We start from the raw sequence: 65507 nt of genomic DNA on the forward strand, positions 1-65507 counted from the left end.
ATTCCTTTTTGGAATTCTTTTTACTGAAATTTTCACAATACAATTAAAATAGCAATCTAATCTACATGAAATAAAGAAAAGAAACTAAAGAAACGTAAACTGGCAAATCTGAGGTCTGCCCACACTTGGCCTAACGGACCTCAGAGTGCTGCTTTGAGGAACAAATTGGTTGAGATCTTTTTCCTGCTCTGAGCTCCTTGGATAAACCTGCATTAACACCCATTGAGTTCTTGAATTCTGACATCTAAACGTCCCATCTAGTTTTTAATATGAAACAAGGAATCTATCAATTTCCACACACATTTCTACTCCTAACTCCATGCTTAAAGGGCATGGTTAACTTCTTCCAGCTCAGCTACAGAGAACCAAGTCTCCAAATAATAATAGTAGAAGCAGGATAAAACACGATGGAACGGTCAGTTCTTCTTGGTGTTTTAATGCCAAGTAAGATCAGTGTGACATTACTGAAATCTAATTAATTCTCCCACTTTTTTAAAAAAACAAAACCAATAACAACTTCCAGTGGCACTCAGAAAGCCCTGAAAAAGATAAACCAAAATAACTCCATTTACACATAGAAAGTCAGAGCTCCTCCTGTCTCGGACAAGTGCCTCTGCTTAGGATGGAAGCAGGGAATCTGAAAGCAGATGAACATTCACATTCAGCATCCATCCAGACTCTCCCCAGCAAGGCAGAAGTGAAGGTGGAATGGTGGTCTTTTCTTCTTCTGGGTTTTGGGGTAACTTTCCTCCACACAAACACATGCATTCCATTGGGAACAACGAAAGGGAAATTTGCTATGCCAACTCCAGAGCTGGCAATGATTCGTCCCCAATTTTGGGAGGGTTGATGTTAAAGGCCAAGTGAAATGCTATTTGACATTTTCATTTTGCTATTTGCCTTCAGGGACTTTCTGCTATATTTGCCGGGGTCTGAGATATTTTCAACCCAAGCAAGACAGGTAGAAAGAACACCATGTAGTCACTGTGATTTCTTTCATACCAGTTAACCCCTGTAAGGTGGAGGGCATCCTTCCATGTGTGTGCTCCCCACCCCCATCACCATCTTATTTGAGTTCAGTTTTTTGTGAAAAGAAGCAGAAGAATTGAGGCCGCTTCATTGCCAAAGATACCCAGCACTTGCTATTTTGCTTGCCGATGTATGTATGTATGTGTGTGTTTGTTTCCTACCGCACCATAGGCTTTTCCTGCATGGAGTAAAAAGGGAGGAGCTTTAACATAACCGCCAGAGGTATCCAAGGAATAAAGGGGGGGCCAGGTAACAGTGATGGCCCACATTTTCCATGGCTAAGGAGGTAAATCTGCCCACATCATCTGGCTCTTTGGACTCATCATGAATGGCCTGCCGCTGGGAAGAGAACACAAACACACAGGCTAGGTCTGGTGGCAACAGAGGAGGTTTTCAGAGCCTCCCATTCAAATAATAATAATAATAATTTATTATTATTGCCCCACCCATCTGGCTGGGCTTCCCCAGCCCCTCTGGGCGGCTTCCAATAAAATATTAAAATAGCGTAATGCATCAAACATTAAAAGCTTCCCTAAACAGGGCTGCATGAGGGACATGGGTGGCGCTGTGGGTTAAACCACCGAGCCTTGGGCTTGCCGATCAGAAGGTTGTCACTTCAAATCTCTGTGATGGGGTGAGCGCCCATTGTTTGGTCCCAGCTCCTGCCAACCTAACAGTTTGAAAGCACGCAAAAAGTGCAAGTAGGGACTTCCGGGTTGACGCGATCTGGAAATGGCGGATTCCCTCCGAGCTGCGGAGGGAATCGGCTCTACCGAGGACGGGTCTTTGCCGCGCCGGCGACGCGGGGACCCTTAAAAACCGCAGGCGCGGATGCCTGCAGACTGAAGACTCGGCGGGTGCCTTAAGCGCCCCCCCTGATCCACGAAGAGCCTTTTTAAAGGCTGCGGAGAGGATACGGGGGTGGCGTGGCACTGAGAGTCGATCGCTACCTCGGTGGAGCGAAGCCGCGAGCCATGACCAGAGAGCGCTGACTTCCTTCCTTGAAAATTTGGACTGAAAGAATCACCCGTGAGTAAGACGGATTGGGACTTTAAAAAATTTACCCTGAATTGGAGACGACTAAAAGGAAGTCCGCACCCCCCCCCCTTGCAGACGATCTACGCAACGACATAAGAGCTAAGCTGGAGAGCCTACCCTTGGTGGGGTGAGTTAAAAAGGACATTAACTTTCAAGATTTGGCTAAAGGAAATTTTGGGCTGGAGAGTGGAGTTTTGGAAACCTTCTTTTTGTTTTGAACAACCCCCCCTCCCGGGCTCGGGAAAGTCCAGCCTTTGTGCCTGTGTAAGAGCTGCGGAGTTTGACAGCTGTCAAAGCTGTCAAACGGGCGGTTTAAAGTGGAAAAATCGCTATCTAAGATCCCTCTGGACTAAGACGAGTTATAATTGAGCCAAAATTGTTGGAAACAAAGTAATAATAATTTGTTAAAGGACTGTTGGAGAAAAGACTAATAAGTAACCAGATTCCCTCTAGGGGGAATTCTGTGTAACTACAATGGATACAATGGCTGTGGAAGGAAAGTTACTAGTGGAAATCGAAAGGATGTTTCAACTGGTGGGAACCTTACAAGAGCAGAGCTTGGCCATGAATAAACAACTTGTGACTATGACCTTGGGAACAGGCAACTCTGCTCTCTGTATTGAGGACCTGAATGAGAAAGAATCCACAGCTGAATGGGAAACAATATCTACAGAGGTGGAAGAGACTAAACAACAAGAAAAAGAAGAAGTAACCTTGGGAAGTAACAACCAAAAGCTGACATCTGTGGAACACAAGCAAGGAGATGCTGGGAACTTATCTACCACAAGTCTGCGAAAGACACAGAAGAAGAAGGAGGAGGTCCCGGGACAATATGGAATACAGGAACTTAAAATAAAGAAATATGACTGGGGCCTCAGTTTGGACTTTGATTCTGAAGATACAGGCTTTGTGGAAACTTTTCAGCAGTTACTTTCAAATCTCCTTGTGGGAAGAGAATACACTTTGATGGTGAAAGAACTCTTTCCAGACTCGACGACTGACATAAAGGACTACCAACAAGACAGGCGGAGAGGGACTGAAATAGACTTGAAAGCCTCGGACGTGAGGAACCCAGGCTGAGAATCTCGAATTTGGATTTCTATTGGGAAGGGACAAAAACCGGGGATGGGAGGGAGGGAAGAGGAGATTCTTAAAAACTCTTAAGACTTTTAGGTTTGGTTAATATGACTCTTAATTAAGACAAAATGAAAATCGATGGAAGAGAACTTAAGTCCAACTTAGGAAAATCAATTTTTATTATAAAAGAGGTAATAAGATGAATAAGATGGTTAAGAGGAGAAACACCAACTTGCTGATATAATCTTGGGAACTGGGATGCATGAGGGGGGGTGGGGGGAAGTCAGGGAACAAGGTTATGAAATGGGGATTTGCTGATTTTATACATGTTTTTGTTTTGTGTTTTTTCTTTGTGTGTGTTTTGTTTTTATAAAAGCAGAAAACCAAATAAAAATTAAAAAAACAAAACAAAAAGTGCAAGTAGATAAATAGGTACAACTCCGACAGGAAGGTAAACGCCGTTTCCATGCGCTGCTCTGGTTTCACCAGAAGCAGCTTAGTCATGCTGGCCACATGACCCAGAAAAACTGTCTGCAGACAAACGTCAGCTCCCTCGGCCAGTAAAGCGAGATGAGCGCCGCAACCCCAGAGTCATTCCCAACTGGACTTAAATGTCAGGGGTCCTTCACCTTCAAACAGGGCTGCCTTCAGATATCTTCTAAAAGTCTGGTAGTTGTTGTTCTCTTTAACATCTGATGGGAGGGCATTCCACAGGGCGGGCGCCACTACAAAGAAAGCCCTCTGCCTGGTTCTGACTTGGCTTCTCGCAGCGAGGGAACCACCAGAAGGCCCTCAGCACTGTACCTCAGTGTCCGGGTAGAACGATGGGGGTGGAGACGCTCCTTCAGATATACTGGACCGAGGCCCAAGCAGTTTTCCTCTGCTGAGGCGAAGCTTAAACAACACACACACTGCTCAGGATTGGCTCCAGGCTACTGCTAAATAATGCTCAAATGTGGGCCAGTCTTTTGTCTTGGCTCTATCTTTTATCTTGCAATGACCTCAGTGAGCTGTCTGTGGTCCTGATCACCGGCACCTGAACACCCTACAGGCTTCAGCCAGGAACAAGAGACCTCCCCGATATCAGCATCCCCTGGCAACTGACCCGTGCGGTCTAGGGCTTCTGATGTTACCTACACAGCTGCACTGCAAGACCTCCATCACCATGAATGCAACATGAAATGGGGTGCTCAGATTGGCACATGTGAAAGACACATTTAAACAATGTTCCCTACTATGAAGGGGCAACTATGGGTGTCCCCAGATCTGTGCTGGTGCTCAAGGTAGCATTTTAAGCTACAATGGGCACCATTAGAAAGCCATTAGAGTAAGCACAATACATTGTTGATTTGGTGCTTTATCACAAAGTTCAAAGACCTTCAAGCAACACTCTGAATTCCACATGAGGGTCACTTTTCTGTCTTTCATCCTTAAAATAAAATTACTGGTTTCTCCTCTCACTAGAAGCAGTGCACATTTGTTCACAATCTGTATCAATAGCTCGCAACCTTAAGTGCTTTAAAGGGTGGCATTTGCAGATTTGAAGCTGCCTGAAAGGTTATCATCAAGATTGTGGCGCTCATAGCAACTGAAGCCATTCTACCTGAATAGCTTTTTTCCCAATGAATCCCTTTAAATAGCAGGGGACTGTGTTATGAAGCCTGGGTAGCAAAAAGTTTCATATTCAATCTAGAGGCAGGCAGTAGCTCTTGACAATGAAGATGATTACTGGTAAGTGTTGGAGGGAACATGTGGAGTTATCTGACCAATGCACAGAGGAGGGCCTTGAACACAATTCTTCAATTCCAGCAATTCTCTTGCATATCCATCTGGATACTTTGTCCAGTCATTACAGGTCAAGTTTATAGATTCATAGAATAATAGCATCAGAAGGGGCATTGTAGTTAATCCTATCCAATTCTCTATTTCAGAGGTCAACAAACTTTTTCAACACAGGACCGATCCACTGTCCCTCAGACCTTTTGGGGGGGCCAGACTATATTTTGAAGAAAAAATATGAACAAATTCCTATGCCCCTCAAATCACCCAGAGATGCATTTTAAATAAAAGCACACATTCTACTCATGTAAAAACACCAGGCAGGTCCCACAAATAACCCAGAGATGCATTTTAAATAAAAGGACACATTCTACTAACGTAAAAACACGCTGATTCCCGGACCGGCCACAGACCGGATTTAGAAGGCGATTGGGCCGGATCCAGCCCCCAGGTCTTAGTTTGCCTACCCATGCTCTATTCAATGTTGTTGTTGTTGCTTAGTCGTGTCCAACTCTTCGTGACCCCATGAACCAGAGCACGCCAGGCACTCCTGTCTTCCACTGCCTCCCACAGTTTGGTCAAACTCATGCTGGTAGCTTTGAGAACACTGTCTAACCATCTCATCCTCTATCGTCCCCTTCTCCTTGTACCCTCAATCTTTCCCAAAATCAGGGTCTTTTCCAGGGAGTCTTCTCTTCTCATGAGGTGGACAAAGTATTGGAGCCTCAGCTTCAGGATCTGTCCTTCCAGTGAGCACTCAGGGCTGATTTCTTTCAGAATGGATCGGTTTGATCTTCTTGCAGTCCATGGGACTCTCAAGAGTCACCTCCAGCACCATAATTCAAAAGCATCAATTCTTTGGCGATCAGCCTTCTTTATGGTCCAGCTCTCACTTCCATACATCACTACTGGGAAAACCAGAGCTTTAACTATACGAATCTGCAATACAGGATGCATCTGCAGTCTCCCTAAGAGAAGAACATCACACCTCTATTGAAATGCCTCTTGATGCAATCTGTTCCACGGTTGAACAGCTTTTGCCTTTAGGAAGGAGCTCCAAATTTTTAGCTGAAATCTGCCTCCCTGCAACTCCTACCCATTAGTCCTAGTCCTGCCCTTCAGATATTTGAAGAGTGCTATCATGTCTCCCCCTTAATCTTCTCTTCTCCTGACTAAACGTATCCAACCTTTTCAACTTTTCTTCACAGGACTTGGTTTTCCTCACTGTCCTGGGGATTCAAATCACCCCTTACTCAGAATTTTTTTCAATTCCACAAAGCACAGTGGTTCTCAAGGTTTTTCCACCATGGACCACTTGAGAATTGCTATTGGTGCTGGTAGGCAACTTAATGATTTTTCTGCCTGTTGTAACCAATCACAATATGCCATGCTCGGTGTAATTGTATTGTTGTTCTTTTATTTCTTACCTTGCATTCCATTGCATTCCCATAGAATTCAAATTGTAATACAACAAAATGCAATGTAAGAGATAAAAGATGCAATTAAAAATACGACTGAATGAGAACATGCCATGGGTCACCTGAATGAGGCTTGCAGAACACTGGTGGCCCATGAACCACAGTTTAGGAACCCCTGTTCTAAAGCAAGGAAGTAAAATTGATCAAAAATTATCTCGCACCCCTGGTTTGGACTTGGTGTAACTGTCCTGATTTCCCACAAGTGATTCCTTTCAGACTGATATTGGAGATCTGGTACAGCACAGAAAAGGATGCCCTTCTAGTGGTACACACCCCACCCTCAGCAGAGAGGAAGAGTTGGCAGATTAATGTTCCGTTGCCATGGCAACTTGGCCCCGGAAGCCTTTTCAATGAGAAACTGATGTGACTGGCAAGGCAACTGCGGGGAAAGAAATCCATCCCTTTCCTTGTGCACATCTCTGCCCAGGTGTTTTTAGCTAGGTGTTGTGACCTGTCTGTTTCCAGATCTTCTCCCATTAATTTATGTTAATCCTAAAAAGGAAATTGCTAGGCTGTAGTGCTGCACACTTCTCAGGTGCCAGTTTGAATTCTCAAGAACTATTTATAATAATAAATAATAATAATAGTAAAAGCACCATCCAGCTTCTTTCTCCCCATCCCCTTTAAAATTGCTATGCATTACAGATGTTTGTGTCTTCTGTTTGCGGCAATACACTAAGAAAGGGTACCTGATTAGCCAGGCTATTTTGAGGTAGGGCACAAGGAAAGTATAATACTTCTTTTTGTGATGGCCCTATAGCTTTGATGGACTTAAAAGTCCCAAAATGTCCTCATGTTGTGATCCATGAACATAACTGATAAAGATGGGCCAGTAGCATAATGTATCTCCATCTCCCCAACACTTGGCGGGTGTCAATCACTTATGGGGCTGCAGAAGGAAACCCCTAGGTCTGTATAGACAGGTCTGGGGAACCCATGGCTCTCCAGATGTAATTGGACTACAACTCCCATCATCCCTGCCTAACTCTATCTGCTGGTGCTTCTTTGCCACTACACTTCCCCTGATGATGACGGCTGCTTCTTCCTTCCTGAATTAACCGGAAGGGATCTAGACTATTAGGGATCACATGGTAGATGAAATGATATCACAGTATTGCGGAGTCAGCTAGAGATGGTTTCTTGGGGGCAAGCCTGTGAGATGACAACCAAGGGCAAATTGAATGAAGAAGTAAACAATATCAGGATCCCAGTGCATAGTAACTCACAGCAGGGCTTTCAGTGGGGCTGCCACCATTTTGTAGGGAAACATCCCTGTTGAGATATTACAGTTGCCTGGTGGTTATAAAGATGTTCTTGCTATGACAAGCTTTCCGAGCTGTGAGGTGGGGCAGCAGGAATTAGATCTTGGCAGTTTATTATTATTATTATTATTACTACTACTACTATTTTATTTTTATTATTTTATTTTAAAACATAGCTGATTTATTGTATCATTGTAAATCACCTTGAAATTTATATTGAAGGTGATTAATTAATTAGTTGGTTGGTTTGTTGATGGATTATAAAGCCACTTCCGAGCTAGGGAGGAGGTGGGGTTGCGGGCTCACGCCCTCCCCACGCACGCGGGGGCTGGCTCACAGCCCCCGCGAGACAATGAGGGAATCCTTGGGTGCGTCATCGCCCCAACCAGCCAATCAGCTGGTTGGGGAGGCATGGCCTAGGACATTTAAGGCTTTCCTCTCTTTCCCGTTCCAGCTGCTAGTTGACGTACTTCAGCAGGACTCCCCCATTGGTGGTTAACCCTTACAGGTCTTCATGCAATTGAAGCCGGTTAGTCAATAGGAGCCAATGCCTAAGCCAATACCTCTCAATTCCTGTAATCAATAAAGTTGTGGCCTTTTACGCCCATTAACCTTAAATAAAGTGTCCTGTGTCTATTTCACAAGGGGGGAGGGGGACTTGCCGCGCAATAAATTTCACCATGCCCTTTTGGCTGAACAATTGCTGCAAAGGGCAGAAACCTTTCAGCATGAAAAACTGCTAAGTCATTTAAGCTCAGCTCTATTTTGTATGTATTAGATTTTGAAATAAAATTGGAAGTGAACTATGGTTGGTTTTATTTCCTACCCGTGCCCAGCTGATTTGTGCTGAGGGTTCACTTCTATACATAGTTGTAACTAAAATGCAATTAAATACAAACATTTGAAAAGGGTGCTTTCCATATGTTCAGCTTATAGAAGAGCTCTGTGTGTGTGCATTTTGCTTCCTCTCACCACGTAGCAAATATGTAGTTTTGTGGGAAACTTTTCATCAATATGTAGGAAAGCTCCCGATTTTGCACATAGGAGACTGACTCCGCTTTGGCTATGTGTAGTATAAAACCGAAAACTCTATAGAGTAAAACGCTTCCCTCTCCTCATCCACTTTTCATGCTCTACAGAGAAATGTTTTTTATGCATGGAGTATTATAGCATCAGACAGGAAACTGTAGCCTCTCCAGACAAAAGTTATATTCTATTAACCTCAAATGCACCATGCTGGCAAAGAAACAGCAGCGCAGTCCCCACAAACAGAATATTTCACTGTTATTGTCAAAGATGCACTGGTAACAAGGAATATGGAACCACCTCCAAGCAGGTGCTGCCTCGTAGCTCTGCTCCAACATGACCTCTTGAAGCACAACTGCCTCACGTACTGCCTCCCACTATGTACTGCCTCCCAGTAGGTTTCTGAGCACAATTCAAAGTATTTGTGCTGACCTTTAAAGCCCTAATCCAGGGGTTGGCAACCTGTGGCTCATGGGCCACAAGCAGCCCACAGGAGTTATTTAAATGGCCCATAAGCCACCCCCAAACCGAGCCGCCCACTAGGTGAGTCCCACAGTGTGGACTCGCTTCCGCGGTGTTGAAAATCTGGCCCACGGAGTGATATCCGTGGGAGTGAACTGGCCCAGGCGAGGTAAACCTTGCCAACCCCTGCCCTAAACGGCCTTGGCCCAGTATACCTGAAGGAGCATCTCCACACTCATCATTCAGCCTGGACACTGAGGTCCAGCTCCGAGGGCCTTCTGGCGATTCCCTCCCTGCGAGAAGTGAGGTTACAGGGAACCAGGCAGAGGGCCTTCTCGGTGGTGGCGCCCACCCTGTGGAACGTCCTCCCATCAGATGTCAAGGAAATAAACAACTACCTGACTTTTAGAAGACATCTGAAGGCAGCCCTATTTAGGGAATTTTTTAATGTTTGATGTTTTATTGTATTTTTAATACTTTGTTGGAAGCGCCCAGGGTGGCTGGGGAAACCCAGCCAGATGGGTGGGATATAATTATTGTTATTACTGCCTGTGCAAAAGAATGCACACCTAATCTGTTCCAGCCGTTTAAATGAATGAGGAAGTCCTTGCTCCCATCCCTCCAGTGGCGTAGCGTGGGGGGTGCAGGGGGGGCCGACCGCACCGGGCGCAACATCTGGGGGTTAGGGTTAGGGGGCGCAAATCCACAGGTTAGGAGGCGCAAATCCACAGATTAGGGGGCACAAATCCATGGGTTAGGGGGCGCAAATTACTTGCCTTGCCCCGGGTGCTGACAACCCACGCTACGCCACTGCATCCCTCCATCTTTTCCCACACTCATATGGGGGGAAAGTCACTGAGTTTGAGTTTTGTTTTTGAGCTGAACATCCTCTTTTGGTGGCCATGGGGAGGGTGTCCTACCTCCTCCCACAAAATGAGAAGATTTCTGTATTAACATATCGTGTAGCTATGGTGCCTCCCCATAAAAAGGGCCGTGTATATCTGTATCAGGAGTTACTGGTATCTGTGGAAAGGAATGGGGCTCAGCAACCACGGCTCACTCAGTCCAAGATGGAGGCAAGACCGGGGGGGGATCTGGGGGGGGAGGCGGGGGGTTCGGGGGGGGAGGGGGGGAGGGAGGAGGGTCTGAAGAGGAAGCCTAAAAAGAATCAATAGTCATTTCCTTTCTTCTTTTCTCTTTTCTTTCTTTTTTTTACTCTCCCTTAATTAAATCGCAATGGTGTTAAAGATATTTAGTTGGAATGTTAATGGGATGAACGATAAAGGGAAAAGGAATCGAATCGAACATATTTTGAAGAAGGAAGGATTAGATATTATATGTCTCCAAGAGACACACATAGCGAGGAAACACAAAAGAACCCTGACTAATCCAAGATTGGGGAATGAGTTCATATCCTCAGATCAGAGTAAAAAGAGAGGAATGGTTATTTATATAAAGAAACAAATCGAAGCGAAACTTCTTTTCAAAGACGAAGAAGGAAGGATATTAGCAGTACAAATAAACTGGCAGGGAGAAAAGATTATAATAGCTGGAATATATGCGCCTAATACAAATAAGTCAGAATTTTACGAAAGGTTGGAAGAAAAGCTATCTGACTACGCAGACCAAAAAATTATACTATTAGGTGATATGAATGGCGTGGTGTCGCTAGAATTGGATAGATTGAGGGATACAAAAGGAAAAGAAGGGAAGCTACCCAGAACCTTTTTCTCTTTGATCCAGAATTGTAATTTGGTTGATATTTGGAGATTTAAATATCCTCTAGAAAAGCAATACACCTTCCATTCAGAACCTAACGATTCATCATCAAGATTAGACCAGATATGGGTTTCGAAAGAGTTAGTCCCAAGATCTCTACGGGTGGAGATCCAGGTCAGAACCATTTCAGACCATAATCCAATAAAAATGGAATTGAAAGAGCAGGAAAATAGATCATTTAGATGGAAATTGAAGGACTATCTGCTAGATGACCAAGAAGTAGTAGAAAAGGCTCAAAATAGATTAAAAGAATACTTCGAAGATAATAGGGGCAATAACACAAAGCCTAAGGTGGTATGGGATGCAGGGAAGGCGGTGATGCGGGGCTTTTTTATCCAGCAGAGTGCAATTAAGAACAAAAAAAGAGAAAAAGGGAAAAAAGAAATCATACAACAACTAGCAGAGAACGAGCAAAAATTAATCAAAAATCCCAAAAATAAAAAAATAAAAGAGAATATAAAAGTCTTACAATCCCAATATACAATGCTGATAAACAGAGAGATAGAATGGAAAATTAAAAGATTGAGACAGAGGAATTTTGAACATGCCAACAAAACGGGGAAGATATTAGCTTGGCAATTGAAAAAAAGGAAGGAACAGAATACGATAAATAGGATAGTGATAGGAGGAGAAGAGATAATTAAACCTAAAGAAATAAGGAAAGCCTTTTTGGATTTCTATGGAGAACTCTTTAGAAATACAGAAAAGAATAAGACGAGAGAAATAGAGAGATACTTAATAGCCAAGAATATAAAAAAGATCCCCGCGGCAGACAAAGAGAAACTAAATGCCCCGATTGAGGTGGAGGAAATAAAAGCAATAATAACAGACTTAAAAAATGGGAAGGCCCCGGGCCCAGATGGGTTTACTAGTAGATATTACAAAGAGATGGAATCGACTTTGCTATATCCCCTACAAGAAGTAATGAATAACATTTTGAGGGAAAGAGAATTACCGGATACGTGGAAGGAGGCACTGATCACACTAATTCCAAAGCAAGATTCAGAATTAGATCAAATCAAAAACTACAGGCCGATTTCCTTACTAAATGTAGACTACAAGATTTTTGCGGGAGTCCTGGCAAGAAGATTTAAAGATATTTTGCTAAATAGCATCCATAGAGACCAAGCCGGCTTTCTGCCGGGTAGGCAAATGAAGGACAACTTAAGGAATATTATAAACATCATAGAATACTTAACAGAAAGATGCGATAAACAAGGTATACTGTTATTTGTGGACGCTGAAAAAGCGTTTGATAACGTGAATTGGGAATTCCTATTGAAACAATTGGATCACATGGAAGTGGGTACTGAATTCTCCAACGGCATAAAAGCAATATATACGGAACAAAAAGCAAGATTAATAATAAACAATGTAGAGACGGAAGAAATAACAGTAACTAAGGGAACAAGACAGGGATGCCCATTGTCCCCATTGCTATTCATAACGACTCTAGAGGTGCTACTAAAAACTATCAGGGATAATAAAGAAATTAAAGGTATTAGGGTAGGCAAGCATGAGCACAAAACTAAAGCTTTTGCAGACGACCTGGTCGTAACATTGGAAGATCCATTAGAATCAACAAAAAAGGTACTTAGAGAATTTGACCAATTCGGGGAGGTGGCAGGCTTTAAATTAAATAAAAGGAAAACAAAAATAATAGCTAAAAATATGCAGGCAGTCGAAACTGAGGAATTACAAAGAGTAACAGGAATAGAGGTAACTAAGAAGGTGAAATACCTAGGGATATGGGTAACTCCAAAAAATATAGATCTCTTTAAAAACAACTACGAAACGGTATGGAAAGGAGTCAAGAAAGACATAGAAACCTGGGGTCGGTTAAGACTGTCATTTTGGGGTAGAATAGCTACAATTAAAATGTCGGTATTCCCAAGAGTTTTATTCCTCTTCCAAAACATCCCAATTATTAAGGGTACTAAGATATTTAAAGCCTGGCACAAAGACATCTCCAGATTTATTTGGCAGGGGAAGAAGCCGAGAGTAAAGTTTAAAATCTTGACGGATACGAAAGAAAGAGGAGGCTTCGCTCTCCCTGACTTGAAGATATATTACGAGGCATCTAGCTTATGCTGGATAAAGACATGGATAAAGCTAGAAGATGGGGAAGTGTTAGACTTAGAGGGTCACGATAACCGCTATGGGTGGCATGCTTACCTGTGGCATGGGCGGAAGAAGGGCCACAAAGGATTTGGGAACCATATATTCAGGGGCCCTTTGTTGGAGGTTTGGGAGAGATATAAGGAGATGTTAGAACCCAGAACACCCCATTGGTTATCGCCATTAGAGGTAATGGCCATCAAAAAGACTAATATGGGAACTAAATGGGCAACCTACGAACAATTGCTTATGAAGGAGGAAGGAAAATGGAAAATGAGGCCATACGATCAAGTTAAATCTCAAGTATATGATTGGCTACACTACCATCAAATAAATGATATGTTTAGGAAAGATGTAAAAGATAAAGGTTATGCCGACAAAAACTCTAGATTCCAAACCGAGATCCTGGGGAGCAACATAAAAATACTATCCAAACTGTATAAATACTTACTGGACTGGAACTTAGCTGACGAAGAGGTTAAGGTGGTAATGACTCACTGGGCTAGAGATCTTGGCCGTAATATCTATTACGAAGAGTGGGAAAAACTCTGGAAACAACATTTAAAATTTACGGCCTGTGTGTCACTTAAGGAGAACCTAATGAAAATGTTTTATCGCTGGTACCTGACTCCGGTTAAGTTAGCCAAAATGTATGGATCCTGCAACAAATGCTGGAAATGTAAAGTAAGGGAAGGCACCTTCTACCATATGTGGTGGGAATGCCCAAAGGTTACAGGGTTTTGGGAGAGTATATATGATGAAATGAAAAAAATGTTAAGATACACCTTTAACAAAAGACCAGAGGCGTTCCTGCTAGGTTTGGTAGGAAAGGAAATAAAGAAGAAAGATTATAAATTGTTCCAGTACGCAACAACGGCAGCAAGGGTCCTAATAGCAAAAAACTGGAAGCAGGAGAGTATTCCAACAACGGAAGAATGGAGAAGCAAATTGTTGGAATATGTGGAGATGGATAGGATGACATGTAAAATTAGATATACAAAAGATCAGAGGTTTGTTGAAAATTGGGAAAGTCTTACGAAATATCTGGAAAGCTTAACTGATGATCAGATAACACTAGTAGGTTTCCAAGAAGCTCTGTAAGAGGTAAAGGGTAAAGCCGAAAGAAAATGGATGGATGAGAGTGACTGTGGCTTTACAAATATGGAAATGCGGACTTATTGACAATGTTACTTTGGACGATTCGTGGAATGACTGAAGGAAGTCAACTTATTTTTCTATAAGTGTACAGATATGAGTTTTGATTAAGTTTGTTATGTATTTTGACTTTTGAAAATCAATAAAAATTATGCATGAAAAAAAAAAAAAAACAAGATGGAGGCAAGACTTCCTTGACAGCCAGTTGGCAGTTGCTAGGCAACAGATGTCCCCAATGTCCTCAGAGGCAAGGCAGTGGACCCAAGCAGTTGGCTCTTGTTCAGCCCAGAACGGAAGTATTAGAAATAACCCTTTTTTAAAAATGGTGCCATTTCATTTTGAAAACTTTTAAATTGAAAAGTGGATTACATAGCATTAGAATTTGGTGGCCTCCTCCTCTCCAACAGCCACAGTGTCCAATGTTTTGCCTTCCTTCAACTGGACCTCGTAAATCTCTTTCTGCAAAACGCGCAATCTTCCTCAAAGAAAAAACTCTATTAGAGAGTAACAAAGAGCAGAGACTGTGTATAATCTTCTTCTGTATTTCATTCAGAAATTAAAGAAAAAAGTGAGACGTTTAATGGTTTGAGGCAGATTCAATTTAGATTTCCTACCATGATTGAAAAAGTAAGTTTTTAAAAAAGAAAAAAAGAATAACAGTAATAGGAGTCAAATTAATTATCTCTTGAAATGACATTTTAAAAATACACTTTTGCTATTTGTTCCTGACTACAGGAGCAGTTTATTACAGTCTATGAGGGAGCATTAGAGAGTAACAGTCTATTTGAGAGTATTTGAGAGTATTAAGGCATACAGACTCTCTATAATTTAGCTTTCTCATCCATAATTTATTTTTATATTTTAAATGAGACTTGTAAAGATTTGGGGTAGGTTCAGATTAGATTATCTACCACGATGGGGGAAGTAAGATGTTTTGATGGTGATTATGATTGTCTCTTGAAATAACATTTTAAAAATATGCTTGTGCTATTTGTCCCTGACTGAAGTAATATTGTCTCCCAGCTGACAACGAAACACCGATCACAGATGTTTTACGGGCAAAAGTGGCGAGGCGTATCCGTGCAAAAGTTCTTTCCTACAAGAACCGAGTGGAGCTGCTTTGATTTCAGCACACAATCTGATTTTCCGGGCCTGTTGTTTCCCCCCAGGAGCTGTGGCCTGGTTTTCTTTCCTTTTTACACTTCGTTTCTTGACCCACAAAGCCTCTAGTGGTCAGTAACGTCACTGAAAGCTGTTTCCCCCCTCCATTCTGCAGTCCTTCGTCAACCTCACTTTACCTCAAGTAACCAAAGTAACTGGGTCGAGAAAAACTTTCCACAGAACACTGCAGGCTGTTTTGCTGCTGGGTTTATTAACGGCTGGGCCCGATACAACATTTAGGGGTGTATTTAATTCGTTTATTTTGTAAGGTAGATGCTCAAGGGGACAAGAAGTCTTGTGGAACCAGTTCTGGCCAAGCTGTGCTGGTTACCAGTTTGTCTCCATGCCCAAACAACGTACGAAATTGCCACACATTGAGCATAGATACTAACTCCCTGGGGCACCCACAAAATTCCCCATGAAGAGGCCAGGCACCCACAAATTTCAACGGCAGGGCCATGCACTCTGCATAGCACCCACAGCCCTGGGCACCCACTGTTGGCAATCTTGACATTGAGTAAGGCCATTGGTCTATCTAGCACAGTACAGTGGTACCTTGGGCTAAGTACTTAATTCGTCCCAGAGGTCCGTACTTAACCTGAAACTGTTCTTAACCTGAAGCACCACTTTAGCTAATGGGGTCTCCTGCTGCCACTGCACCGCCGGAGCACAGTTTCTGTTCTCAACCTGAAGCAAAGTTCTTAACCTGAAGCACTATTTCTGGGTTAGCGGAGTCTGTAACCTGAAGCGTATGTAACCTGAAGCATATGTAACCAGAGGTACCACTGTATTGACTGCACCAGGCATGTCCAAAATTTGTTTCGGGGGCCTAATCCAGCCCACCGGTCAATGTGATCCAGCCCCTGTGGCTGTATATGTCCTAGGGTAAAATCCTAAAAAACGCTCAACAACTTCAATCCTAAAAAAAGCTCATGTGTGTTCACTTCATCAAATCTGGCCCTCTTTGAAAAAAGTTTGGGCGCCCCTGGTACACTGACTGGCAGCAGCTGTCCAAGGTTTCAGAAAAGGAACTTTCTCAGCCCTAACTGGAGATACCGAGAATTGAACCTGGAACTTTCCGCATGCAAGGCAGGTGCTTTTCCACTGAGCCACTTCACAGTGCTAGTTTGGAAAGTTTAAGCATTATATGGGTCGAGGCCACCTAAGGACCACTTTTCTCCATATGAACCTGCCCAGAACTGCCAGGTTTCCCAAAGACATTGTCTTCCCAGGTTTTGAAAATTCATGTCACAGATGTGTTCCATTAACCTTTTTAAAAAAATAATCTGGTGTTAATTGATTTATCCAGGTCTCTCACGGTTAGTGGCAATGAAAATAATCTGGTCAACATGGTACAAAAACCAAAAGGGAAGAAGCAAGAAGAAGCATCATCCGTTCTCCTTCATAAATGTACCCAAGACTGTTATGAAATCGGTCAAGCTTCAAAAAATACTGTTCTTAAGAAAAAAAAGTTAATATGCATAGATTAAATAAGTAAAGTAGATGTGAGAATATGAATATATGCCTAGTAAGTATAGATTAAAGGTAAAGCAAAGATGAAAATGAAATCAGGAATGGTTGTAAAAGATGGAGATTATTAGAAATGCAATTAAATAATCAAATCAAGATTTAAGGAAGTCAAGCTGTGGTAGAGGACGGAGATCACGGGGGGGGGTAAGGTGTGTTGCTTGAGTTTGTAGGGACTATATGTATTATATTTATTTTTTGTTTTGATTTGTATATGTGTTATTTGTATGTATTATTATTTTTCTCAATATAATTATAAAAAAAACCAGTAAATAGGAAATCGGTCAAGCTTCTTTGCACCCAAAACGGCTTTCGGGTGAATATTCCAGAATTTTCCAGAAGGCCACCTCCACCGCAGTTTGTGCTTTTGCATACATCCTTGGAAAGGTGTGAGATGAAGCCCTTTCCACATGTTCTGATTCTGGAAGATTGAGACATGTAGGCAAGGGAGAGAATCACTTCAGTCCTGAACCCTGATCACCCAACGATCACAATGTCTGAAAAGGTCTCGTGCGTAACTATATTGAGGGCCTTCTGGAAAATTCCGGAACATGCTCTCCAGAAACCCAAAGAAGAAATGGGCTTGGTTGCTGCGAGGCACCGCCTGGTTATATGAAACATGATTAGCGTGTGATAATTTATCATAATTAGGTGAAGGCAAACACAATCCTCACTCCCCGGGGGAAAATTATCTCTCAGATTAGATCTATCTGTTACTTTTATATAGAGCCATTACTGTATCATGGGGTGGGGGGAGCTTAACAAGCTCCAAAAACTGCAGCTCAGAATGGTAAAAGTCGGGACTGAAAGAAAAGTACTGCAGGGTTTACATAGATTAATCAAGCCCTGTGGAATATATTCATCAACCGTGCGGAAAGCTGTTCCAGCCTCATTATTTTTCAGATGTTAACAAAATAAGCTGCTTAGTCCTGTGGTGATCTGCTCATTAATATGTTCCTCTTTCCTAATGAAATTAAAATAGATTTCTTTCTCTTGGTGGAGCTCACACACACACAAAAACCACACACATCCAACGAATTAAGGAAGCATCAACTGGGACCGGAACAACCATGTTTTAATAAGAAAAAAAGTTATTTGCGGGATGAAACACTTGGGAGCATCAGGTATTGATTGTGACCACCCCACCTCTGCATTCCACAAGACAGACAGATGGTTATGTGGCTGAGTTTTAGAGTTTTTTAAGGGGAAAAAATGTATCCAAAGATTTACAGAAGTTACCAAACACAAAACAAGGGATAGTCAGGAAAGCAGTCTGTGATAAGACCTGCATCAGTAGCTGGTACTTCTGTAAGGCCAGGGAATAGACTTTCCATCATTGCCTTCCCCAACATTTGCAATGTGTGATTTTAGAGGAAAGCTTTGCTTTTTGCCATTTGTGTTCCTTATGCTAGCCTTTGGCTATACAGTGGTACCTTTGGATGTGAACAGGATCCATTCCGGAGCCCCATTCGCATCCTGAAGTGAACGCCACCCGCGTCTGCGCATGCACGGGTCGCGATTTGCCACTTCTGCGCATGAGCATGACGTCATTTTGAGCGCCTGTGCATGTGCGAGTGGTGAAACCCGGAAGTAACGCACTCCGTTACTTCTGGATCGCCACGGAGCGCAACTTGAAAATGCTCAGCCCGAAGCTGCTTCAACCCGAGGTATGACTGTATACAAAAACTGAACAACAAACACAATTATTACTGAGTGAAGTCTTAAGGTAAAGGTAAAGGGACCCCTGACTATTATGTCCAGTAGTGGCCAACTCTGGGGTTGCGGCGCTCATCTCGCTTTATTGGCCGAGGGAGCCGGCGTACAGCTTCCAGGTCATGTGGCCAGCACGACTAAGCCGGTTCTGGCAAACCAGAGCAGCGCATGGAAACACTGTTTACCTTCCCGCTGGAGTGGTACCTATTTATCTACTTGCACTTTGAGGTGCTTTCGAACTGCTAGGGAGCTCACCCCGTTGCGGGGATTTAAACCGCAGACCTTCTGATCGGCAAATCCTAGGCTCTGTGGTTTAACCCACGGCGCCACCCACGTCCCAAAGACTGAAGTCTTAAGCAAGTGCTTAACCCTCCCCTTAAAATCAACAGGATTCTGAAATGCTTAGCTTCAGCCAATTCTTCATATCCTACTACGACCACAATAATTGCAAGATCTGGGCACCATGAGCAAAACCGAAACAGTGGGAGAATAGATCTTGGGGGAGCTACAGCTGCAGAGAGAACTGAAAACAAGATTTATTTAAGTCATTGCAAAATATTTGCTGAAGATAACTGTCAGGAGAATGTTGACATGTTAGCTAAGGGGTCAATGGGTAGAGGCCACATTTAATGGATAGGGAGTTCATTGATCAGACAACGAAGCACAGTTCATGACTGGGAGGAATCTCTGCCGGAGAAGAGTGGGTGAGACCTTTAGGCTGAAGTCTGTGTTTAAAACATCTATGGCTGAGACTCGACAAACAAACCAAGGCTGCTTTCAGCTGCAGGCATATTTTAAAAGCCACAGACCCATCACTGGGAACTGACATCTATAAAAGAACTCGCTCCCCATATTCATGTAACTTGAGATGGAAGTTGAGAGTGCAAAAGTTTGCAGTAGATCTCAGCTCAGTGTTCACTGGTATCACCTGAGGTGTGCTCAGATGTAGTCAAGAAATCAAGGATGGACATAAAGCATTTCTTCACACATTGCATAATTGATTTGTCAGCTTTCACTGCCACAAAATGTGCCAATGGCCACCAGTCCAGGTGGCTTGAAAAGGGGATTCAACAAATGCGCATATATCTGATTACCAACATGTTCATTGCCACTCTTGAATAATTATTGAAACTTGATGACACAGAACTTCCTGGCTTCCTGTTTCCTATGTGCCAGGGGATGGATGCCTCTCCCACACTGTGGAAATAATCAGAAAATGATGGGAGAATTGCATTTTCTGCATTCCTCTTTGGTTGGAAGAGGGACCTTGCTCTCACCTGCAGTTTGCCTGGCGGTCTGGCACTCACTTTCCCATGGATTGGGAGGGCAGGCAACGCACTGGGTGCATGGAGCACTCCAGCTACCACGACCCCCTCCCCAGCCTGTTCCTGGAAGCACAAGTTATCCTGGTAGTCAGGTTTTTTAATTGGAGTAAACTACAGTCGTGTGCTGGAGATGATGAGATAAGAAATTGCAAAAACAACCCAACCAGACTGGTGACTGGGAGTGGCCGCCGAGACCACATAACATCAGTCTTGAAAGACCTACATTGGCTCCCAGGATGTTTCCGAGCATAATTCAAAGTGTTGGTGATGACCTTTAAAGCCCTAGACGGCCTCGGCCCAGTAGACCTGAAGGAGCGTCTCCACCCCCATTGTTCAGCCTAGACACTGAGGTCTAGCGCCGGGGGCCTTCTGGCGGTTGCCTCACTGTGAGAAGCCCAGGCAGAGGGCCTTCTCAGTAGTGGCTCCTGCCCTGTGGAACGCCCTCCCATCAGATGTCAAAGAGATAAACAACTACCTGACATTTAAACGACATCTGAAGGCAGCCCTGTTTAGGGAAGTTCTTAATGATTGATGTCTTAATGTATTTTTAATCTCTGTTGGAAGCTGCCCAGAGTGGCTGGGGAAACCCAGCCAGATGGGCGGGGTACAAATAAAAAAGTATTATTATTATTATTATTATTATTATTATTATTATTATTATTATTATTATAGCAGCAGCTACAAGGATTTAAAAGGTTCGGTTTGAGAGGGGATTTCATTTAGTGAAGGAGACAATGAGGGGAGGGGAGCTTATATCAAGTTTTTCTCTACATTTATGGTATGGCAACACTCCCTAGAATGCAAGTTTTTTTAAAAAAAACTGTACAAGGATGGAAGAAATTGGAATATAAATATGGAATTTAACAAAACTGGAGCTGTGTGTGAGAGAGAAAGGAACTGAGAGGGAGGGGGGCACTACAGTTTGAAAATATGGAGCAAAGTCCTCTCTAACCTCCATTATCCACAAATAATGTGTTTGAGATAAGGACAATTGGCTATAAATCAGCAGCAGGAAGGAAAGGAGTTTACCAGCTGCAGGAATAGAAGCTTTTGGATTAACTATTTGCAGTCTGGATTCAGACCATTCTTCCTAGGCTGGAAAAATGGTGAAGACGTCTTGTTTACTGGAAACCAAATCACAGGACGAAGTAATGCAGTGACTTTTGGAAACTGAGATAACCGCTTCTGCCGAGGTATGACGAGAACCATCAACAGTTGTAGGAATGAAGGATATAATACCAAATATGAACAGGAAAACATAAGAGGGGGAACTGTCACATGCAGGAAATAATATGGCTTACAGTTAAGAGTTCCTCACTTGAAACTTTATAAATTACCTAATATACCAACACGAATGAAATCACAAGATTGTAGCTGCTATATAAGGGATTACTGTATCTGAATGGAATGGAATGGAAATTATTAAGATTTTGGAATGCAGAAAAAAATAAAGAAGAATGAAGCCATCAAATCTAGCATGTGGGGAGGCCAGTTTGATTAAATCATAATTTGACATTGGAATAACTGGCATTAATAATTATATTAATTGGGTAAAACTGGTATTGTTACAATGAGGCTGCTATTGGAACAATATTGGAAAATCAATAAAAACATTTTTTTATTAAAGAAAAAAGACACAGGACTTCCTTTTGCAGAAGCCATGCCGATTCTTCCTCAGTCAGGTTTAATTTTTTGGTGCGCCTCAGGCCACACCTACACCTGAGGCCAGTGGCATGTACACAAGAAAACAACCTCACCACAAAACTGGTAAGAACAAGTTAAATGGGAATCTAACAGCTTAATGCTAAAGTGAAAAACTCCATATAAGTTACAAGGAGGGTTCTGGTATGTACAGTAAATATGAATTGAGTAAGTTGTATTGAATTGGCTGTGGTTGGATGAGAGATGAAGTACTGAGGTGGAAGAAGGGGGCTGGGGAGAGGATGAACAGCTATTACGTATATTTGGCTATGAAATATACTCAGAGTCGCAAAGTTCAGCTCATAGTGGTGAGGAGGAATGAATGAAAGTCCCTTCAAAGTATCTGCTTTATATACATTATTTACACAATGGGCTGCACATGATTGGCTAATTCTGGAATTCTACTGTAAGCCAATCAGGTTGTGGATTCACTTATATCTGGAGAATGATTGGGTGGTTCCTGCCAACCAATCATACTGCTGCATTGTTCTAGGACCAATCAGACTGCTGCATTCTGAATCCTATTGTTCTAGGACCAATCAGACTGCTGCAATTTGGATCCTATTGTTCTAGGACCAATCAGACTGCTGCAGTTTGGATCCTATTCAACTCAGTACATAACAGGCTATATAGCGTGTGTCCCAACAGAAATGCTCTTGCAGACTTTGGACTCTGTCCAGTAATGCATTACAGTCATACCTCGGGTTACAGACGCTTCATGTTGCGTTTTTTTGGGTTACGGACCCGTCGAAACCCGGAAGTACCGGAAAAGGTTACTTCCGGGTTTCAGGGGTCGTGCATGCGCAGAAGTGTCAAATCGCAACCCACGCATGCGCAGACACACTGCTGTGGGTTGCGAACGTGCATCCAGCATGAATCATGTTCGTAAACCGAGCATCCACTGTACTTAATAAACTCTAACCAATTGAGAATTTGGTGTGGCAATGAGGCCAAGGGTACGTTCTACATATGTGGTGGACTTGTAAAAGGGTAAAATTATTGGGAAATAATTTATAATGAATTGAAAAAATGTTTAAAAGTACTTTTAAAAAAACCCCAAAACAGAGTCCTTATTATTGGGAATAATTCAGATGGAAATTCCCAGGTGTTAAAAAAGGTTATTTATGTATGCCACTACTGTGGCCCATGTTTTGATAGCCCAAAAATGGAAAACGAGTGAGGTCCCACCTAAAGAAGAATGGCAAAATAAACTAATGGAATATACACCGCTTGTAGACTTAACTTACAGAATAAGAGAACAATAAGAATATACGTTTAAAGAAGATTGGAAAATGTTTATTGAATATATGGGTGAAAATTGTGTACATTTGAAAACGTTGGCAGCATTAAGATAAATTCAACAGTGTAAATAAGTTTTGATGGATGTAAAAACATAATACTTAATGGTTTAGTTTTTGCAAAATATACAGGGATCTATGGCATGCAAACTGAACCATGGAAAGAAGGGAAGTCATTGATATTTTAAGGTTGCTTAAATGAATATTCTAAAATGTCAAATAGAAAAACTTTAAATTATACCCCCCCAAAAAAAAAATTGGTGTGAGCCTCCATACTTGAATCCCCAAAGGAAATTTCCCAATCAATCTCTAGCCCATACCCTTCACTGACCCAGATCCCTGCCCACCTCAAGCACCTTGAATTCTGATAATACCTCTTGCTTGCTTATCTGCATGGACCTCTTGCTTTGGTTCAGAGGAATGTAGCCTACTGTGCAAATATAGGAGTCACGCCCATTGCCCTGGACACTATTTAGCCTTCAGTGCGATTGTGGTGTCAGAGCTAAAAACTGGCCACTGTTTCTTTAATGCTAAAAGAACTACTGTACGGTGAGTCAGCGGCCTACAATGACTCATGCAACCTTTCATCAAACTCTGTATATATAGAGTGGTCAATGTTAGTGTTGGGTGTGGGTTGGTTGGATGGTAGAAAGCTGGTTGCATTTGGTGTGTGTATAAAAGCTGTCGATCGTGGTTGGAGAAGACTTTTTAAGAATAAAAGCAGCAACACTCTGCAAGAATACTCTTTCTCAAAGATTCTTTTGTGCCAGCTTTTGTGCCAGCTAAGGTCTGAAGAGTAAAAAGGAGGTCAGAACCTTTTCTTTTTCAAACACTGACGCAGCCCACAGAAGCTTATCCAAAAGGGAATGCAGTCCTTAGGCTGAAATATATTCCTCATTCTGCACTATGCCATATCTCCAGAACTTGTGACTTGCTCTCCTCTTGATACTTTTGACAACTGGCTCCCATTCCAGGGGGAAAACATTGGGATGTAAAAGAGTTATTTCAGAAGGAACAACCGCGGTCTTTGAATTATTGAGGTTAATGGAGGTACAGCGACTGCTACAGTACTTGGGTCTGGTGCGCTCTTGATTTACCTGACCAAAACAAGGAAACATGAGACTCTCCGGCTTTCTCCGGCCTTCAATTATTCAAGGACTGCTCTTAAAATTTAGGTTATGGAGTTGCCAGTCTCCGTGGATCTCAGAGCCCAGGGTCCTTCTCAAGAAATCAGAACAGGGAATCACTGTGCTTTTGTTGGTGTTTTTTCATGGAGTTTATCTGGAGCTTCAAAAAGCATATTTATTAGGAATTTTGAATAAGGATATTCCCAAAGACAAAATCAACATATTTCTGTATACAACAACAGCAGCGAGAATGTTGGTAGCCAGTCATTGTAAAGGAAATTATATTCCAACAAAGGGGGAATAGTTAAGTAAACTTTGTGAGTACCTGGAGTTAGCAAAAATTGATGGATTTGACTTAATAAGGCATAAGTCAAAAAATTTAATTCAGAAACAATGGAAATGTTTAAATGATTATTTATACAAGCAGGGCTCAAATATGAAAGTTTGGTTGTGTCTAGACTAACCTTGTGAAGAATATAGAGAACATAAAGATTTGATTGATTATGAAAGAATCCGGGTTAGCGCCATCGCCGAATGGCGGACTCCCTCCGAGCTCCGGAGGGAGTCTGCTCGGCAGGGGCTGGGTCCTACCGCGCCGGCGACGCGGGGACCCTTAAAAACCACGGGCACGGAGCCCGTGGACATGGTGACTCGGCTGGCACCGATAGCGCCCTCCCGACTCGTGAAGGAGCCTTTTTAAAGGCTTCGGATCGGGTGCCGGGGAGCGGCGTGGTGCTGTGAGTCCTCCGCTTCCCCTGCCGAGCGCAGCCGCATGCCATTCGATGGAGAGCGCTGGCTTCTTCCATTGGAAATTCGGACTTTTAACAACAACCCGTGAGTAATTGGGTAACCGGGTATAAAAGGAGAAGAAAAGAAATTTTTTTCGGATTCGGCACGAGCGGGGGCGATCTAAAAAGGAAGTCAGTCCCCCCCTGATTGTAAACATGCTAAAACAAGGACTGGGCAACCAAGATCGATCCAGAAGTTTATTGCTGATAAAAATTATTAATTCCACGATGCGAAATTACAAGAATTGTGCTGGAGGAGAAAAGTGGAGGGTGAGAGGAAAAGGCAACCCCCCCTGGGAACCGGGGCGATTCGTAGAACCTGGCGAAGAGAGACGGAGAATTTGACAGCTGTCAAAGTAGCTGTCAAATCCTGAGAATATAAAGAGGACTTTGTTACAAGTGTTTTGCTGGTTAATTCTGTTACAATTTGATATAATATGGATACAAACTGTTGGGGGGAAAAAGAAACAACAATTTGACTTTTGGATTAGAGGATACAAAGTTACTGCAATCCCCCTAGAGGGGTTTCGGGACATTACAAGCGGTCGTATGTGGGAAACTACTCTGGGATGTGCACAGGTCTTATCTTCTGGGAAAGCTGCAAAACTGAAATACTATTTTGTCTACAGAGGTGTTTATATTAAAAGGAGACAATAGAATTTTCTATTGAAGAAAGGAAGGGACTGGACGTAAGTTTTTGTTCCTGAATAACAAACCTCTGTAGAGATACTAGATTTTGGAATAAGAACGTTTTAGCAGCTGAACAAGACAAGAAACCTGAGAAAGTAAGGAATAAAAAGAACAAAGGACCAACTACGACACGGAAAGAACAATGGGAGGAGCAACAAAGACCAAGGAAACTAAAGGCCTCTATTAGACTGGATTTTTGAAGTTAAACATCAATAAAACAAATAAATTTAAAGAAAACCGGCAAGGTGGAATGAGAAAAATTTGGCTGTGGACTTGAGACCTCCAGGCCGATAACACACAGACTGATGGACATGGGGAATTCAAACCGGGGAAGGGAGGGGGAATCTTGGAATCCGAAGGCTATGTAACCAACTTTTTGAATCTTCTTATATCTTTTATCTTCTATTTCTTTATATAACTTTGGTATCTTGATTTAACATGTTTTCTTTTAAAAAGGGGGGAATTCGTGGAAGGAAATTGGGGCAGATCTTGGGGGGGGGGAAATCTTTTTTCTATTTCTGTTAAAGATGAGGAGTGATGGTAAGATTGTATAAATTTAAATTGGCTAAAGGGTTAAACATATTAGGTTTTAATTGGGAATGAGAGCTTGTGGAACCAACCTAGGGAAAGGGGAATACGGTCGGGAGGGGAAGGAGGGAGTCCTGGATAGAAGGTTATGAAAGCAAGAATGTAAATTTGTCTTTCTTTTTCTTTCTTTTCTTTATCTTCTCTATTTTTCTTGTTCTGTTATTATTGGAAATGCTAATTAATATGATTATTAAAAAAAAAGATTATGAAAGAATCTAAGGAAGGGAAATGATGTACAGATGTAGATGCGAGCAAGAGAACTAAGAGCCGGGTGGTGAATGTGGTGGAAGTCTTTTATAATATTTTAACTAAGATTTATATATTGCAGTATCTGAAGCAAGAATTTGGTAATATTCCAGGTTATGAAAAGTATTTTTTCTTTTCTTTTGTCTTTTGTCTTTTTTCTTTATATCTTATTTTTCCTTCATTTTGGAAAATTTGTATGTAAGTGTGTTTACAGTGTTATGTATTCGTCTTTGTTTTTCTTTGTTTAATTTCTATTTCTTGAAAAAAATTAATAAAAATTGGGGGGGGGGAGGACAAAACAAAAGTTCCATTTAAAATTGTAATTCCAGGAAGTTGCTGCAACTTTGCCTGCCCCCAGAGGTAGCCAGGAATGCTGTACAGGCAAGTCTGCATGCTCATTCCATAAAGGGAGTCTTTTTACTTGCATGGTCATCACAGATACAAAGGGGGCTGTCTAGCCCCTCCTCCATGGCCCATATGGAAGAAGGAAGGGTTGTTGCTTTTTCCCTAGCCTTCTAAGGAAGAGGGGAAACAACCCCCAACTAAACCCAACGCCCCAAATCACAAAGGGACTTTAAAGTCATTGTCAAGCCCCTAATGCATGCAGAACATTTGGGACCTGGACTGACAAAAGGCAGCCCATTTTTTAAATGAGACCACCAGCTCTTAATGCAAATCCCATGGCAGATAAGGATGAGCATGCTTGCTGTCCTGTGACCACAGTGGCACTTCCCAAAGGTCTGAGCTCTTTCGTCAAAGCTGGATTTTCCACATCAGAAACAAAAAGCGATTTCACGGTCATAATTTCTAATTTCACAATGCACCGCTGAAGAAGTTCCAGACATTTCATCATTAAGGACAAAACATTTTTGAAAGTAGTATTTTTTATTCCCCTCTCCTTTTCTTTTAACTAAGGCTGCAGTGCTGTGCATAGTTTGGTAAATTCAACAAGGCCGGTTTGGTCTTTGCCTGACTCCCACCCAAAACCTAGTAACACAGGAAGAGCATGTTTTTACAAGCTATGTTCACAAAGGCAAACCGTGCTGCGTACTTGGGTAGCCCCAAAGAGTCAAGGGTTGCTTCTGCCTCTGTTTTCTTCCACCCTTCACTGGAGATCTAGTGTGGTGTACTGGTTAAGAGCAGTAGTCTCGTAATCTGGTGAACCGGGTTCGCTTCCCTGCTCCTCCACATGCAGCTGCTGGGTGACCTTGGGCTAGTCACACTTCTCTGAAGTCTCTCAGCCCCACTCACCTCACAGAGTGTTTGTTGTGGGGGAGGAAGGAAAAGGAGATTGTTAGCCACTTTGAGACTCCTTCGGGTAGTGATAAAGCGGGATATCAAATCCAAACTCCTCTTCTTCTTCTCTCCATTTCCCATCACCGCCAATAGGGAGGGGAAGGGATTGTTGTAATGCAGGGGTGAGGCTCAGGGGTGGAGGAAGGGGGGTGCGGTGAGTGCGGACTGCTCTGGGTGTCACTACTGGGGGGGTGACAAAATGCCAGGCGGCACTCACCACGGGGCCTGCTGCGTACCCGATCCACGCATCTCTCCTGGGAGAGACGCAGTGGCTTGGGCGCACGCAGGCTCCCCGCTGCCCAAACTGTCCGCCCGCTGCCCTCCCCCCCCCCAGCTGTAGGGTGGCTGAGTGGGAGAAGACAGGCAGACTCTGGAAGCCCTGCGATGCACCCCGCCCCTATGGGCAGATCATCCTGCCCTCACCCCGCCCCTATGGGCAGATTGTCCTGCCCCAGGCACCCGAGCGGCTTTCTCCGTCTCTGCTGAGGATCCCTGTTCAGCCCAGTGGCCACATTCCCTTCTGGGCAACTTGTGAGATGTGAGAGTCACATGTCAGTGATGGGTGGAGCCAGAGACAAACATGGGTGGAGAAAGGAATGTACATGTTGCCTTTGCGCAGTAGGATAATTTTTACACAGAGAGACCTCCTGTTTTCTATCCTCCATCTAAGGAAGCAAGCGGCATTATCATAGTTCAAGTTTACATTCATAGCCAGGCAAAAACAGTCAAGAAGGGTAAGAAGCAGGGCAGGCTATGGCTGTAGCTGGTGGGGTAACAATGGCCTGGAGATAGTCCCAAGTGCAATATAGAAAGAATTGGCGGGGAATGTGCTTCACGGAGCAGTTTGCCACCTTCCCCCACCATCCATTAAACAGCTCATCTGGGTCACCTGGCAACCTGTCTCCTATTGGGGGACACAAACTGCAGTGTGATGACAGCCTTACATTTTTATGCATATATGAAGATATAGATAGTTGCTCAAAGCAGTTTAGAAACATGAGGCAACAGAGGAAAATCCAGCCATGTGACTGATTGACAGTAGAGCCAGGACCTAGGACAGACAAAATCAAAGTCCTACAAAGAGGCAGATCCATATAACAATCATCCATAAAAGATCTAAACTGGGACTACTCCTACCCAGATATAGCACTCATCCCATTATAATGCCCCTTTTCCCCATAGCAATCTGATGAGACCTTCCTCTTAGCTAGGGTTTTTCTTTTTAATGACTTAAGGGAACAAAGGAATCATCCTTTATCGATTGGGCAAGAAGGGTCTTTTTCCCCCCAGCAAAGAGAATGGAATTTTCATCAGCCTCATGCTCAATCATACAGAATCTCATTTATGTTCTCTGCAGTGAAAAAAAATTGCTCTACATTTATAATGCCTAAGTCATTTGGCATTTTATTTCTGCTAGATTTATGTATAATTATAAAGGATTTCGAATTATGGTGCTGGAGGAGACTCTTGAGAGTCCCATGGACTGCAAGAAGATCAAACCTATCCATTCTGAAGGAAATCAGCCCTGAGTGCTCACTGGAAGGACAGATGCTGAAGCTGAGGCTCCAATACTGTGGCCACCTCGTGAGAAGAGAAGACTCCCTGGAAAAGACCCTGATGTTGGGAAAGAGGGAGGGCACAAGGAGAAAGGGACAACAGAGGACGAGATGGTTGGATAGTGTTCTCCAAGCTACCAGCATGAGTTTGACCAAACTGCGGGAGGCAGTGGAAGACAGGAGTGCCTGGTGTGCTCTGGTCCATGGGGTCACGAAGAGTCAGACACAACTAAACAACTAAACAACAACAAATAAAGGAAGGCTTTACGATCAGGGCTGACTTGCGTTCTCAATTCTCAGGCCCCTCTATACTTTTGCACAGGTTACCGTAAGAAGAGATCTGCTGCGTCCATCGAGTCCAGCAGCCAATCAGTTGCTTTTGGGGAGTTCACAAGCAGGGAGCAGCAGCCCTTTCCCACCGTTGTACCTTAGCAGCTGCTATGGGTGGCATCCCACTTCTGAATCTGTTGCAGCTTCCTTTCCTCATCGACAAAACCGATGTCGCTAAATTAAACCAGAAAGCATGTTTTTGACAAAGCTATCAGAAAAACATGCCAGGGAAGCTACAATCTGACACCCATAATCCCAGAGCATTAAGCTCCAACTAACTTGTCAGAATGACAAGATGAAGAGAAGCTGTTCTGTTTTAGAATTGGTTTCAACACTTGCTGTCTGGCAGCGGCTCAAAAAGCATATCACCCGTCAGGTTGCTTTATCTCTTTGCTCCCCACTCTCTATTTACATCGTGGAAAGCAACTGCTTGTTTCATTATAGTACGCACACACGCACACACATTTATTCAAAGCACTTCTATCCCTCTCCTTTCCATTGCATAATAATGCCCAAGGCAGCTTACAGCAAACAAAACAGCACCATGCAGGAAAAAGTAAGTTAACTAAGGGAGCAGCTTGAAAAACGTACATTTGTGTGACCGTATGTAAATTATACAATTCAGCTGAGCCCAACTTCTTGGGGAAATAAAATTGTTCTCGCACAGCAGAGAAATGCCATTGAGGAGCAATTCAAATTATTTGGCAAGGCGAGAAAATAATAGTAGTCGGGATCTACGCACCTAATGGAAACAAGACTGATTTCTTTAAGAATTTGGAAGAAAAGCTGCTGGAGTTCGCGGACCAGAAGATAATTTTGATGGGAGATATGAACGGTGTGGTGTCTTCAGAAATGGACAGACTGAGAAACAACGGATCGAAAGAAGGGAAATTACCAAAAACCTTCTTTGAAATGGTTAAAAATTGTAATTTAACAGACATCTGGAGGTTAAGGCACCCACTAGAAAAACAGTTTACCTTCTATTCGGAACCAAATCAGTCAATGTCGAGAATTGACCAAATCTTGATCTCAAACGAACTAACGCCAAGAATCCTTCAAGTGGAAATACAACCGAGAGTTATCTCAGACCATAGTCCCATTAAAGTGGAAATCAAAGGCCTCGAAGAAAGAACATTCAGATGGAGATTGAACGACTACCTTCTGGACGACCAAAGGGTCGTCCAGGAGGCACAGAAGAAATTGAAAGAATACTTTGAAGATAATTGTAACAAAGGAACGAAAGTATGCACAGTATGGGACGCAAAAAAGGCAGTAATGAGAGGCTTCTTTATTCAACAGAACTCGATCAAAAAGAAAAACAGAGAGAAAGAAAAGAAAGAAATTTTAAAACAAATTATGGTAAATGAACAAAAGCTGATTAAAAAACCAAACAATGAAAGAATTAAACAAAGTATCAAGGCTCTTCAAACTCAATTCGCAATGATGATAAACAAGGAGGTGGAATGGAATATCAAAAAATTGAAACAAAGGAACTTCGAATTTGCAAATAAATCAGGAAAATGGCTCGCGTGGCAGACTAAAAAAAGGAAAGAGCAAAATACAATAAACAAAATTGTAGTGGAAGGAGATGAGATAACTAACCCTAAAGATATTAGGAAAGGATCCTTGGATTTCTACAGACAATTGTATAAAAGAAAAGAGAAGAATAATAGGAGAAAAATAGAGAGATACTTAAAAGAGAAGGAGGTGCAAAAGATCCCGACGGAAGCACAAGAATGGCTGAACACCCCAATTGATATAATAGAATTGATGGCGGCGATTAAAAAATTGAAAAATGGAAAAGCCCCAGGACCGGATGGCTTCACAGCAAGATATTACAAAGAATTGGGTACAACCCTATCGCAACCATTGGGAGAGGTAATGAACACCATATTAAAGAAGAGGGAAATCCCAGAGACGTGGAAGGAAGCATTTATAATTCTAATTCCGAAAGAAGAAGCGGACTTAAGTAAAGAACTACCGACCAATTTCTCTACTAAACACGGACTACAAATTGTTTGCAGGAATAATGGCAGAAAGATTAAAAAAGGTTCTACAAGAAATTATACACGAAGACCAGGCGGGCTTCCTTCCAGGCAGGCAGATGCGAGATAATGTGAGAAATGTCATAAACATCTTAGAATATCTGGCCACCAGGATTGAGAAGCAAGCAATGCTGATGTTCGTGGACGCCGAAAAAGCATTCGACAACGTGTCATGGGATTTTATGCTTAAAAATATCGAACAGAGGGAAATGGGGAACGACTTTCTCAATGGGATAAAGGCAATCTACACGGAGCAAAGGGCGAAGTTAATAGTGAATAATGTGATTACGGAAGAGATAAAGATCTCCAAAGGCACTAGACAGGGATGCCCATTGTCACCACTGCTGTTCATCATGGTCCTAGAGGTGCTATTGGACTCAATTAGGAAGAAGGAAAGTATAAAGGGGGTTGCAGTAGGCCAAAATCAATATAAAGTTAAAGCCTTTGCCGACGATTTAGTTTTGTTGGCGGAGGAACCGTTGGAAACCGCAACAGAGATACTGGAAGAAATTGAAAAATTTGGAGAGGTGGCAGGCTTTATAATAAACAGGAAGAAAACCAAAATTATAGCTAAAAACATGGAAAAAACAGGGATGGAAGCATTGCAACAAAAAACGGGTATAGAAATCGCCAAAAAAGTGAAATACTTGGGAATATGGTTAACGCCAAAGAACATTGATCTGTTCCAAAATAACTATGTTTCGGTGTGGAAGGGAATTAAGAAAGATTTGGAAATATGGAATAGGCTAAAATTGTCTTTCTGGGGAAGAATTTCAATGATTAAAATGTTAGTACTACCGAAGATGCTGTTTCTTTTCCAGATGTTACCAATTTTAAAAGGAGTGGCGAATTTCAAAGAATGGCAAAAAACGATCTCTAGATATATCTGGCAGGGCAAAAAGCCGAGAATCAAGTATAAACTATTAATAGATGCAAAAGAAAGAGGAGGCTTTGCCCTGCCAGATCTGAAGATTTACTACGAGGCATCGTGTCTTTGCTGGCTGAAGGAGTGGATAAAACTAAAAAATACAAAGCTCCTAGATTTGGAAGGATTCGATGCCAGGTCTGGTTGGCACGCGCATCTTTGGAAAGAAAGGAAAAAAGGCTACGGTCCATTTGGAAATCATATCTTTCGCAGATCGCTACTGGAAGTTTGGGACAGATACAAAAATATATTGGAAACAGGGGTTCCACATTGGCTATCCCCGCTAGAGGCCATGGGAGTTAAGAAAATTAACATGAGAAGTGATTGGGCCACCTATGCAGATTTGGTGGTGAAGGAAGAGGGCAAGTGGAGGTTAAAACCATATGAACAAGTGAAAAAAATATGTCTATGATTGGTTGCACTACCGCCAAGTAAATGAAATGTTTAAAAAGGAAGAGAAAGAAAAAGGGTATAAAGAAAAAGACTCAAAGTTTCAAACAGAAATTGTGAATAAGGACTGCAAAATAATCTCTAAAATGTACAAAATTCTGTTGGAATGGCACACAATGGATGAGGAGGTGAAAGTAGTTATGATTCAGTGGGCCAAAGATCTAGGTTACAACATAGATTTGGATGATTGGCAAAAAATATGGAATGAGAACTTGAAGTTTACCGCATGTGTAACACTAAAAGAAAACACAATGAAGATGGTTTACAGGTGGTATATGACACCAGTAAAACTATCAAAAATGTACAAGACCTGTAACAAGTGTTGGAGATGCAGAGAGAAAGTAGGTACATTCATGCATATGTGGTGGGACTGCAGGAAAGTAAGGGGGTTCTGGGAGCTGATACACAACGAATTAAAGAAAATGCTAAAATATAGCTTTGGTAGGAAACCAGAAACCTTCTTGCTGGGGATAACAAGAAGGGATATAAGTAGAAGAGACAGCAAACTGTTTCAATACGCGATCACCGCAGCAAGAATACTGCTAGCTCAAAGGTGGAAACAGGAAGAGGTCCCGAATTTGGAGGAATGGAGGTCAAAATTAACTGAGTATGCAGAACTGGACAAATTAACGGGTAAAATTAGATATCAAAAAGACCATAGATTCTTTGAGGACTGGGGGAAATTTACAGAGTATTTGGAAAATATATGTGAGGAGGGTACAACGCTAGTGTGTCTCAAAGAAGCTTTGTGAAAAATAGGGAATATTACCAGAAGGCAAGTAAGATCAGAAATATAAAACACAATGGGAATATTGTAACAAAGGAATGTGAGGATCAGATTAGTACTACGAATGATTGCTAGAGAAGTTGTGGGAGGTCCAAATAAGATAAATTATGTGATATGTAAATGGATATGTTTGGTGTTTTTTAATGGAAAACCTTAATAAAAAATTTAAAGGCAAAGAGAAATGCCATTGAGGAGGACGCAAAATGGAATCTCAAAGTCTGGGGGCCACCACAGAGAAGGCCCTTTCCCACCAGTTGGATTTCCAATGGTGAAGGGACATAAGAAAGATCATCCCACTGTAACCTAAGTGGACAAGAAGACTCACGTGCAAAAGTGGCTTGTAGCTTCAGTGCAACAAAGGAAGAAAGGCAAAAAGCAGGCTCTGGCGTTTGCAACCCTGGTAGCAAGCTAGGCGAAGTACACCAGAGGGGAAAGGCCACCATGTTATAGAAAAAGCCTTACAAACACAGGATCTGGTATGAAAAGAGTACTCACACCTTCAGAGTAAGACTCAGCTAAGGATGTCTGGCTCTAAGACAGTGTCTGGGGATCTGAGGATCCTGGAAACTTTTGCATGCACAGGGAACTTATCACAGCAAGCAACAGGCATAATGATATGGTTGCTTTCAGCTCGTGTTGCAGCTTCTCTCCTCGCGCACCCCCACCCTGTCAAGTTGTCTTACCCTCTTGGCTTTGTGGAGTGGCACTTAGTTGCCTGTGGAACCTGGTAATCCTTGATTGCTATCTTGAACCGTCTGTTGCACACAGGAAGAAGAGTTTGGATTTGATATCCCACTTTATCACTACCCTAAGGAGTCTCAAAGCGGCTAACATTCTCCTTTCCCTTCCTCCCCCACAACAAACACTCTGTGAGGTGAGTGAGGCTGAGAGACTTCAGAGAAGTGTGACTAGCCCAAGGTCACCCAGCAGCTGCATGTGGAGGAGCAGGGAATTGAACCTGGTTCACCAGATTACAAGTCCACTGCTCTTAACCACTACACCACACTGGAAGGAAGCTTCCTCCTCCTGAGTCAGGCCATTGGTCCATCTAGCTCAATATTGTCTACACTGACTGGCAGTGTCTGTCTAGGGTTTCAGGCAGCTGACATTCCCAACCCAATGAGTGGAAGCTGAATGTTGGAAGAACCAAGACAGATAAAAGAATGTATATCTTCATGCACTGCATGTTTTAACCATGGAACTCACTCCCACAGAAGGCAGTGATGGCTGCCAACCTAAATGGTTTTAAAAGAGGATTAGACAAATCCAGTGATCTCCTCTGCAGTGAACAGAGGAGGAAGGACCAGTGGGAGGAGCACAGAGAGAAGAAACGCCATGGGGCATCTGCAGCAGCACAACCAGACGTCTTCATCTGCCTCAGCTGCAACTAAACAGGTCTCTTCCATATCGGTCTCTGCAGCCACAGCAAACACTGTAACCTTCCAACAGCTTGACCTCACCCCCAAAGGCTTCAGGGAATCGGCTTTCTCCCCACTTTGGCAGTAGATAAGCAGAACAAAAGGAAAGGAGTCTTCTTACCAGTTAGTAGCTTTAATGATCAGAGCGAGAGAACAAAGAATCCATTTCTTGGGAATGAAGGTGCTCCCAATTAAGGGTCCACCCACTTCCTCCCTAGTCACCCACATCACTACCACGTCTTGTAACCTGATCTCATAACCACTGTGCTTTCTGTGCTGCCACCTTATTTGCTCTTCTTGACCTTGGGCTGAGCCAGGGGTCTGCAACCCGCGGCTCCGGAGCCGCATGTGGCTCTTTTACACCTTTGCCGCGGCTCCGGGGCGGATACTAGCGAGGGGAGGAGGCGCATTGTGCGCCCCGACACTCCCCACTGTGGCGGGCGCTGTACTGGCTGTGACGTCGCGTGGGGGCGGTGCGTGCGTTAGTCCCGACGTCACCTTCCCGCCCGCTGTCAGATTGCGGCTCTGGAGATATATTTATTTTAAATGTCGCAGTGGTTTTGCGGCTCCCAGGTTTTTTTTCCTTCGGAAATGGGTCCAAGTGGCTCTTTTTGTCTTAAAGGTTGCAGACCCCTGGGCTGAGCAGATGAATGCTTTGCAGAGACAGTGAGCCTGTTAACCCTCTCTCTTCCAGTGTTTCTTCTCCTAGGTATTCCCCATCCAGTACTTCCCAGCTTCTGCCTTCTGAACTATATCCCTCCGCAAACCATTGTTCCAAATCTATACTGTCCTCCTGCTCCTGAGAAGATTCAGGAATGCTGATCAGGAGCAGGGGGAGAAGGAGGCTCCCACCATTCTTCCTCATTATGGTCCCTGACAATGCTGCAGATTCCACCTAGGGCCTTCTGCATGCCAAGCAGGTGCTCTCCCACCAAGCTACTGGCCTTCCCTACTCCTGATATCCTGAAACAAATGACTCCTGCTTGCTGCTCAGCATGTCACATCCTGCGCCTACCACAACTGCCACCTGACCTTTGCTTGAGAGACTATTTCATCCCGGTTTGGTGTGGCCCTACTATAAATTAATCGCCATGGCTCCCTTTTGATATTCATGACCTAATCAATGGCAAACGGGCCTTATCAGGAAGATCAGGAAGGACCTCTATGAATCGCATTAGCCTGGGATGGCTCCTGCAATTCCCAGAGCAAATAGAAGATGACAATTAGATGCGCTTTACAAAGGGGAGATTGAAAATTCCATTAACTCCAAAGCCATTGTGCCGTAACGAGCAAAGGGAATTGGGGCACAGTGTGGGTGGGGGCCAAGCCTCCAGATTATTATTCCATTCAAACTTTCTGGAGAGAGGTTCTTTATACCTTGCACGATCAATAAGCACCGGAGTGAAAAGGGGGGCAAAACACAGCAGCTTCCTTCGAAAATGGTAGTAGGGGGTTGTGTGTTTGCTGCCTTCCTGCCCTTGGACAAGAAAAGTGCAGTGTATAACACCAGTCTCCTGCTATGGAGGCACTTTGTGCATGCTTAACAGGCAGCCTCAACCGATCATAGCTTTCTAGTCCACACATGTTCACAGTGCAAGCCAGATCAGTTCCACCAATGCGATTGGACTGCAGTGCTTTTGCTGCTGCCTCGGAACTTCCCCACTGCTTCTTGGGCAGCAGCAGCAGCAGCACAGCCAACCAGATGCTGACCCACCGTGCTGTTATCCTTCTAGGAATTTTGGGTCGGAAGATGTGGGAGAGTCCCTCCTGTAGACAAATTGCTCATCAGTGGCAACCACTTCAGATTGCAGAGCAAGGGGAGTTGTATGACAGAATACTCAACCACTGGAGGTGAGGAGTGGAGAATCCTTGCTTATGCTTTCTCAACACAATTCAGAGTGCTGGTGCTGACCTTTAAAGCCCTAAACGGCCTCGGTCCTGTATACCTGAAGGAGTGTCTCCACCACCATCGCTCAGCCCGGACACTGAGGCTCAGGGCCGAGGGCCTTCTGGCGGTTCCCTCACTGCGAGAAGCCAGGTTACAGGGAACCAGGCAGAGGGCCTTCTCGGTAGTGGCACCCACCCTGTGAAACACCCTCCAACCAGATGTCAAAGAGAACAACAACTACCAGACTTTTAGAAGACATCTGAAGGCAGTCCTGTTTAGGGAAGCTTTTAATGTTTAATAGGTTATTGTATTTTAATATTCTGTTGGAAGCCACCCAGAGTGGCTGGGGAAACCCAGCCAGATGGGCGGGGTATAAATTATGATGATGATAATGCAGAAACCTAGGGATCTGGGTAAGTGCCAGATCCAGTAGAATCTGAACCTTGAAAAGCACTTAGACCTGAGGGGAAAGTGGGAAAGAACACCACTTTTCAAATTTCCTCCGTCAGATTCAAGAGAGAAAAAGGTAACCATTCTCACCATTTCTTGGCCAAGCAGGCAGTGGGACTGGGACTCCACAAGCTCAAGGAGAATATCTTAGGGGGGTTGTTGCATCCATGGCCACTGAACTGGTGGCTCCTATCATAGAAAGTGCCCCCAAATACAGTGGTACCTCGGGTTACATACACTTCAGGTTACATACGCTTCAGGTTACAGACTCCACTAACCCAGAAATATTACCTCGGGTTAAGAACTTTGCTTCAGGATGAGAACAGAACCCGTGCTCTGGCGGCACAGCGGCAGCGGGAGGCCCCATTAGCCAAAGTGGTGCTTCAGGTTAAGAACAATTTCAGGTTAAGAACGGACCTCCAGAACGAATTAAGTACTTAACCCGAGGTACCACCGTAGTTAGGAATAGGCTCAGAAGGCTGCTGCAGAACAAAGTCTGGTGTAACATTTGCAAATGTTATGGAGGCACGTCACCGCAGACTGCAGGATGGAAGCTCAACTGTTTTGACAAGGATGAGTGGAATCAGACCAAGATCCCCGTAGAATTTTAGGCACACGTTCTACAAGCCTGTCATTGGCACACACAACATGCAAACAGAAGGTTTTGGCAGGCTTCGTTTTTTGCTGCAATGTGCAAAGGCAAGAGATAGGCTGTGTAAACATGCAATCCTGGCCTGCCTTGTCGAGCTGGGTTTTAATTTGTCAAGAACTCCTAGGGGATGCTGTTTGCCAAGGAAGAGTAGGCACGTACTTTATCTGAACAACTTTTAAAAGTCTTCTGCTGTTGAGGACAAGTTATCCCAGGAAAGTATAAATCAAGGGCCGCCAATCTTTTCGGGCCAGTGAGCACATGTCGAATTTTGAGAGCGCGCTGGGGGGCCCATTCACAAAATAGCAATGAGGGCGGAAACAACACAAAATGGTTACCAGGGGGTGCATAGCACAACTGCCCTCAAAAACCTTATGTTTACAATGGAAGTTAGCCATTTCTGACTGGTCCCGATGGTGGAGATCACACAATATTGATTTTCCATACACACATACACTGCTGCTGCAGTCCTCAGTTCCAGGAAAAATATACGAGGAGGTGACCACGCCACACTCACTGAAATCACTTATGTTATGTACTGAGTTGAATAGGATCCAAAATGCAGCAGTCTGATTGGTCCTAGAACAGTAGGATTCAGAATGCAGCAGTCTGATTGGTCCGCAGGAGCCACCCAATCCAACTCCAGGTGGAAGTGAATGCGCAACCTGATTGGCCTACAGGAGAATCCCGAAATTAGCCAATCACGTGGGGCCCATTGTGTAAATAATGTCTATAAAGCAGACATTCCAGGGGAACTCCCATTCCTCACTGCTATGAGCTGAATAAAAAGCATGAAATCCACACTCAACTCCGAGTATATTTCAACTTAGCAGATACCGGCATGTTTCGCCCCAGAGCTTTCTTTCTATGTATGAGGGCAACGTGAAGAATATGCCCGCAGGCATGATTGCCACAGCTCTCTGCCCACTTTTGGTTCGCAGTCACTGGTGTTGACTGGCATACTGCATTCCCTAAGCAGTAATAATTCAGGGGACCTGTGGACTGGGTTCAGCGCCAAAAGTAGACAAGACCACCCTCCGGTCTCTCTTTTTCCTGCCACCCTACTTTCTCTTTTATCTCTCTCTTCTGTCACTCACTTCTCCCTTTCTCCCTCCCTCCCCACTGCTGCGCCCCACCTCAGGACTTATCCTACGCTGAGGGATTCATCCCATTCCTGACCTCTGCCCTGTTCCAACTTCCCTCTCTCACATTTCCACACCCTCCTTCCCTGGCTTTTCCCGACAGAACAGAAATATGCCCAGGCCCACTGAGGGCTACAGTTCCTCCGCTTCTGCTTTAAGTCATTGCCGCAGTCCTGTGCTGCCAGCCACAATGGAGCTCAGTGGAGGGCGAAGCCAGCCAACCAGCCAGGTCTCGGGGGGTACTTGCCTAGAGGCAGAGTCCATATATATGGTATGGTCAGGTCCAGTCCAGTGCTAAGGCCAGGAGTATCTCAGTTCACATAGTCAGACGATCCAGGGATCAAAAAAGCCAAGGGTCCAAGGTCACCAGGAACAAGAAGCAGCACCATCTGCTCAGGAACGATGAATGCTGTTTCCAGCAACTTACTGAGGCTGGAAACCCTCTTTAAGAAAGCTGGAGCCAGCTGCTTCTCATGAGGAGCAAGAAGGCTGATCAGCAGCAGGTGGAGTCAATTCGTCTTCTGCTCCTTCAGGCTGCTGCTCAGCAGGTGAAGCCGACTCCTGGCCGGCTCATGACAGTCATCCTCTCGCCATGATTGGGAAGCAAATAAGAAGGGTAGGTAAAACGCAGGTTTGCACAGGAAGTTTGAAAAGCACTGGTGGGGTGGGGTGGGGTGGGGTGGGGTAGGGTAGGGTAGGGTAGGGTAATGTAATTAGAGCATTGGACCAAGACCTGGGTTCTCAACAAATGAACTAGGGCCCAGCTACTGTCTCTCAGCCTAGCCTACCTCCCAGGGTTGTTGTCAGGATAGAATGGGGATGTGGATAACCACATGTGCCACCTTGGGCTCCTTGAAAGAAAAGCTGGGATAGGAGACGAAAGATGAAGAGGTAAAATCAGTCATGATCAAATGGGCACAAAATATAGGTCATAACATCATGATGGAGGATTGGGAAAGGTTATGGAAAATTGATTTAAAATTTACAGATTGTTTTTTGTTGAAAGAAAACTATATAAAGATGATGTATAGATGGTATATGACACCAGTGCAATTAGGAAAAATGTATAAAACTAGCTCAAATATGTATTGGAAGTGTAAGGAAAAGGAGGGGACATTTTACCATATGTGGTGAGACTGTAATGGAATTTTTAAAAATTGGGAAATGATATACAATGAATTGAAGAAAATGTTCCATCTAACATTTGTTAAGAAACCTGAAGCATTTCTGTTAGGGATTGTAGGAAAAGACCTGCCAAGGAAGTTGAAAAACATCTTCATGTATGTGACAACGGCGACGAGAGTCTTAATAGCACAAGGATGGAAGAACGAGGAAACCCCGACTAAAGAACTATGGCAAGAGAAACTGATGGACTATGCAGAACAGGCAAAATTGACACATAAACCAAGGGACGAGGATAACTGTGACTTTAAAGATGAATGGGAACCTTTTGCAAAGTATTTAAAGAAGCAACAAAGCAAACTGGACTCCTTGGCAGGCTTTGAAAAAACACTCACAATTTTTTTATTGATAATAACCAGTCAGATAAATTAAGGATTTATACAATTTTGTAACATGCAGAGAATAGCATCTATAGAGAAACCAGAGACTGGAAATGAGGGAAGTCAGGGGGAGAGGGGAGGGGGTTGTTTTATGGGGGAGAGGAGAGAAAATGGGGGGAATTAAGGATGATATGTTGTAAGCTAGTATGTTTTGTTTAAATTCCTAATAAAAAATATTTTTTTATTAAAAAAAGAAAGAAAATCTGGGATAAAAGTGTAACCAATAATAATAAATGCAGCAAATAGATAACAGGAGAGACCGTCAGAAGATAGTGGCATGACCAGGAATTGTTCCAAACGAAAATGTGCCTCCCTTGCCGTTCCCTCCATTCCGGAGCATCCCTCTCTGTCAGTCTTAATGGCAAATTGCACCTCTCTCCCCCCAGGCCCTCGAGATTTGTCAAATTAATTTTTTGAGAGGCGTTTGCGTGAACTTGTAAGGAAATCTATTCTCTGCATTTCAAGCTCATAAATAGTTGACCGGTTTGCAGGAGGGGAGGGGTGGAGAAGTTCTTAATCCTGTTATAATCTATTCAGGCAAAGAAAAATCTGTGAAAGTAACAGCCAGCAAGCTGTTTCTGCAGTACATAGCTTGGGGCTGGGGGTGGGGGCAGGGAAGCACAGAGATGGCTGCAGCCTGCATTAAAATTCATGGCGTCCCTGGGTTTCCAAGGCTGTTTTAGCCGTGGCGTTAAAGCAATAGGTAGAGGGAGGTCAAGGAAATCTTCTCCGGCTCTCTGTTCGAAATTTTCTAGCAACTTTTTAGGCCACTCAGAACTCTTCCCATCTGCAGGAAACCAAACAGCTGCGGCCATTTTGACAGGGTAAGTTGGATCCTGCAAAAAAAAGTTGCAGCGTAGCCTGCTCCACTTCTGGGTTCCAGCCAGTCATAATCTTTTCCAGGATACCTCATTTCACTCCACCTCTTCTCCTTACTCCCTTCTCCTCTCTCAACATTCACTCAGTATTCTATAGTCACTGAGCATGCTCAGTCCAGCTGTTTTAGGGCTTTCCGTCTGTAATTGTTGCTGTTATTTTATTCATACTCCAGCCATCTGGCTGGATTTCCCTAGCCACTCTGGGCAGCTTACAGCACATATAAAAACATAGTTATGGGTTGGTTGGTTGGTTGGTTGGTTGGTTGGTTGGTGGGGTGTTTGCTTATTCTTCTGTAAAGCTCAGAGTTCCCCCAAACCTGCCTATGAAGAAAGTTTGCAGCATTTGGTGTGTTTTTTTATAATAATATTTATTGAAAAAAGAGTTTTTTAAAATTACAAAGAAAGAAGACAAAATTACAAAGAAAAAGACAAAAACAGAAAAATAAAAAAAACCATCATTTTCAAATTCTCCACTTTCATTACCTTCTTTCCATGACCTCCTCCTCCTCCCATCTCTTGTATCTTGATTAATAATTGTCACAGCAAATCCTTTCCATAATTCATAATATTCTGTCATTACATTGCCTTACTCTATTTTCATCTTATCTTATAAAAAACCTTAAAACTTAATATTTAAATCTTATTTTTACCAGCTTCTCATAACCATTACCTTTTTACCTAATTCTTTAAACATTTTTACAAGAGCCAAGTAATTTCATTTCAACATTTCCCCAACGTTCATAAAACATTTCTAATGATAAAAAAGAGAATAAAAACAATCCAATCTTCTTCCAGCGTCCCCTCCCCCCGGTCCCGGGATTGTCAGTCCTTTTTATCCCATTAGTCTGGCACATTAACCTGGTGATCTTATATCCGAGGCCTTCAAATCTCTTCCATGTCCCTTCCGCAGCTCTTCTTCATATTTTCCTTTCACTCGTGGGAACTCCAGCTTGGTAGTGTTTTTGACCCTTTTCAACAAATCAGCCCCTTTCCCATAGTCCAGACTAGACTCCATGTAGTATTTTAAAACATGTTTCAAATTCCCTCCAAAATTGGAAGTCCCAACAGCTCCAAACCTCTGACTGCCCATTGCCAGGCTTGGAAAGTCCAAACATCCCTGCATAGGGGGTCAGTCCAACCCCCCATTTCCAAATCAATCCAAACTTTGTCTTTCCAAATCTGGTTTTTTCCAAATTCATTTGTCAAATCCAAAGGCTCATTTTCCTGCTGGGCCAAAAGTCCCTCCATCTCTGGCACCCAAGATTCTGCAGCATCCTCTTCTATCATCTGCTCTGTCAGGACACACTCCTGTTTAAGTTCCTGGGTAGGCTCCATATAATTTCCCACTACCTGTTCAAATGTTCTGGCCGCATTAGTCATCAAATCCGTCTTCTGGCTTAACTGGTCCAATAGGGCATTTATTTTACAGAAAGCACCCAACAGTGCTTCTGAAAACATTGTCCTGCAAGGTCACAAGTCCTTTTCCCACGGTTGTAATCTGTGGCAGCTGCAAGCTCCCTAGAATTGGTTACAATTTCACAGTTCCCCTCAAGGGGGGGAACTTCTGGTTGTTCTTTCTTTTACGGACAATAGCAACAAAATTTCTTCTTTTTAGATATTTTGTCAATATTAGTTCCTTTAAAATGCGAAAAGAAACAATGGAATCACAATGTTACTCTTCTTTTAACTATCTGTCAAAAAACATTTGTCTCTGGTCAGTGAGCTTCAAAACGTCAATTCTGACACCCCGCTCCAGGGTCGGGACGGTGGAAAGTTACTTTACTTTAAACTCACTTCTGCAGGTTTAAACAGTCCAAAAAAGGTCCCCCTTCTTCTCCTGCTACCGAAGGGGGGTTCAACGCTTTTAGATGGTGAAAACCAATCCTTTAAAAGTAATTTTCTAAGCTCTGGTTTACGTTGTCTTTGCTTTCTTCTGACTGCAAGGAAAAGGAAGGCTGACTTCCTGTTTAGGCCTTTCCGTTTCAGTACCAAATTAAAATTTTTAAGTCCAATTCCTTTCTAATCGCCAGTTCTTATTTGAAGTCTAATTGTTCAATGTTTGAGTACTCACGGGTGATTACTTTAGATGCCAAATTGTCCCAGGAAAAAGGCAGCGCTCTCCAGCAACGGCTGTGCGGCTTCGCTCCACGGAAATAGCAGTTGACTCACAGCACCGCGTCACTTCCCCCTATTCGCTTTGGAGCCCGTTCGTGGGTTCCTTTGCAGGTTGGGGGGGCGCTAAAGGTGTCCGCCGAGTCCCACAGTCACAGGCTTCATCCGCCTGTGATTTCTGAAAGGGTCCCCGCTTCACCGCAGCGGAAAAGACCCGTTTCGCGCGGAGCTGGTCCCTCCAGTTCAGAGGGAGTCCGCCATTGCCGATGGCGCCACCCCGGAAGTCGAAAGTTTGCAGCATTTGGGACTTCCTCGTTTAGAGAAAATGTTATGTACTGAAGTTCTCATCCTGGGCCAGCAGGGGGATACTGTAGATAGTTTTCACTCAGGTCCACATATGCAAATAAGGAATTGAAAGTGACAATAGTTACAGAAAGTTGTTACTGTTGCGTTGTAGTGGAGCTCTATATAAGCAGGCTGGCTGAACCCTTCAGCTCAGTTCTGTTCTGGCCTGTGAATAAACAAGAGCTGTCTGAAGAATCTTTGTGTCGTCTGATATGTTCACCCACAACTTAACAGAAAAGGTGAGCAAGAGATGACATCACAGAAGTTTTAAAAAATTATACATGGCACAGAGGATGTGGCTACAGAATGGTAGAAGAAAAGGCTAAGATCTGGAGCTAAATCCCTAAGATGGTTGGATGATGCCTTGTACCCTTCCTTCCAGCAACTCCTGCAGCCAAGCTGGTGCCAAACATCTTGCTCTGCTTTCCTTTGGGTTACAATAGCCAGGCCATCTGGGAAGCCCAGGACCTCCATACACACTTGCCCAGGCCTGCAACCCAGGGAGGCCACTTCTGGTGCTGCTAAGACAGCAAAAACAATGCAGTTAGGGGCTACCAGTTTCTGCAGCCACAGCAGGTGCTGTGATTCTCCAGTAGTCTCCCCAGTGGCACACTCCATTGTCTCTCAGGAAGGCTGTCAACAATAATCCCTACGTTGAAGAACAGCTCCTACCAGAGCCTGAGGGTAGGTGGATACAGGGCAGAGAAGGAAACGGAGCGTTATTCCTATAATTGCAAAAATGGATGGATGGGGAGACAAACCTTTATCCTGAGATACTAGGTTGTGTGCTCCCTCCTGCCCAGTGTCTTGACAAATCTAAAAGGGTAATATTTATTGCATGCATTTGTCAGGTTTCTGCGGTAGACTGCTGCCCTCTAATGGCCACAGGCATAAATTATGACCTTTATCCTCTTTTAAAGCCAACCAAGTTTGTGGACTTTGTGGGAGCAAATTCCAGTTTAGCCATTTGTTTCTTTTTGTCTGTCCTGAGTCTTCCAACATTCTGCTTTGCTAGATATCCCTGAGTCCTAGTGTTAGAGAATAGGGAGAAAAACCTTTTCTCTTTCCATGTTCTCCTTGCCAATGCATAACTCCTCTTGCGGCACCTCTTACTTCCCTTTTCTAAACAAATGCAGCAACCTTTCCTCCTGCGTGAGTCGCTCTATCTAACTGCATTGGGAAACAAAGGAGGAGTTTGAAAAGGACGTGCTGAAAAGGTTTTCAGCAAATCCAAGAACACTTCTTTTAGTTTAGATTTTTTTAAAAAAGATGGTAAAAGGCGTGTTCTTTGTCATTTTGCAAAATATACTTGCTATATACTTGCACACCCTGATCTTGATTTAAATTTAACTTCCTAGTTTCCAAAGGACTGAAGATTTTCTGCGCACTTGGGGTCAAAAGAAAGTAATTTGAAAGTTGAGACATCCCAAATTTGCTTGAGAGAGCCAGGCAGGGGATGATGATAGGCAGTGGCGTAGCGTGGGGGGTGCAGGGGGGGCCGGGCGCACTGGGCGCAACATCTGGGGGTTAGGGGGCGCAAATCCACGGGTTAGGGGGCGCAAATTACTTGCCTTGCCCCGGGTGCTGACAACCCACGCTACGCCACGCCACTGATGATAGTGTGTCCTGCCCCCAGCCCAATATAAATCCTGGCTACACCCATGTATAGCCATGGGCGTAGCCAAGTTGCGGGGGCAGGGGAGGCAGCTGCCCCCCTAAATCAGTAAAAATAAATACAAAACAATACAAATCTAAGGTTCTGCCCCCTCTAACAAAAAACCCTGGCTATGCCCATGTCCCCAAATGTGACCTTGTTGTTCTACTTTGTTTATTTGTTATGATTCTACGATTGACGGGCACTGTATAAGAAAGTTTGCGATTAAAAAGAAAAGAAAGAAAGACAGCCCCCTCATTCATTGGTTCATTCACTCTACTCTGCAAGTGGCTTTCCACGTCCCTGGTTTAACCGCGCTGCATACATTTCCCAGAAGGCTTTGAGGTAGGAGGAAGAGGCGGAACAACAGAGGAGTTCCCATGTGCCCAGCAAGAACTACATTTCCCAGCAACCCTTTGGGCTCCAGGCCGGAAGTGGGAATCCCCTGTACGGCTTCTCTTTCCATGAGTCGTGCGCGGAGACGCTGGGACGATGTTGGGCTTTAGAGGGCGAGGGGCGAGGCTCCTGGTCCGGTGGAGAAATGGATCCTCGGCACCAGAGAGAGGTATTTCCCTTCTAGGTCCGCCTGGCCCAGCGCTTAGGCGGTGTGGATTTACTCGGGAGTAAGACCCAGGGCATCCAGTCGGGCTTGTTTCTGCGTGTTGCCCTGCGTCCTGTTCCCACGATCCGTTTTTCAACAGCGCACCCTCAGGTTGTTGTGTTTTTGAAGTGCTGTCCTAAAAAGGAAAAGGAAAAGAGGCGATAGGAGCACAGGGAGCTGCCTTGCACAGAGTCAGGCCATGTAGTTCAGTGTTGCCGACACTGGCTGGCAGCTGCTCCCCAGGATCTCAGAAAGGGGTCTTTTCCCAGCCCAACCTATGAGCCTCCTTCATGCAAAGCAAATGAGCTATGACCCTTCCCCGAAATACTTGGATTTGGAAACGTGTGTGCCTTGCACATTTGCTTTTATCGTGTTTTGTTTGTGTTTTTCTCTTGTATTTTTTATGCTGTGAACCGCCCCTGAGATCTGCGGTTGAAGGGCGGTATACTAATTTTTAAAATAATAATACTACGGTTGTCGGAAAGCTTCAGCTATTAATCGGATACGTGCTTCCCTGTTTACCCCACTGCTGTTTCCTTCTCTCCATTTTGGTGTGCTGTGTCTAATATTATATTGTAAGCTGCTTGGGGCAGGGGCTTGGCTAAAGTGCTATGCAGCTGCAGGTCAGCTGACGCCAACCCAGGACTCCCCACATCACTACCATCTTGTTCAGTATTTATCCAGAGGCCACTACCTCTGGCCCTGACCCCATGAGCCATCACTGCATAGACTTTTTCAGCAGGGGGCCGGTCCACTGTCCCTCAGACCTTGTGGGGGGCCGGACTATATTTGGGGGGGAGGGAATGAACAAATTCCTATGCCCCACAAATACCCCAGAGATGCATTTTAAATGAAAGCACACATTCTACTCATGTGAAAACACCAGGCAGGCCCCACAAATAACCCAGAGATGCATTTTTTTAAAAAGGACACATCTACTCATGTAAAAACACACTGATTCCCGGACCGTCTGCGGGTCGGATTTAGAAGGTGATTGGGCCGTATTTGGCCCCCGGGCCTTAGTTTGCCTACCCATGGCATAGACCATATTATGCTAGGCAGGCAAATAATCTCCAGTACAAAGCATATTGTAGGGAAGGAGACATAGGCTCACCGGTAGAGCAACGTCGTTTGCTTGCAGAAGGTTCAGTCCCTGGCATCTCCAACTAAGTCTGGCAAAGACACCCGTCTGAAGCCCTGCCAGTCAGTGTAGGCAATAGCTGACATCCCTCTTTCTGGGGAGGCACACCTTTGTAGAATTATAGTGCCTGCTGTGGCTGTAGGGACCGATATGGAGGAGAGGCAATAGTGTGGTACAGCAGTAAAACCGCTAGCACATTTGCAAAGCTAAGCAGGGTCCAGTATGGTTTCAGATTGGATGGGGAAATGCATGTTAAGATTCCTGCATTGCTGGGGTTGGACTAGAGTACCCTTGGGGTTCCTTTCCAACTCTGATTCTAGGAATACTGAGCTAAATGGGCCAGTAGCCTGACGTTGGATAAGGCAGGTTCCTGTATCGCTGCCTCACCCGCCAATTAACTGCTAGAAAATCGTACTACTTCCTGCTCTTAAAAGTTCAGCTATTTTGAATGCTGAAAGCAAGGTGGCCTCCAATTTGTAGGCAACTCTCAGTAATTTGGGGAAGTTTGGGATAAAGTATACTGACTTTTTTTTTTAAGGATGTTGGAATTGATGCTTTGTTGCATGTGCTTGGAAAATTCCTGGGGCTGAAAAGATTTAAGCTGTCATCTTATAGATGCTGTTTGGGAAGTACCGTATTTTTTGCTCTATAAGACTCACTTTTTCCCTCCTAAAAAGTAAGGGGAAATGTGTGTGCGTCTTATGGAGCGAATGCAGGCTGCACAGCTATCACAGAAGCCAGAACAGCAAGAGGGATTGCTGCTTTCACTGCGTAGTGATCCCTTTTGCTGTTCTAGCTTCTGAGATTCAGAATATTTTTTCTTCTTCTTTTCCTCCTCCAAAAACTAGGTGCATCTTGTGGTCTGGTGCGTCTTATAGAGCGAAAAATACGGTACATCCTACCTAACACAGTAGGACTTGCTTTCAAGGCAATGCGTGTAAGATTGCACCACTGGGCTTTTTTATGGGTTCCATGGAATGCTCTTAAACTGTTTGGAAATATAAGCAGAGGTTTAAAACTCCTTGTTCTATTCAGGTTTTGCTGCCACTGCTCCAGTGAAGTCATACGACGTAAGAAGAGTCGAAATAACACCGCTGGAGCAAAGAAAACTCACTTTTGACACCCATAATCTAGTGCGTGATCTAGAGGCACACGGTGAGCAAAGGGCGTGATCAAACAACAGTGCAAATTGAACAATGGTGCTTAAACCTACAAGGATTCCTCAAATCAGTTTCCCTGAATGTCTAGCTTTCTGTGTGCAGGGATCTTTTGTGCATGAAGGAGCAATTGGTTTCACCAGCTGCTCCTTTTCTGCAGCCTGAATTGGTACAAACTTCTCAGTAGAAATTGAGCCACAGGCTCCAGCATGGAAGTCAGGTTTTGCCTCTACCCCAGATTTATCTAAAGGCAGGAATATTTGATCTAGAGCTGAGATGGGGGAGCCTTTTGCAGCTTGGGGGACACGTTTTCATCTGGGAAGCCTTCAAGCCAACATGGCCAATGTTCACATGAGAGATGTAGTAGAATGCCCAGAGGACCACTGATTCCCCAACCTTTCCTTTAGGAAAAGTCCCCCTTTTACATGTTGCACTTTTATCTACCCTTGCAGGGTTTGGGAAAGAGCAAGCCGAAACCATTGTGGCGGCATTATCGTCCTTGTCCACTCTCAGCTTGGATACAGTCTACAAAGATATGGTGACCCAAGCTCAGCAGGTGAGAAGAGGTCTTTGCCCCATTCCCTGCCTTGGCACTGAGAAGATGTCAGGGAAGGCTCTGTAGGCAGACCTTGCTAGGGAAAAGGCGTTCTGCAAACAGGGAGCTGCAACAGAGAAGTCCCTCTCCCTTGTCATCATCACTCTCCAAGCCACTTGCAGTATATATAGATGTAAAGGTAACAGGACCCCTGACCATTAGGTCCAGTCGTGGCCGACTCTGGGGTTGCGGCGCTCATCTTGCTTTATTGGCCGAGGGAGCCGGCGTACAGCTTCCGGGTCATGTGTCCAGGATGACTAAGCCGCTTCTAGCGAACCAGAGCAGCGCACGGAAACACCGTTTACCTTCCCGCCGGAGCGGTACCTATTTATCTACTTGCACTTTGACGTGCTTTCGAACTGCTAGGTTGGCAGGAGCAGGGACCGAGCAACAGGAGCTCACCCCGTCGCGGGGATTCAAACCACCGACCTTCTGATCGGCAAGTCCTAGGCTCTGTGGTTTAACCCACAGCGCCACCCACGTCCTTGGATATAGATATAGATATGAATAAAATATAGTTTCTGGAAATCTTGCCTTCTTCCCAGTATAATAATAGGGGTTATAAAAGAAACAGATCAGTGTTGTCCCTTTATTGTTCAAATTTCGCTGATGCCCTGGGCACACTTAAAGAAAAGCTTCCTAGGATCTGTCCAAATACATACATGGTAGAAGGATCTGGAAGTTTCCTTTTTGTTTGCAAACGCTTTTCTGTTTGTTTGCAAACTACTCCTAAGTGAACATGCCTTACTGGGTTCTGACACAGAGCAACAGTTTTGGAGGAAATTTCGCAAGAGCCCTGAACCAGGCGTGAATTCTAAAACATTGTTGTTCCACAAGCATGAATTTATTTCTCAACCCAAACTAGGAAGCCCTGTGGCCTGCAAGGTTGCAGTTCCAACAGTTCTGAAGCTTTTACCAGGATTTTTAAAAATTCATGACAGAAAAAGGAATCCTGTACTCGTTTTGGAATTGTTGTTATTTGAGAAGCAAAGGCCCAAAGCCAACAGTGAGACTTCTCTGTGCTTTTCCTTAGGGGGGGAAATGGAATATTTGCTAGAATTGAGAAGGCCACATTCACACTATAAAGCTAAAGCGGTCATAGCATTTAAGCTGTCATGGCTTCCTTGAAATAATTCTGGGAGCTGTAGTTTGCAAGGATGCTGAGAGTTGTTAGGAAACACCCTGTTCCCTCTTAGCTACAGTTCCCAGAGCTCCCTGTGAAGAGGGATTGATTGTTCAACCGCTCTGGGAACTGTAGCTCTGAGAGGAATAAGGGTCTGAGGGGAATTTGAGCAGCGAAGGTAGAAAGCTGACAGTGAGGCCTTGCTGTGCTTTTTCTTTTTTATATACAGTGGTGCCTCTCAAGACGAAAAGAATCCGTTCTGTGATTCTCTTCGTCTAGCGGTTTTTTTCGTCTTGCGAAGCAAGCCCATTGAAGGATTAGCGCTTTTAGAGGCTTTTAGCGGCTTATCTGCTGATCGGATCAGCTGATAAGCGGCTTAGCGGCTTAGAAAAAGGGGAGGGGAAGGGGAAAAAACCAGCAGGAACTCACAAGACATTGTCGTCTTGCGAAGCAAGCCCATAGGAGATTCGTTTTGCGAAGCACCTCCAAAACGGAAAACTCTTTCGTCTAGCGAGTTTTCTGTCTTGCGAGGCATTCGTCTTGCGGGGCACCACTGTATAAAACAAACAAAGTAAGTAGGAATACTTGCTTGAATTGACCAAGCTACATTGAAACTGTGCATTAAAGCCGTCATGGCTTCCCCAAAATAATTCTGGGAGTTGTAGTTTGCAAGGATGCTGAGGGTTGTTAGGAGACACCCTGTTCCCCCTCACAGAGCTACAGTTCCCATTGCTCCCTGTGAAGAGGGATTGATTGTTAAACCACTCTGGGACCTGTAGCTCTGAGAGGAATAGGGGTCTGCTAGCAACTCTCAGCACCCTTACAGCTCCCAGAATTCTCTGGGGGAAGCCATGACTGTTCAAAGTAGTATCATGGTGCTTTACATGTGTGGCGTGACTGACCTAGAGCTTCCTGCTCCCTTCAAGTGCAGTGGTGCTGTGTATCATTCTGCGGCCTGCCTTTTGACACCCAGTAGTCTAGGCCTGAGGGACGTGGGTGGCTCTGTGGTTTAACTTGCCGATCAGAAGGTCAGCAGTTCGAGTCCCCGCGATGGGGTGAGCTCCCGTTGCTCAGTCCCTGCTCCTGCCAACCTAGCAGTTCAAAAGCACGTCAAAGTGCAAGTAGATAAATAGGTACCACTCTGGTGGGAAGGTAAACGGCATTTCCGTGCACTGCTCTGGTTCGCCAGAAGCGGCTTAGTCATGCTGGCCACATGACCCGCAAGCTGTACGCCGGCTCCCTCGACCGATGAAGCGAGATGAGAGCCGCAACCCCAGAGTCAGCCATGACTGGAATTAATGGTCAGGGGTCCCTTTACCCTTTTAGTCTAGGCCTGAGATTTAAAGTCCTGCTTTCAGTGCATATTTTCAGTGCATAGCTACAGACGTCTCCTTGGCAACCACTTCTGAAGGGTTTCCCAGTTTCCGGGGTAATTACATAGGAACGTGGGAAGCCGCCATGTCCTCAAGTCAGACCAATGGTCCCTCAAGCTCCATATTGTCTTACAGCAGGGGTAGCCAATGTGATGCCTTCCAGAGGTTGCTGGACTACAACTCCCATCATGCTTTTTATGCTCACAAAGGGTGATGGGAGTTGTAGCACAGCAAAGCCCTGGCCTCAAACGGAAATGCAGGCTGCCCACCCCCAAAGTTATAAACCGAGTTAATGGGTGATCTTTGCCGAGAAAACTCTGGGCAAAAGATCCCTACCCCTGAATTAAAATTTAATTTTCTACAAAAAGAATTGGAAATGTTTCAAAAAGCCTTGGGGCATCTGTGTAGGTCTTTTTTTTCTATTTAGGAAATAACTCTGCAGCAGTTAATGGCTCATCTCGACTCCATCCGAAAAGACATGGTCATTCTTGAGAAGAGTGAGTTTGCCAACTTGAGAGCAGAGAATGAGGTAATTTCCTCCAATAAACCAATTTGCTCTGTCACCCTTCCTTTCTCTTCATTTACTTAAGGCTGCTCATCTGCAAAGAAAATGCAGCAATTGGCCTTGCTGTGTTTTAGTAGCAACATTTAGTTCTTCAGAAATGACAAATAATACAGGAAACCCACAACTTACATTCTGGGGGTTGTGCCTAAAGCCAAAATCGAATATAGTCAAAACCCAAAGGGTTTCAACCTTTCTGAGTCTACAGCTCCCTTGACCAACTACATTCTCTTTTTTCTTTTTTCTGTTATAAACTTTTATTGGTTTTTCACAATTTTATACATTTTAACTTTAACCATTTCAAACGTTAAAATAAAAGGTTCTTTTAAACCTTCGGACCTCCTTCCCTCCCTCCACGGGTTCTATATTTAAGATTAAATTTTCTGCATCTTTCACCATTATCCATCTGTTGTCTATCCATAGTTACCATCATGAATACCACATTACAAGTGTCATTACATCCCTGCCCATTATTTTAACTGTTTACAGTGGTCTTTTAAATAAAATTACTCCAGTCTTTTAAAAATACTTGATCTTCCTGGTTTCGAATCTTCCCCGTCAGTTTCGCCATCTCTGCATACTCCATCAGTTTCATCTGCCGTTCTTCTTTTGTTGCTGCTTCTCCTTTCATCTCTGGGCCAGCTACATTCTTGCTTTGGCACCCCTGTGGGGCTCAGGAGCCCAGTAACGTCACCCCTTGCCTGCAGAGCTGGCAGCCTCTCACCCTTTTTCGGACACCCTCCCTTGGGGAGTGTTCCCTCAGCCTCCTCTCCTCTCCCCTCTCCTTGGGAGTCCTCTGGGCAGCTGCTGCCGCAACCCCTGGTCACTGAGCTGCCCTCCCCCCTCCCATAATAATAATAATAATAATATAATAATAATAATAATAATTTATTTATACCTCACCCATCTGGCTGAATTTCCTATGCCACTCTGGGCGGCTCCCAATCGAGTGTTAAAAACAATACAGCATTAAATATGAAAAACTTCCCTAAACAGGGCTGCCTTCAGATGTCTTTTAAAGATAAGATAGCTGCTTATTTCCTTCACATCTGAAGGGAGGGCGTTCCACAGGGCAGGCACCACTACCGAGAAGGCCCTCTGCCTGGTTCCCTGTAACTTGGCTTCTCGCAGTGAGGGAACCGCCAGAAGGCCCTCGGCACTGGATCTCAGTGTCCGGGCTGAACAGTGGGGGTGGAGACGCTCCTTCAGGTATACAGGACCAAGGCCTCTCCACCAAAGGGAGGTGCCTCTTCACACTGCCCCCCAGGGGCCTGCTGTTGTCCATTCCCAACAGCAAGGGCTGGCAGACTGGCAACCAGCACCCCCTGACCAGCCCCAGAGGCACCATTCTCCTGGACAGCTTGTAGCCAGGGCTGGTGCAACAAACAGCCATACAAGGCTTTGGGAGGCAGAGATGTGAGAGGGCATCAGAGGAGGGAGGGAAGGAAAGAGGGACAGAGGCCAGTGTTGCCCGCGGCACCCTAGGGTGCCACGGCGCACTGGTTAAAATCCACTGGTCAAAACCCATTTGGTTCAATGGCGGGTGGGATTGCCAAAGTCATTTTTCCCAGAACTCCACCTACTTTCCGACTCTTTTAAATTGGTTACGGTTTTTGGTTTTTTTTTGCCATACACATAAAGCTGAATGTGCACAAGTTAAATTGGGGATTCCTGTATAGCAAAAGAGGTGTTATAAAATGCAAGCTCTCCTTTTGCAGTGACAGTTTTACAGATCCTTTTGCAAGTTACACTCTTCTTGGTGAAGGGACTGGTCTTATGCTTTTATGGTGTTCCGGGTTAAACCACAGAGCCTAGGGCTTGCCGATCAAAAGGTCGGCGGTTTGAATCCCCGTGACAGGGTGAGCTCCCGTTTCTTGGTCCCTTCTCCTGCCAACATAGCAGTTTAAAAGCACATCAAAGTGCAAGTAGATAAATAGGTACCACTCTGGCTGGAAGGTAAACGGCGTTTCCATGTGCTGCTCTGGTTCGCCAGAAGCGGCTCAGTCATGCTGGACACATGATCTGGAAGCTCCCTCGGCCAGTAAAGCAAGATGAGCGCCACAACCCCAGAGTCGGTCACGACTGGACCTAATGGTCAGGGGTCCCTTTACCTTTAATAAGATGCATGGTTCGTCATTTTCTGGTGTTTTAATCAAACCCTTCTCTAAATCAGTTTTACCCTTTGGATGCTACCCCATATTCTTACGGTCACAAGAAGCCAGCCCTCCTATATATACAGTGTCATGGGAGTTAATTCCAATGAATTGCTTATGAGTTTTGCCTTTATGCTTTCATAATTTGATGTCTTCCACGCAACATGGAAAGCTGTTGCCAAATCTTCACACACACTCCCCATTGCTATAAGCATTTTACTTTTCATTTTTCTTAATTAAGCATCTCCTGACCTGGGTTGTTTTCCTCTCCCTCCCCCCACCCCAATCTTTCTTGATACCCAGAAAATGAAGATTGAATTGGATCAAGTTAAACAGCAGCTAATGGTAAGTGGGCAAGCTTCCGGAGTGGGAGGGAGGATAATATGCCATTTCTGAGGACAACTTCTTTTTAAGGGTACTTTTTGGTGTCTTTCCTTTTAAGAATGAAACCAGCCATATCCGAGCTGAAAACAAGCTGGACATCAACTTGGAGCGAAGCAGAGTGACCGACATGGTGGGCAATTATTTTCATTATTGCACCCCTTCCTTCCTTCTTGGCTCCAGCTTTTCTGAGAATTGACAATTTCATATATTGCTCTTTTTCTTTTTAAAACGTTCCAGTTCACAGATCAGGAGAAAAAGCTCATGGAAGCCACAACAGAGTTTCATAAAAAGGCAAGTCTTTGAGGGGTCTCTCTCTCTCTCTCTCTCTCTCTCTCTCTCTCTGTGTGTGTGTGTGTGTGTGTGTGTTTACACTTAAATTGTGCCTTCCATTGAAAGCTCTCAGGTTTTCAGAGGTCTCCTATCCAGACATTGATCTGAGCCACCTCAGCATAATTCCGGCATCAAAAGCTTGCAGACCATTCGCTGAGCCCTCTAAAAACCAGCCTGTATGTTACCTTGGAGCCAGTGAAGGCTGGACAATTAAGACAAAGAAACCACTGCCCCACCCATCTCAGTGTGCCCACACCCAGGACCCACTTTCCTGCTTTCTTACTCACATCCAGCCCAGAGGGTGGTCCTCACTGTTGGTTTCCTCCGCCTTAAGTCTCAGTGTCGCCCTTGAAGAACTCAGCAGGGAGGAGGATGTGGGGGGAGACAGAAGTTGGGTACCACCTACTTCCGACCCGACCTCCCTGCCTTACACCAATAATAATAATAATAATAATAATAATAATAATAATAATAATAATAGTAATAATTTTTTATTTATAACCTGCCCTTCCCGGTTCAAAAACCGGGCTCAGGGTGGCTAACGACAAATTTAAAACACTTAATTATAAAAGCAGCATAAAATACAGTATAAAAACATGAATAACAATAAAATTCAAAAATCAAGCATTGGATAATCCCCAGGGCTAGCTGGCTGAATTGGTCCTAACTTAGGCCAGCGAGGAGGCCTGGGGAGAATTAGCTGTGGGGTCTCAGAGCGGGTGATCTTCATAAAAGGGGAGGGGAAGGGAAATAAAAGATCAGGCTGAATTCAAATTAAAGGCCAGGTGGAATAGCTCTGTCTTACAGGCCCGACGGAAGGAGGTTACCGTATTTTTCGCTCTATAACACGCACGCGACCATAACACGCACGTAGTTTTTAGAGGAGGAAAATCCGTAGGCATGCCACCCGTAGGCATTTCCTCCATAACACGCACAGACATTTCCCCTTACTTTTTAGGAGGAAAAAAGTGAGTGTTATGGTGCAAAAAATACGGTAAATCCTGAAGGGCCCTAGTCTCATAAAACTTAGGGAAGTGCTGGGTGAGATCCCATGGACAGCAATACTAAAAGGAAAGGGAGTTCATGATGGCTGGGAGTTTGTTAAGAGGGAGATAGTAAAAGCACAACGTCAGGCAATACCAATGAGACGGAAACATGGAAGGTGCCTAAAGAAGCCAGGGTGGCTATCTAAAGAACTTTTAACTGAATTAAGATTAAAAAAGGATGTGTACAAAAAATGGAAAAGGGGGGAAACCACCAAAGAGGAATTCAAACAAATAGCCAGCACGTGTAGACACAAAGTCAGAAAAGCTAAAGCACAGAATGAACTCAGGCTTGCTAGAGAGGTTAAAAGCAACAAAAAAGGCTTTTATGGGTATGTTCGTAGCAAAAGGAAGAACAAAGAAACAGTGGGGTCACTCAGAGGAGAAGATGGTGAAATGCAAACAGGGGACACAGAAAGGGCTGAACTCCTCAATGCCTTCTTTGCCTCAGTCTTCTCCGATAAAGAAAACAATGCCCGACCTGAAGAATTTGGAGCAAATGATTCAGCAAAGGAAACACAGCCCAGAATAACTAAGGAGACAGTACAAGAATATTTGGCTAGTTTAGATGTATTCAAGTCTCCAGGGCCAGATGAACTGCATCCAAGAGTATTAAAAGAACTGGCAGATGTGATCTCAGAACCACTGGCAGTCATCTTCGAGAAATCCTGGAGAACAGGCGAAGTCCCGGCAGACTGGAGGAGGGCAAATGTTGTCCCTATTTTCAAAAAGGGGAAAAGAGAGGACCCAAATAATTACCGCCCAGTCAGTCTGACATCAATAGCAGGGAAGATTCTGGAGCAGATCATTAAGCAAACAGTCTGTGAGCACCTAGAAAGGAATGCTGTGATCACCAATAGTCAGCATGGATTTCTGAAAAATAAGTCATGTCAGACTAACCTGATCTCATTTTTTGACAGAATTACAAGCCTGGTAGATGAAGGGAACACAGTGGATATAGCCTACCTTGATTTCAGTAAGGCATTTGACAAGGTGCCCCATGATATTCTTGTAAAGAAGCTGGTAAAATGCGGTCTTGACTCTGCTACCACTCAGTGGATTTGTAACTGGCTGACAGACCGAACCCAAAGGGTGCTCATCAATGGTTCCTCTTCATCCTGGAGAAGAGTGACTAGTGGGGTGCCACAGGGTTCTGTCTTGGGCCCGGTCTTATTTAACATCTTTATCAACGACTTGGATGATGGACTCAAGGGCATCCTGATCAAATTTGCAGATGACACCAAACTGGGAGGGGTGGCTAACACCCCAGAGGACAGGATCACACTTCAAAACGACCTTGACAGATTAGAGAACTGGGCAAAAACAAACAAAATGAATTTTAACAGGGAGAAATGTAAAGTATTGCACTTGGGCAAAAAAAATGAGAGGCACAAATACAAGATGGGTGACACCTGGCTTGAGAGCAGTACATGTGAAAAGGATCTAGGAGTCTTGGTTGACCACAAACTTGACATGAGCCAACAGTGTGACGCGGCAGCTAAAAAAGCCAATGCAATTCTGGGCTGCATCAATAGGAGTATAGCATCTAGATCAAGGGAAGTAATAGTGCCACTGTATTCTGCTCTGGTCAGACCACACCTGGAGTACTGTGTCCAGTTCTGGGCACCACAATTCAAGAAGGACACTGACAAACTGGAACGTGTCCAGAGGAGGGCAACCAAAATGGTCAAAGGCCTGGAAACGATGCCTTATGAGGAACGGCTAAGGGAGCTGGGCATGTTTAGCCTGGAGAAGAGGAGGTTAAGGGGTGATATGATAGCCATGTTCAAATATATAAAAGGATGTCACATAGAGGAGGGAGAAAGGTTGTTTTCTGCTGCTCCAGAGAAGCGGACACGGAGCAATGGATCCAAACTACAAGAAAGAAGATTCCACCTAAACATTAGGAAGAACTTCCTGACAGTAAGAGCTGTTCGACAGTGGAATTTGCTGCCAAGGAGTGTGGTGGAGTCTCCTACTTTGGAGGTCTTTAAGCAGAGGCTTGACAACCATATGTCAGGAGTGCTCTGATGGTGTTTCCTGCTTGGCAGGGGGTTGGACTCGATGGCCCTTGTGGTCTCTTCCAACTCTATGATTCTATGATTCTATTCATGGGACAGAGCATTACACCAGGTCGGAGCCATCACTGAAAAGGCCCTGGCCCTGGTGCAGCTACATTTTTGGAGCTCCTGAGACAACTTTCTATTTTCTGAAAGCAGTTGCAGGGGGTCAGTTTGCACCAGGGCAAGCACAGCCCAGAAGAGTAAAGGCCTGCCATGTTTTTGTTTTGTTTTTTTAATATATTTAAAAAACAGGGAGGATAAAAGTGGTTTTTTTGCTTGGCCCGAAAAGGATAACAAATGTTGGCACCAGGTGGGTTTCGCAGGGGAAAGAATTGTACAAATGGGGCCAACACTGAAAAGGCTCTCTCTCTCTCTCTCTCTCTCTCTCTGGCCTTATCTCCAATGGAAAGCATCACTTGCCTTGTTCCCTTCTAGGATTCAAGCACCAACAGCTCCGTTACGGAAGTCAGCAATAAAATCGATGCCGAGATCGCAGCCCTGAAAACACTCATGGAATCGAACAAGCTAGAAACGATACGTTATTTGGCAGGTATGTGGCTGGGCTGTTGAAAAATCATGTTCCAGAAGAGTAAAACGTATAAAGCCAGGATGCTTAAAGCCTTGTTTCAACCTTATGCACCCAGCCCAACACAGTTACCTTCTCAGAAGGCCCATCTTGCATGATATAGGAACCGGGCCTTTCTTGTGATGGCCCCTCCCTTTGGAGCTGCCTCCCATTACACCTCAGACAGGCACCTTCTCTGCTGCCTTTTTGGTACCCACTGAAGATCTTTTAGGTGGAGATCTTCGTCCCGGTCTCTATTGGGTTTGAAATTGCTTTTAACATACAAAATATTCTTTTAATTGTTTCTTGTAAATGGAGCCGCTTTTCTTCTTGGTGTTTTCACAGTGAAAGCGCTTAGCTGTGATTCCTGCATTGCAGGGGGTTGGACTAAATGGCCCTTGGGTGTCCCTTCCAGCTCTGCAGTTCCATGATTCTATTATTCTGCTTTCCGGGAAGCCAGCCAGCTACCTGTAGCCACTTGGAACTTCTGCTTAAATCACTATGGAGGTTTCAAGTTCCTTTTTAATGTTTTAAGCGGTGTATACATTCAGTTAATTAATTAATAGGAGATGTTGCGAGGAGTCGGACTATGAACCATTTAGTTGAACCTCGGTGTTCGAACGTCTCAGAAGTTGAATGTTTTGGCTTTCTAACGCCGAAACCCAGAAGTAACTGCTTCAGTTTTTGAATGCTTTCCGGAAGCAGAACGTGCCACGCGGCTTCCGTATTGAGTTTTCCATAAGTAAATGCTTCTGGAAATGCATACTTTGGTTTTCAAACATTTCGGAAGTCGAACGGTCTTCCGGAACGGATTACAGTGGTACCTCGGGTTACAAACACTTCTGGTTACAGACTCCACTAACCCGGAAGTAGTACCTCAGGTTAAGAACTTTACCTCAGGATGAGAACAGAAATTGTGTGCCGGTGACATGGCGGAGGCGGGAGACCCCATTAGCTAAAGTGGTACCTCAGGTTAAGAACGGTTTCAGGTTAAGAACGGACCTCCGGAACAAATTAAGTTCTTAACCTGAAGTACCACTAGTATGTTCAAAAACAGAGGCTCCACTGTAATATTTTGGTGAGTAGCAAAAAACAGCAACTTGTGCGTAACTTAAAACACTTTCGAGATGCTTGGCACAAACTTATTCTTTTCTTTTTCTCTCTGTGTGGCTTTTTGTATTTTTTTACAGCCTCTGTATTCACTTGTCTTGCCATCGCCCTGGGATTCTACCGATTCTGGAAATGAAAAAGCCAGCCTCCGGGAACAAGGGACAGAACAAGCGCTTTTCTGATTTGAATCGACACCATGCTTGGCTGACACAGCTCTGGCAGACTCTTTCAAAGCCTTTTGTGTTGGGTATTCAATTTCTTTATTCGACCGATAGTCAGAATTAAAACATTACACAATAATTATAAACTATAACATCATAGGAGATACATAGGTAAGGTAGGGCCACAGAAATAGACCTCTCACAGATAACCCACATCAAAGCATTCAGTTATACGTTTCTGACGCTTGAGTGCCAGGAAAAGAAATTTAGCCACTGACAAGGTTGTTTTCCCAGAAGACTTATTTAGCAGATATGCTGTCTGGATTCCTCTTTGTCGGGAACTGAGCTGGGGTAAGTATGGAGTTATAAGATACTGTCTTAAATCGTTGTAGAAGGGACAGCTCAATAAAATGTGCTCTGTGGATTCTACCTCACCCAATGCACAGTGGCATAATCTCTGGTCATATGGAACTCCTCCATATCTTCCCTTCAGGACCGCCGAGTCAAGAACATTCAGCCTAGCCGCAGTAAATAGTCTGCGGTATTCCACGTAGTGGATATCCGCCAGGTAGCGAGCTGGGGCAGCCCGATACAACTGCTCCCCCAGAAACAACCCAGGTTTCACACGGGCTATGTCCTCCTGTCTGGCAATATCCCTTAATCTTTGCGCGATCACCGCCTTTGCGTGGCTATACGTCATGGACTCTATATAAAGGGAGGACAACCCACACTTCTGCACTTCCTCCACTATCTCCCCTTCCCATGGAGATTTAAAGTTATCCCTCAGAATCAAGGGGGCCAAACCCACCGGTCTGAAACAGAGCTTGAGCCATAGCCATAGCTTCGCTTTCAGGGCCACATACCTAAAGGCTTGGCAACCGGTTTCCAATCTCATGATTGCGCCTGCCACGGAGGGGGGGATCCTGAGTATGGCCCTGAGGAATTGGGTTTGGATAGATTCCAATTTTTCAAAATCCCTACGTGAGCCCAAGGCAATGCCCACCAGCAGAAGAGGGAGGACTTTCATTTTAAAGAGACGTAAGGCAACATTGACAGTCTGTGCCTGTTTCTTGGAGTACAGGGTTCTAATCGCCAGGGCTGCTTTGGATGCGTTCGAGGCTATGTATTCTCTGTGCGCCAGGAAGGACCTATTTGATCTTACAACCTGACCCAGGTATTTGAAGCAACTGACCTGCTCTAAAGGAATACCATTAATTGACCATAAATTAGGTTTCGGTCGAGCAGCAAAGACCATTATTTTGGTCTTGGCATAATTTAATTGGAGCTCGTGTTGGGTCTCATATTTATGAAGAGCTCGAAGCATCCTCCTTAATCCGATGGGGGAGGTAGCTAATAGGGCGGCATCGTCCGCATACAGTAGGACATTTAAGGCTCGTCCTGCCAGTTTTGGTGGATGGAAATCAGCATTTGCCATATGCACCACTAGCGAATTAATATAGAAGTTAAACAGAGCAGGGGCAAGCAAACAGCCCTGTCTTACCCCCCTAGTGGTGGCAACCGGATTGGAGACTAGCCCCTTACTATCTATCCTAATCCTCAAGAGGGTATTTGTATGCAAATTAATAATCAGCAAAAGAAGGCGGCGGTCGATAGATGTCGCTGCCAATTTTGTCCATAGCTGGTTCCTGGGAATTAGATCAAAGGCCTGCTTAAAGTCTATAAAGGCGACGTGGAGGGCTTTTAGGCCATTGCCAGCGTACTTGGTGGCCAAGTGATTTAGGATTAAGATCTGGTCTGTTGTTGATCTTCCGGGGCGGAAACCCGCTTGTGTTGGGTATTGTTTTTTAAACACATAACTGGGGTGGAGGGGGGGGGGGCTGTTCTCTTCAGGCACAGTAGTCTGAGAAAAACTGAGCTAGTTTGCATCTCTCAGGGCTGGTTTGGTGCTCCCACATACTGGAAGCCAAAAGATCTATGGGTGGGACATTTTTTTAAAAAAAGAAAACCGAAAAAGAAGACGCTTATTTGATGGAGAGATTGCTATGCCCATTGTCATCATTATGTATGTTTTTCTGACACCCTCCCAGGTGGAATGACTATAGCTCAGCTGTAGAGATTCCGCCTTGCATGCAGAAGGTTCCAGGTTCAATCCTCGACATCTCCAGTTAGGGCTGGAAAAAGCTCCCTGCCTGTAACTTTGAACAGCCACTGCCGGTCAGTGTGGACAGTATTGGGCTATGGGGCCCAAACAGTCTGACTCAGTAGGTATAGCTTTCTGTGTTGCTATGAGGTGGATCCCGCTAGTTCCTCTTGGCTTGAGCAGTAGAGAAATGACCTTACAACCCAATATGATGGGGAACCTACTGTCAGGAGCTGGAGTCGGGGGCAGGTCAGCAAAAATATTGGTGTGGTGTGAAGTTAACTCTTCATTCAAAGAAACCAAAACAGCACAGGCCTAGTGATGCTAGCAACTCTTCCCAGTAGCAACTCAATGAGGCAGTTGCGAGGACTAAAGGTCCCCACAGCTGCCTATGTCCCCTTCTCTCCTGGGTTTTTTCCCAAGCAACTGGAAATGGTATCTGTGCACAACCAATCTCTCCTCTTTTCATTTCTCTGTGTGTTCTGGGAGACCAGGAGAGAGGGGAGCTGGTCGTAGCAGGAGGGGGAAACCCCCTGGATTCTTCAGCAGCCTGCCTCATCTCTGCCTCCTGGCCCCAGTCCTCTCCAACCTCTGCTTCGGCCTCTGAGCCCGGACTGCTCTCTGCCACAGCTTCTTCCTGCTCACTAAAGCCTGTGCCCCTTCAGCTTCCAACATTTGACGCTCCCTCCAGGCCTTGCACTGCCTTCCCAAAGCCAAGTAAGCGAGGCGCTGTGCCAGGGGTCGGCAACCTAAGGTCTATGGGCCATAAGCAGCCCATGGGGGTTGTTTAACCGGCCCATGGACCCCTGCCGCCCTCTCAGTCAGCTCCCGTGCACCTCGCTGAACCGGTGCGGAGCAGAGCAGGGACTGCCTTCCGTGCCGCTGGCTAGCTTTCCATTGGCTCAAGGGCTCTGACAGGCAGCTAGAGTCTTCCCACCTCCTTCCCAAAGCCTAGCTTTCAATTTCTCATTTTGGGTGTCGGAGGAGCGGGCCTGTATAGAGCTTTACTTTTTCTTCTAAATAACGGAAAAAATAAATGCATACTCAACCACAAGAAATTTACTATTGCGTTTTTTAGCTCTATAAAACTCTCAGGCTGCAGTTCCACCTACGGAATGCTTGAAACCTTCTTGTGGTTTTGATGTTAAACACCTCAAATTTATTGAGTTTGGGTTTCTGGTGTTCTCAAGAGGCCACAGCTGGGAACACTTCCTGGCTAGAATTCTGCCAGCATTGAATGCTTGCATCTTGCAGTTATTTTGTAAAGTCCTTTTCTGCTGGTGTGGGCTGGTGCATCCATAGCTGTAAGTCAAAGGTTGGTGGAATGCAAATAGCAGCTTTGGAGGGGCATATGGGAGCTTCTAACTCCAGCTCTTGTGTTTTGGGGGAGGAAACCTATTCTTTCCTGATACTGGGGTTGAATTATCATCCTAGGCTACACCAATGCACACTCAGAAGTGAGTTGACCATGCTGTCTGGGGCTGATGGGAACTGGAGTCCAGGAACATCTAGAGGGCCACAGGTTCCCCATCCCAATGTAAGGCATGGTGTAAGTGTGTGCCCACAGTGCAATCATGGGCTTGAGTGTGTGCAAGGTGTGGAAGGGAGCCTGATGCTTAGCACCCTTGTCACATTCATTGGCTGTTGCTGGACTCCAACTCCCATCCTCACCAGCCAGCATGGCCAATGTTCTGCGAGAATGAAGAAGAGGAGTTTGGATTTGATATCCCGCTTTATCACGACCTGAAGGAGTCTCAAAGCAGCTAATATTCTCCTTTCCCTTCCTCCCCCACAACAAACACTCTGTGAGGTGAGTGGGGCTGAGAGACTTCAGAGAAGTGTGACTAGCCCAAGGTCACCCAGCAGCTGCATGTGGAGGAGCGGGGATGGGAACCCGGTTCACCAGATTACGAGTCCACCGCTCTTAACCACTACACCACACTTGGCGTCCATCAACATCCAGGTTCCCCATCCCTGATACAATGGTTCAAAAGAGCTGCCTACATTTTGGGGGGCTCTCTTGTGGGGGCATAGAGTCTTTGCAGGCTATCTTGTTGAACTGCAATTCAAACATTTACCACTGGCGATGACTGCTTTATTCAGCAATAGGCTAGCATTGATAACAGTTTTCTGGAATTCTAGCAGTTGCAGGATGTGATGGGTACTTTTCTTAACGATATCAGTCTGTTTAGCTGGCTTTATTGTGCATGTTATTACTGTGCATAACACTGAACCGCTTTCTGTGGTTAAGAGCCACTTTAGGAATCTTGGCTGAGAAATAAGGTGGATATTAGATTTTTTATATACATACATATAAAGAGAGAGAGAAGTATTGATGCTTTTGAATTATGGTGCTGGAGAAGACTCTTGAGAGTCCCATGGACTGCAAGAAGATCACACCTATCCATTCTTAAGGAAATCAACCCTGAGTGCTCACTGGAAGGACAGATCGTGAAGCTGAGGCTCCAATACTTTGGCCACCTCATGAGAAGAGAAGACTCCCTGGAAAAGACCCTGATGTTGGGAAAAACAAACAAAATGAATTTTAACAGGGAGAAATGTAAAGTATTGCACTTGGGCAAAAAAAATGAGAGGCACAAATACAAGATGGGTGACACCTGGCTTGAGAGCAGTACATGTGAAAAGGATCTAGGAGTCTTGGTTGACCACAAACTTGACATGAGCCAACAGTGTGACGCGGCAGCTAAAAAAGCCAATGCAATTCTGGGCTGCATCAATAGGAGTATAGCATCTAGATCAAGGGAAGTAATAGTGCCACTGTATTCTGCTCTGGTCAGACCACACCTGGAGTACTGTGTCCAGTTCTGGGCACCACAATTCAAGAAGGACACTGACAAACTGGAACGTGTCCAGAGGAGGGCAACCAAAATGGTCAAAGGCCTGGAAACGATGCCTTATGAGGAACGGCTAAGGGAGCTGGGCATGTTTAGCCTGGAGAAGAGGAGGTTAAGGGGTGATATGATAGCCATGTTCAAATATATAAAAGGATGTCACATAGAGGAGGGAGAAAGGTTGTTTTCTGCTGCTCCAGAGAAGCGAACACGGAGCAATGGATCCAAACTACAAGAAAGAAGATTCCACCTAAACATTAGGAAGAACTTCCTGACAGTAAGAGCTGTTCGACAGTGGAATTTGCTGCCAAGGAGTGTGGTGGAGTCTCCTTCTTTGGA

The 65507-nt window shown here is 44.4% G+C and overlaps 1 protein-coding gene across 1 annotated transcript; it reads left to right on the top strand.

Annotated features, from left to right (window-relative positions):
- Positions 1 to 46268: 46268 nt before the first annotated feature.
- Positions 46269 to 60300, top strand: CCDC90B (coiled-coil domain containing 90B). The gene is made up of 9 exons (XM_081197522.1): positions 46269 to 46419; positions 48632 to 48751; positions 49206 to 49309; positions 52272 to 52373; positions 54863 to 54904; positions 55002 to 55073; positions 55181 to 55234; positions 58815 to 58929; positions 60135 to 60300. The coding sequence occupies exons 1-9, from the start codon at positions 46347 to 46349 to the stop codon at positions 60188 to 60190; spliced, it is 738 nt and encodes a 245-aa protein (XP_081053648.1). The 5' UTR covers positions 46269 to 46346; the 3' UTR covers positions 60191 to 60300.
- The last annotated feature ends 5207 nt before the right edge of the window (positions 60301 to 65507 follow it).

Source organism: Podarcis bocagei (genome assembly GCF_964188305.1).
Source record: "Podarcis bocagei genome assembly, chromosome: 6".
Classification (NCBI taxonomy): Eukaryota; Metazoa; Chordata; class Lepidosauria; order Squamata; family Lacertidae; genus Podarcis; species Podarcis bocagei.

Bases quoted from the DNA above. Each gene is read 5' to 3' on its own strand.
- CCDC90B (XM_081197522.1), top strand. From the start codon at position 46,347: ATGTTGGGCTTTAGAGGGCGAGGGGCGAGGCTCCTGGTCCGGTGGAGA. The intron at 46,420-48,631 runs GTATTTCCCTTC...TGTTCTATTCAG, and splicing joins ATCCTCGGCACCAGAGAGAG to GTTTTGCTGCCACTGCTCCA. The intron at 54,905-55,001 runs GTAAGTGGGCAA...TTTCCTTTTAAG, and splicing joins AAGTTAAACAGCAGCTAATG to AATGAAACCAGCCATATCCG.